The sequence below is a fragment of the Rhinolophus ferrumequinum genome, chromosome X (genome assembly GCF_004115265.2).
Source record: "Rhinolophus ferrumequinum isolate MPI-CBG mRhiFer1 chromosome X, mRhiFer1_v1.p, whole genome shotgun sequence".
NCBI classification, from domain to species: Eukaryota; Metazoa; Chordata; class Mammalia; order Chiroptera; family Rhinolophidae; genus Rhinolophus; species Rhinolophus ferrumequinum.
The window spans coordinates 25,583,290-25,655,378 of record NC_046284.1 but is presented as its reverse complement, the minus strand read 5'-3'; the positions used below and the strand labels follow the sequence as shown (position 1 = coordinate 25,655,378).

Here is a 72,089-nt window from a genome sequence, read left to right as displayed (position 1 = left end):
TGGTTATTTGTGGTCTTTTGTGCTTCTGTATAAATTTTAAGATTATCTGTTCTAGTTCTGTGAAAAATGCCATTGGTATTTTGATAGGGTTTCCACTGAATCTATAGATTGCTTTGGGTAGCATGGACATTTTAACAATGTTAATTCATCTTATCCATGAGCACGGTATGTGCTTCCATTTATTTGTACCTTCTTCTGTTTCTTTCTTCAATGTCTTTTAGTTTTCTGAGTAGAGGTTCTTTACCTCCTTGGTTAAATTATTCCTATGTATTTTATTTTTTGATTCAATTGTAAATGGGACTGTTTCCTTAATTTCTCTTTGTGATAATTAATTATTGGTGTATAAAAACATAACTGATTTCTGAATATTAGTTTTGTATCCTGCTACATTACTGAATTCATTTATCGGTTCTAATAGTTTTTTGGTGGAATCGTTAGGGTTCTGTATATGTAGTATTATGTCATCTGCCAATAATTACAGTTTTACTTCTTCCTTTCAAATTTGTTTATTCCTCTTGTCTGATTGCTGTTGATGAGACTTCTAATACTATGTTGAATAAAAATAGTGAAAGTGGACACCCTTGTCTTTTTCCTGATCTTAAGGAGACTGCTTTTAGCTTTTCCCAGTTGAGTCTGATGTTAGCTGTGTGTTTATCATTTATTATGTTGAGAAACCTTTATTCCCCCTTTGCTGAAGGTTTTTTAAAAATCATAAATGGATGCTATATTTTGTCAGATGCTTTTTCTGCATCTATTAGTATGCTCATATGATTTTTATCTTTCATTTTGTTTATGTGGTGTATAACATTAATTGATTTGTGGATATTGAACCAACCTTGTATACCAGGAATAAATCCCACTTGATCATGATGTATAATCTTTTTAATGTATTGTTACATTTGGTTTGCTAATATTTTGTTGAAGATTTTAGCATCTATGTTCATCACGGATATAGGTGTATAATTTTCTTTCTTTGTAATGCTTTTGTCTGGTTTTTGAATCAAGGTAATGGTGGCCTTGTAAAATGAGCTTGAGAGCTTTCCTTTCTCTTGAGGGTTTTGGAATAACTTGAGGAGGCTAGGTGTTAATTCTTCTTTGAATGGTATGATTCACTTGTGAAGCCATTTGGTCCACGGGTTTTATTTGTTGGGAGTTTTTTTTGATTACTGATTCAATTTCATTTGTAGTAATTAGTCTGTTCATATTCTCTGTTTCTCCTTGATTCTGTCTTGGAAGGTTGCATGTTTCTAGGAATTTATCCATTTCTTTCTCATTGTCCAAGTTTTTTAAAATTAAAGTTTATTGGGGCGACAATGTTACATAGGTTTCAGCTGTACAAGTCTGTAACACATCATCTATATATCATAATGTGTGTTCACCACCAAGTCGGTTCTCCTTCCACCACCATATATTTGATCCCTTTTACCCTCATCTACCACCCCCTACCCCCTTACCCTCTGGTAACCACTGATCTATTGTCTGAGTCTATGAGTTTTTGTTTCTTTATTTGTCTTGTTCCTTTGTTGTTTTCAGTTTTATATCCTACATATCAGTGAAATAATATGGTTCTCAACTTTTCTTGTCTGACTTATTTCGCTCAGCATAATAATCTCAGGATCCATCCATGTTGTCACAAATGGCACTATTTCATTGTCCAAATTTGTTGGCGTATAATTATTTGTAGTATTTTCTTACAATCCTTTGTATTTCTGTGGTGTCAGTTTTAACTTCTCTTTTCATTCAGATTTTATTGATCTGGGTCCTCTCTCTTTTTTCCTGATGACTCTGGTTAAAGGTTTATATTAATTTTGTTTATCTTTTCAAAGAAGCAGTTCTTGGTTTCATTGATTTTTAGTATTTTTTAAGATGATTTTGTTTATGTCTGCTCTGATCTTTATTATTTCCTTCCTGCTACTCACTTAGGGCTTTGTTTGCTATTCTTTCCTAGTTCCTTTACGTGTAGGGTTAGATTGTTTTTTTGAGAATTTTCTTTTTTCTTGAGGTAGGCCTGTACTGCTATGGATTTTCCTCTTCAGACTGCTATCGCTGAGTCCCATAGATTTTGGGTCATTTTGTTTTCATTTTTATTTTTCTCAAGGTATATTTTGATTTCTTCTTTGATCTCATAGTTAACCCCTTCATTGTTTAGTACCATGTTATTTAGCCTCCATGTGTTTGTGTGTTTTCCAGTTTTTTTTTTTTGGTTGTTTGTTTGTTTTTTTGTGTGTGATTGATTTCTAGTTTCATACCATTGTGGTCAGAAATGATGCTTGATATGATTTCAGTCTTGTCAAATTTATTGAGACTTGTTTTGTGGTCTAACATGTGGTCTATCTTGGAAAATGTTCCGTGTGCACTTGAAAAGAATGTATATTCTGCTGCTTTAGGTTGATGTCCTCTAGATATATCAATTAAATCCATCTGGTCTAGTGTGTCATTTAAGGACCCTGTTTCCTTGTGATTTTCTGTCTGGAAGATCTGTCCATTGGTGTCAATAGGGTATGAAAGTCCCCTACTATGACTGTATTACTGTCGATCTCTCCCTTTATGTTGGTCAATATTTGCTTCATAAATTTAGATGTCCCTATGTTAGGTGCATAAATGTTTGCAAGGATTATATCCTTCATTTGGACTGATTCCTTTATCATTATGTTATATTCTTCTTTGTCTCTTATTATAGCCTTTATCTTAAAGTCTATTTTGTCTGATATAAGTATTGCTACTTCAGTTTTGTTTTTGTTTTTTAAATTTCCATTCGCATGAAATATCTTTTTCCATCCCTTTACTTTTAGTCTGTGTGTGTCTTTTGATCTGACGGTCTCTTGTAGACAGAATATGCATGGGTCTTGTTTTCTTATCCATTCAGCTACCCTATGTCTTTTGACTGGAACATTTACGTTTAAAATAATTGTTGATATGTATGTAGTTATTGCCATTTTATGAGGTGTGATCAAGCAATACAGTGAATGTTTAAATAAAGTTATTACAGTAAAAGACACATTGCCATTAATCCCTTTCAAAATACTCCCCTTCGCTTTGAACTCACTTATCCCATCATTCTTGCCACTTTCTGAAGCATTCTGGAAGTCGTCTTTCATGAGTATCTTTGGTTGCCCTATTGTGGCTGCCTCTGTGTGCTGAATCAATTCAAAACCTTTACCTTTCATGATAATTTTGAATTTGGGGAAGAGCCAGAAGGCACACGTTGCCAGATCCAGTTAAAAACATGGATGAGAACACACTGTAATGTTTTTATTTGACAGAAATTGCCTGACCAGAAGTGATGTGTGACGTGGAGCCTTTCCATTCACAAAATATGGTGAATGCTGCTGTTGAGTGCCATCCAATGGAAAGGCAGGGATCTTCAATACTGGAAATGGCACATGGAACCCTAGTAACAGTATGTGGCAAGTTTCAACTTGTTCAGTGTAGTCAGTAGGGTGTGAGCTACAGTTGAAGAGAAGGTGTGTTTTAAAGTGTGCCATAAATCATCCTCCATTATGACAATGCTCCGTGTCACACATTGCTTCTGGTATATGACAATTTCTATCAAATAAAAATATTACAGTGTGTATCTTTATCCACCTTATTCATCAGATCTGGCACCATGCAACTTCTGGCTCTTCCCCAAAGTCAAAATGATTCAGGACATTGAGGGAGCTATGACAATGCAACTAAAGATACTCACAAAAGACGACTTACAGAACTGCTTCAGAAAGTGCCAAAAATGATGGTATAAGTGTGTTTGAAGTGAGGGGGAGGATTTGGAGGGGAATTAATGGCAATGTGTCTTTTACTGTAATAATTTTTTTTATCCACTTATTCACCATATTGTTTGATCACACCTCATATTATTCATATTTTTGATCTCTCTCTTTTTCATCTGAAAGTATTCCCTCTAACATTTCTTGTAATACTGGTTTGGTGGTGATAAACTCCTTTAGCTGTTTCTTGTCTGGGATGCTCGTCATCTGTCTTTTGATTTTAAATGATAACCTTGCCAGGTAGAGTAGTCTTGGTTGTAGATCCTTGATTTTCATCATTTTGAATATATTGTGCCAAATCCCTTCTGGCCTGCAAAGTTTCTGCTGAGAAATAAACTGACAGTCTTATGGGACTTCCCTTGTAAGTAACTAGCTGCCCTTTTCGTGCTGATTTTAGAATTCTTTCTTTGTCTTTAATCTTTGCCATTTTAATTATGATGTGTCTTGGTGTGGGCCTCTGTGGGTTCATATTTTTTGGGACACTGTGCTTTCTGGACTTGTATGTGTATTTCCTTCACCAGGTTAGGGAAGTTTTCAGTCATTATTATTTGAAATAGGTTCTCATTCCCTTGCTTCTACTTCTGGTAACCCTATAATGCAAATGTTGTTATGCTTGATGTTTTTCCAAGGTCCCTTAAACCATCCTCATTGTTTTTTTCTTTTTTCTTTTTTGATTGGGTGTTTTCTGCTACCCTACCCTTCAAATCACTGATTTGATTCTTTGCTTCATCTAATCTGCTGTTGATTACTTCTACTGCGTTCTTTGTTTTAGTTATTGTATTCTTCGTTTCTGACTGCTTCGTTTTATGGTTTCCATGTCCATTTTTATGCTTACTATTTCTTTGTTGAAGATCTCACTATGTTCCTCGAGCATCCTTATAACAAACATTTTGAACTCTGTATCTGTTAGGTTGCTTGCTTCCATTTAGTTTAGTCCTTTTTCTGGAGCAGTCTCCTGTTGTTTCATTTGGGGCATGTTTCTTTGTTTTCTCATTTTGGCTGCTTCTCTGTTTTTGTTTCTATGCATTAGGTGGATATACCATGTCTCTCAGTCTTGGCTGGGTGGCTTTATGTAGTAGTTGTCCTGTGCAGCCCAGTGGCACAGTCTCCCTGATCACCTTCGCCTTGTGCTCCAAGAGTGTCCCTTGTGTGGGTTGTGTGTGCCCTCCTGTTGTAGTTGAGCCTTGATTGCTGTTGGCAATGGGTGGGATCGACACTCAGGCTGACTGGCTTTGAGGATTGACCATGCCTGCAGAATATGAGCTGCTATTGGGATGCTGATCCCTGTGGAGTGCTGAGTTGCCTCAGAGGGTTCTGGTGCCTGCTGAGACTACCCTTTGGGTGTGTTGCCTGTAGGGATAATCAGGTGGTACTCTATTGTGGTTTGAAGCTGGCCTCCCGACATGTTCATGCTAGGACCTTTTGGAGGCCAAGGGCAACTGCTGCCTGTGACTTGCCTGGGGCTACCTGATATGTGCTATAAAGATATTTGCAGTTGGTCAATGCCTGTGCTGGACCTGGAGGCACATGGGAGAGGCCATGCTCTGAACTGAGGCTGGCTTCCACCTGTACTGGACCTGAGGCAGCTCACCGACAGTCACAGGGCACCCGAGGGTTTGATGCTTCCTTTTAGTGAGGCTCAGTCACTGAAAGAACCTCATGCATTATGTGAGTTGGGTGAGGTGGGATCTCAGGGAGTCACCAGGGTGGGGCTAATGATGTTCACCAGGTTAATGCAGATTCAGGTTTGGCACCTGTGCCTAGCCTGGGGTCACTCTGGTAAAGGCTTATAGCACACTGAAGCCAGCTGCTGCCTTCCTGGGGCCTGTGGATCCCTGAGAGTTGTCTAAGAAAGATTGCAGCAAGGGCTGGGGCTGGTCCCTGGTTGCCGCGTGTTCCTCTTGCAGTGTGTGAACCTAGGCCCGCTACTAGCTGCTAAAGGAGCCTCCTGTGGTGTGCAAGGCAGGGCTGGTTGCACATGGCCAAAAGTGCCTCCATTGGTGAGTGAATTTGGTGGGGTATGGTCCCAGGTTGTTACCAGGGTGGAGTGACCAGGGTTCACCAGACCAATGAAGATTCAGATTTGACCATGTAGGGGGAGGGCTCAACACAAGATACATGAATGCCCATTGGCAGGCTGCAAAGGAGAAGGGCTCAACACAGGGACAATGGTGTCTGTCACTCCAGCCCTCACTATGAAGCTATACAAGTCAGTCTCTTTCTGCATTTCTCTGGTGCCTTCCAAATCACAGTCGTTCTGCCAGAACTCAGGGTGAGTGCCTGTGAGCCAGTGAGTCTGCATGCAGGCCCTTTAAGTGGATGCCTGGATTTCCAGCAGCTTTGTGTCTCATCTGGATGGATGGAATCCCCACTGTTTTTCACAGCCAGATGTTGTGGGAGCTGCCCTTCCTAGCACCAGTGCTCCAAGCTAGGGAGCCCAGTGTGGGGCTGGGGTCCCTTGCTCCTCAGGTGATCCTCTGCATTCGAGATACCCCTCTTGATTCTCACCTGTCACATGTGGGTGTGGGGCCAGCCTGTTTTATGTTGCTACCCCCTCTACCAGTCTCGAGGTGACTTCCTCTTTATATCCTTAGTTATAGGACTTCTGTTCAGCTAGTCTTCAAACGGTTCTCCAGGTTGATTGTTCTATAATTTAATTGTAATTTTAATGTGGTCATAGGAGGAGGTACACAGTGTTTACTCCACCATCTTGCCTCCCCCCAACCCCAGTTTGTGTTGTTTAAGCCCTGAGTTTGTGGTAATTTGTTACAACAGTAATAGGAAATATATATACTGAGCTAAAGGTTTAATATGAGGAGAAAGTTCAAGACCTGGGTCCTGGTTATACTGATGCTTGGCAGTGTCTACTGCCTAAGAGGTATTTGGTTGCAATACTACAAAGGTTCCTACTTAGCTAAGAAAGAGCAGCTTGAGGGCCCAAGGTGCCAAAATGCCAATGACCAAGAAGCTCTGCAGAGGACAGGCACTCTTCAGGGAGAAAACAATCATTTGAAAGGCTTCTCCTGTCTAGCTATATAAATGGGAAGGACCTCTAAAAGGAAAGATCCTTCTAGGCACGTCTGGGTTGCTGTGATTGTGTTGCATCTTAGCTGTGCCTTCATGCTGGCCAGAGGAGCATGGTGAGTATGAAAACCTGTTTGTTTGCCACTCAGGGCTCAGACCCTTCTTGCTCCTTTTATTTATTTATATTATTGGGCTCATACATTGAAATACTTCCCTCCTCTGCAGAGTAGGAGTTAGGTAATGAGGCACACACATTTTTGGTTCATTCCTATGGCTTGTGGAATAGGGTAGGGTAAGGGTAGAAAATATGTATTCAGTTAATACTTTTTGCTCTTTTCATTTCAAAGCCTTTCTTGAAGGTTATTGTTCAAGAAAGATTGCACTCAAGGGGTCATTCTAGCATGAATTTTATATTGCAGTCTTCCAACTCTCAGACAACCATTTCCAACTTTTTCCTGCAGAAGAACTTGGGGTAAGATTTGTGGGTTGCAACACTTGGGGGTGTTTAGAACTTGAGAAGAATATTATTGTTAATATTAATAATACCTACCTTTTATCACAGAAACTTTACATACACGATATCATTTAATCCTCACTGTCGGAGCCTGCCGACGAGACGAACGGTTGGTCCTGAAGTGGGGAGCGAGGATTGAGAAAAAAGAAGACAAGAGACAAAGATGGGATCGGGAGGGCAAGCAGTTCTCATTAGACTGCTGCCCCTGCTTTATTTTACAGTTCTCTGTTATGTGTATAAAGACAGGAAGGATACATCAGAAGACTGAGACAGTAAATATAAAGTAATCTTGTAGTGTCTAATGTTAGGCCTTGACTGTCCTCCAATCTTTAGATAAATCCCTGTTCCCAGGACAGATGGTTTCTACTTGTTTCTTTAGCTTAGATAAGTTCCCCTTGGGAATTCTCTATTTGTGCCTCCTGATTAGCCAAGTCCCTGCTTAGGCTTTTTCTGTTCATTTTAACTCTTTATGTATCAGCACTGCATTAGCTCCCCTCACCTCACAACATCACTGGAAGGTGATATCAATCATGCATAAAGAAGTTAATTGAATCCAATTAAATTGCCCAAGGTTTTACAGTTAGCAAATGGTGGAACTGGGATTTGAAATCAGATCTTCCAAGCCTCAGTCTATATTCTTCTAACTTGCCACCTGGTCTCTCCAGAAGCTAAGTTGCTGACCAGAGATAGAATGAAAGATGTGTGGCATCATCCTGCAGCTTTGGAAATCTGTATCCAGTATCACAGGGATGCCAGCCCCCACCACGCACAAGAAAAATGCCAACAACCAACATGCAATGTCATTGTGACTTGAGCCAAGACAAGCTTGCCCTGTGCTTCATCTCTGAGGACTTTGTTTGCCCCTCAGCCTGTCTCTTGGACCATCCATTTACTCTAGTCTTTATAATTACTATGTGTCTCAGTTATCTGGCTTCTCTGCTCCATGGCCCACCGACTCCTTTCCCTAATCTGCAGAGTGTCTCCTATTCCCTGGATCAATGTTTACTTGGCACTCCTGCTAACTGGCTTCTTCATCTTGGTCTTAGTATATCATCCTATGATCTGTGTCAGCAACAGAACACCCCAGAAAAAGTCTGATTCAGAACAGTAAAAATAACTGAGAGGAGGGTAGAAGCTGAACATGCAAGAAGGAATCTTTTGGAGAATAGTGGGTGGGGTACTAATCATTGGTCTATTGAATGCCTACTCTATTTACCTGCTTAGATGCAATTGGGATGACCAGGTTGGAACTCCTGCTCTAGGAACTCCTGCTTTCCTGTCATCCCTCAAAAATGCTTTTCCATTCAGCTCCAGTTAGATCAGCCCAGCTCTAACCCCTTATCACACTTGGTCTGATTTTCCCATTCAGTTCAGTTCAGCACGCATGCTCCTTAGGCCTGCATGCCAATGGGACTTCACATTATGAATTTAGAGTAAATGTGATTTGAGATGACCGTTGGGCTCCATTTGGACCAGCCATATACTCTCTGAGCAATTTCTTCTCTATTCTGCCCCTTTCTTCCCTGGAACTGAATTCTACTTTTTAATTCAGCTTATCAAAAACTTTGGCAGCTTCTGAAAATTGTGCTGCTTAACGTATGGAAAGCTGCTGCTTTGGCCTGGGCAGTGGAGGAAGGGTGAACAATGGCAGCCAGGTCATAAGACGACATCTGTTTTGTGTTTTCTAGAAGGCATATTTACTCCTGGAAGCAACTTGGCCTCTTCCTCCTCAAGAGTTTGGGATTCTCTGTCTAGCTCCTCAAGATTCTACCTAAATGTCAGATTGCTGGGAGCAAGCAGCTGTGCAAAGCCTGGAGGGAGCTCATGGGGGTATGGTCGTGCTTCCAATTCATCAATATCTAACTCATATAACTCATGCCAATTCTCCTGCAACATCTTCCTACTAAGGTTTGCAAATTGCTCTCAATTATCTGTGGATGACAGTAATCACAAATAACACTTAGATGCACTAAGGCAGTGGTCCTTAACTATTGCTTCTGAACCATGGAACCTTTTTAGAATCTGATTAAGCCATGGACATCTTAAAAAATGTACATGTTCATTTACATACACATCGTGAATTCAGGTTAATATCCTTGGAAGAGAGGATAAGATCCTCATTTCTTAATTCCCTTTATTTCTCCAGGCAACCTACAATCAAGGAACAGATTTTTAAGCAAATACTCATATATTTAATCAGCTTTCTTCAACTCAAGGAATATGTGGTCCATATCCACCCTTTTAAGCTTCCATTTTGCTTCCATCAGTTAGCATTATTCCTAAGTCTCCAATGTGGGAGCAGGTAAGTACAGGATGGCACACTCATTAGATTTTTGGGTCCTCTTGAGTCCACTGTTCTGATGATGACATTGTTTGGAATCAATTGAAATAAATTGGTGAAAACACTGAAAAATTAAAGATGCTTCTACCAAGAGCACTTTTCTGCAATGTTTGACAATGTTGATCACCTTGCACTCTCTTCTTGAATACTACTTTCTCTTGCAGCTTCATCTTCATCTGTCATACTCCTTGGTCTCGTTTGCTAGCGCCTCAGGCCCTTTGACTCAACAGTTTTCCAACTGAATTTGTCAGTTTTCACCTACACCTGTCTTCCTCCCTGCCTTTCTTACCTTGGCAAAGAGTGTCACTACCTAACTAGTCTCTCAAACCAGAAACCTAAGCATCATCCACATGTTTCCTTATTACCCACATCTACTTTAGTCAACATGTGCCACTGAAATCTGTTAACTTTGTTCTTCCCCATCACAGCCAACTGGTCTCCCAACATGAAGACTTGTTTGCCTTCAATCCATCCTTCATACTGGTTCCAAGGTGATCTAAAATAAAATGACCATTGCATTTCCCAGGGCCAAGGGAGCATACGAGTTATGACAATTCAGTTCGCGAACTTGTTGCAACGGTGTTGCTAACCTTTTTTGATATCAGAGGGATTATTCATTATGAATTTGTACCAACTGGAAAAACAGTTAACCAAGTTTACTATTTGGAAGTGCTGAAAAGGCTGCATGAAAAAGTTAGACAACCTGAACTTTTCACCAGCAATTCATGGCTCTTGCATCACGACAATGCACCAGCTCACACGACACTGTCTGTGAGGGAGTTTTTAGCCAGTAAACAAATCACTGTGTTGGAACACCCTCCCTACTCCCCTGATCTGGCCCCCGATGACTTCTTTCTTTACCCAAAGATGAAGGAAATATTGAAAGGAAGACATTTTGATGACATTCACGTCATCAAGGGTCACGTCATCTGATGGCCATTCCAGAAAAAGATTTCCAAAGTTACTTTGAAGGTTGAATGAGGCGCTGGTGTCATTCCATAGCTTCCCAGGGGGAGTATTTTAAATCCTGGCTCTACAATTTACTAGCTGTGTGACCATAGTGATATTAAGCAATGAGGTATGTAGCACTTTTTTTAGGATGAGTTCACGAGCTTAATTGTCTGGCCTCATACTCAGATTGTTGTTTTTTTTCACATATATGTTTTCCTTTGAGATCAAGCATGTTCACCTTTGTATTCTCAGTACCCATTGCAGTGTCTGCAAATATCACTTCTTCAACAAAACTGGCCACCTTGTTGGTTGGCCAAATGACTGAATGATTGAGCCATACGATCACTTCTCATTGCCTACAGGCTGGAATCTGAACTTCTTGGCTTCATCTGTAAAGCCCTTCACAAAATGGCCTGAACTCTTCCATCTTCATGGGATGCCCTACCCCCTCCTATCCCCTGGTCATACCATACACTTTTCACATTTTAATGCTCTTGTCTCTGGAGGTTTTTCTGCTGGTTCCTCTGCTCAAAATGTTCTCTCTGCATGGCACCCATCCGCTGTCTTTCATCTACATGGTGACTGCCTTCAAGACCCAATTAAACTGTCACCTGCCTCTCTGTAGCTTTCCCTGACAATCTGCTTTCTACCCCCAGTCTCTCTGACCCACAGTAGTCAGAATTAAACAATTCCTCATCTGGTTTCAATAGTATTTCATTCATACCTTCATTATGACATCCCTTTGTGTCATATTTATTCATATATGTAACTATCTGGCAACATTTTGAGCTGGTCCAGGGCAGGGACTAAGTATTATGGTCGTGTTTACTGCAGTATCTCCAGCATCTAGCCCAGTACCTGAGCACTCACAAACACAAGATACGCCTTTATGATGGTGTCATGTGTGTTCTTAATTAAGTTTTAAATATATTTTTAGCTTAAAAAAATACTAGCATGGAACACCACCTCCTTTGCTATCACCCTGAGACAAACCACCATCATCTCTTGCCTGAATTATTGCATAGCTTCCTAACTAGTCTTCCTGCTTCTACCCAGTCACCCCCAGCCCACTCTCCCCCTACCCCTCCCAATCTGCTGCCAACGCGATCCTGCTAAAATGTAAGTCAGACTAAAATCCTTTGGTGGCTTCTCACCTCACATTAAGTAAAATCCAAAGTTACTACACAACATGGCCCTGTCTGATCTGTTCCCATCACCCCCACTTACCCTGTGCATAGTGCCTAAGGATGCAGACTTTGGAGCCACACTACCTGGATTCAAATCCTGGCTCTATCATTTACTAGCTGTGTGACTTAGGACAAGTGAATTAACCTCTCTGTACCTCAGTTTACTCATCTGCAAAATGGAGATAATATCTACCTAATTGTTGTGAGAAGTAAATTAATTAATGTATGTAAAGTACCTAGAACAGTGTCTGATACAGGGTGGGTACTAAATCAGATTTTGTTAAATAAACAAAAATCTCCTGTTCTTCTCCCCCTTGTCTGCTGCTCTCCAGCCACTCTGGCCTCCTTGTTGTTTCTCAAACACACCTCTGTCTCACAGGGCCTTTGTACTTACTGTTCCCTCTGCACAGTCTGGCACAGTCTTCTCCCAGATAACCCCATAGCTTGCTTTCCATCTTCTTGCAGGTCTCTGTCTCCATGTTACTTAATCAGGAAGGCCTTCTTTGCCCAATAACCCTTTGTAAATAGCAACACTCTGCCACTCTGTGTCCTCCTACCCTGCTTTATTTCTCCTTCATAGCACTTATCAACATTGGATATATATTTAAATGTTTATTTTCCTTCTTCCCCAACAAGAATGTAAACTCCATGAGGACAGAAACTCTGCTTGCCTTGTTTACTGTTACAACCCCAGCACCTAGAACAGTGTCTAGCATATAATAGTTGCTCAATAGATGTTTGTTAAATCAATACATAAAAGAAAAAAAATGAGAAAATAAAGGTCATGATTTCTCTACCAAGATAATATGGTAATAAAAATGTAAGTGATATCTGGATAAAGGTAAGAAAATTCTAACAGTATAGAACGGAAAAAAAAAAGGAAAATAAAAGCCTCTCTCCCCATATACTCATCTGTTTCCCTAAAGGTAACCATAGGTGTGTGTATTTTCAATTTCATTAACCAATAAGTGTATTGGTTGATTGCTATGTGTGCAGGAAAATGTTTGAAGTCTGAGGTTCTGAGGGCTTAAAAATGCAGAGCCTTTACCATCTAGGATATCACAGTCTTTCTTGGGGTAGAAAATAAAGGAGTTGTGACATGCTGCAGAATTCAGAAGTGGGAACCATCACTGAGGGCTGGTGACGTCAGAAAAGTTTTACTGCATGAGAGATGCCTTTATGGGAGTTTGGAGCTTGGGCAGGTTTCATTCAGAGAGGAGAGTGGCCCAGCGGTATGGGGTTCTCTCAGCACAGGTGTCTAGGTTAAATAATGAAAGGGGCCCTCAAAGGAGTGAATAGAAGTGTAGCCTGGCTGAAGGTGGGGAGTAGTGTAAAGAGCTAGGAGGCATGCGATAATGTCTCAGAACCGAACTGTGACTGGACAAGATACAGTGTATAGACACCACAGTAGCGTAATTATTAGGACTTGGGGATTGGATAGATATTTTTGGGTGAGGACGAGGAAAGAATGAAATATGACATCCCTGTTTTGGAACCTAGGTAACCAGGAAAATGGTGATAACATTGCCTGAAATAGGGAAGTCAGGAGGGAAAGCTGTTTTGGGATGTGGTGTGCTGGTGGGAAGTGGAGAGATGGATCTGGCTAGACATGTTGTTCAGCCTTTCCTTGAATGTGGGGATTGCCTTTGGCTTCCTTAGCACTGCCTGCAGAACCCGAGCTCTGCATATTGGTGATCACTAATAGCCACCTTGGATAGCAAACACTGGTCCTCCTTTCAGTCATTAAGTTCAGAGGGTCCTCTGGACCCCTATCCCCTTTCCACTCAGATTTATGAAAATCTATAGGCATCATCTTACCTACCAATTCCTACCAATTTCAAGTACATCCATTGAGATGTCCCAAATTGGGACAGTTTTCAGCTCTCCTAGCTTCAGAAAATCTCTGCTGAACCCACCATTTGTATAGTAGCAGTCTTCTCATGTTCTCAATCTAAATATTCCTTCCTTTTGATTGGTCTTACTCTCCTCTTTTGCTTCAGCTTCCTTTTGAACTCTAATGGGCAAGGCCCAGGTGTAGCCTCGATTTTGTCATTTCACAGTGGCCTGAAGAATCCAACCAGATAATGCTGCATGTTAGTTTACCACTTCACGGTGGCTACTTAAACCCTACAACTAAGCAACCTAAGATTCCTAGGAGCAGATAAAACCCATATGCAACCTGTCACTGTTTAGTTTTCATTGCCAAGATAATTCTACAAAGTTAATGAATAGCTGGGTTAGAGTGGAGGAGGGGCAGAGAATGAATGAAGAGAAACTGTCCTTGGGTGGACAGCCTGTTCTGCTTCTTGGCAGGACTTGTGTACATGGTGAGCCACTGAGGATACAGTTGTCATCATCACCATCATCAGAGTGCTTTTATGAAGGGCCTAAAGCTAGGTCTGCACAGAGAACTACTCTGGACCTTCATTTTTAGACCATGCATGGTCTGAGACCAGCTATTGATGTGGACACATGCAAGATGGATTCAAATCGTCAATATGGCTTAAATCACACATTATATGCCACCATCTCTTCTATGCGTTCCTGATTATTTCTGGGGTAACATCTATCAAGCGAATATATCTTGTCTCCTCAAGGATATTATTAGCTCCTTGAGGGCAAAGAGCCCCCAACCTTACACTCCTGTCTACAGACTTGCTGTACCAGACTAATAAATGCTCAGTAAGGCTCATTAAATCAACCAGATCTGATGGGTAGAGGAAGAGTACCTTTCAAGCTGATTAACTTCTTCAAACCTCAGTTTCTCCGTCTATAAAATGGGGATGGTAACTATAGATTTTATGGGGTTTTTTTGAGGATGGAGGGCCAATACATGCAAATTGCTTAGCACATAACCTAGCATTATCTGGTCAATTGTTAGGTATCAATTTAACAATATTAATTTCTGCTTCCTGCCTAAGTAGGAGAGAGATGATGGAAATGGGTGAGTGTAGCAGCTTTCACACAAATCTGGATATGCCATTAAGCCTATGGTGGCCGACTGGTCAGTTGCCTATGCATTGGAATGAGAAACTAAAAAGATTTACCCTCTCACAAGTATTCACTTTTCTGCTGTTAACTCCTGAACAGGGATACTTTGGATGTGTGTGTGTGTGTGTGTGTGTGTGTGTGTGTGTGTGTGTGTGTGTGAGAGAGAGAGAGAGAGAGAGAGAGAGAGAGAGAGAGAGAGAGAGCGAGCGAGCGAGCGCGAGTGGCTGGGAGTGTGGGAGTGAAGGCCGAGTGGGTGTTTGCACTGGGAGCTAAGGCTGGGGCTAAAGTTGCCATATTAGGCACCGTTTTCGGTCTTTATTCAGTAAACATTTATAGCTAACCCAATCAATACCAGGCGTCGTCCAGGAGTTGGGGGTCTTGCAGTTGACCAGGCTCTCACCCTTGCCCCATTTCACAAAGGGAGGAAGCAAGGTACCAATGAAAGAGCCTCTGGAAAAGCGAACCCACTCAAGAATAAAACCACTTTTGCCTGAGCTGGTGCGCAGGCGCCCTGCCCCTGGCGGCCGAGCTCTTCCGGCGCGGCTTGAGCTCCGCCTAGTCCAGTGGGCGCACTACGCCGGCGCCGTACATGCGCAGTGCAGCCTCTCCCGGAAGTCCGTTGCGTCAGTGCTGAGCGCGAACCTGTGGAGATGAAGTAAGTAAGGCCTCAGCTTCTCCCCAAGGACGGGGACGGTTGGGGCCGGGCCCTCGCGGTTGTCCCACTGGGCCTGGGGTGGTAGAACCCACTGGGGCTGAGGTGGTCTACCCGGCCGAGGGGCGGGAGTGGCTCAGATACTAGAAAACCAGTTCCCCTAGTTTTGCTCTTCCTTACCCCTGGCCAGGCCGCATTTACTTGTCCGTTTTTCCACCCCCTGTGCAGCCCTTTAACTAAAGTGAAGCTGATCAATGAGCTGAATGAGCGTGAGGTCCAGCTTGGTGTGGCGGATAAAGTGTCCTGGCACTCCGAGTACAAAGACAGCGCCTGGATCTTCCTTGGTGAGATTCACATCTTTCTTCCGCAGTGCTCCTCATTCTTTCCTGAACTGCTTCCTATCATTTGAGCGTTTCCGCCCTTTATTCCTCCCGACATTCATCACCCACTTTATTTCTTTCTGCTGTCTGCCCATAAATCAGTTTTCCATATCTCTTTTCTCCCCCATGTCTAGTTTACTCTCCCTGCCAAATCAGTGCTCTGATAGTTACTGCCATTGACATTACTAAGAATCTTGCCACTTTGTTTCTCAGACTATTATTTTATAATTTTTAAAAATTTTCAGTTACGGTTGGCATACAATATTATATTAGTCTCTGGTGTACAACATAGTGATTAGACATTTATATTACTTATGAAGTGATCACCCCGATAAGTCTAGTACCCTCTGACACCATACATAGTTATTACAATATTGTCTATATTCTCTATGCTATATTTCACATCCTTGTGACTGTTTTTATAACTGGCAATTTGTACATATTAATCCCTTCCACTTTTTAATCCATTCCCCACCCACCCCCCATCTGGCAGCCATCAAAATGTTCTCTGTATAGGAGTTTGTTTCTGTTTCGTTTGTCCATTTAGTTTTTTAGATTCCAAATATAAATGAAATCATACGGATTTGTCTTTCTCTGTCTCAGACCATTATTATTCTCTTTCCCCCATTATATAGCTGGGGAAACTGAGGCGCTGAGAAGTTAATGGACTTCTTAAGGTCACACAGTTAGCAAGTAGAACAGCCAGAACTATGGGATTCTAGAACTCATGGTCTTAGCCACTATCCCATATTAATGCTAACTCCTCCCCATCCCAATCCCTTTTCTTTCAGAATTCATTTTCCTCATCTGATTAGCTCCTGCTTTCTGTCCATTGCCATATTACCATCTCTATATTCACTTTGTGTTACATCTAGTAATTTGACAGTTTGTTCAAAGAGGTTATTGCACCAGACTTGGTGCTAAGCACTTTATAGTCATTGCTTTATTTAATTCTTATAGCAGTTCTGTGAGGTTAGTAATAATATCCCCATTTTACAGGTGAGGAAGGAAACATTTGCAGGGGAATTTATTTCCTATGAAATACTTAACAGTTGTCTTTATAATCCTTAGTCTGTGTGAGTGGGGTTAATATTTGCATATTTAAACTAATTTTGGATCTTAGCTGTGAATTTGTGGGTAAAGAGCAGATGAGTTCAACATATGTTTGTGGAAGCAGAGTTTTGTGCTGGAAACAATCTGCTTTGTCCATAAGAGTTTAGATATGAGAGGGATTGATTAGTTTGGTTAGTGGTGATCCTGATCTTTCCACTCAAAGTTAGTCACTCCTTTTTCTGTATTGCTGCTGTATATGTGCTTCTGCCATTGCATCAGACTGTGAGTTCTCTGAGGGCAGGCCCTGTGGCATACTCTTCTTTGCACCCCCAGTGCCTAACTTGGTGCATGATATATAATAGACACTTGGTAAATGTTTGTTGAACTGAAATGTGCTTTTCTCTTCTAGGTGGGCTTCCTTATGAACTGACTGAAGGGGACATCATCTGTGTGTTTTCACAGTAAGTCCGCTTTCATTTTCTGCCTTCTGCGTCATGAGAGTAGTTTGCTTCTATAATGCATTTTGTGGTATCACAAAACGATTTATTTCTGGGCTGACTGGCCTACCTGCATTGGGACGACTGGAGCTCCTGCTGTAGTCTAGGTCATTCCCAGGACATGGTTCTGGAACTCTCCCAGTGTGAAAAATCGTAGAAGTTGGATGATTTAGGAGCTGTCTTGGGGATTCTGGTGTATTTATACTGTTTTTTTCAATGGGGCTTGTTAAGTGTTTGCCTACACTGGAATAGACTGGAACTCCTAGGAAGATACTGCTCGTATGTTGGCCCATCTTCTCAGACTCCTACAAGCTGGGGATAACTCATGAACACAGGGCCTTTCTGAGCCCACACCTGTGTGGCCTTGTAGAATTAGGGGAAAGCACAAAGGAATTGGTGAAAAAAGCAAAAGTTTGCTTTCTTTCCTTCCGAATGAGTATAAGGTTGGTGAACAGAGCCAGTTATTTTACCCAGAGAGTGAGAATCACAGGCTGATGAGGAATAAGGATGAGTAGGAGAACCTTATATTCTTTATTCTATGAGATTATACCAGCAACACTGGATGGGGGAGGGTCTTGGCAGCTCACACTGGTAGTGGCAGCTGGTGGGAGAGGGGCTGGGCACAATCCCAGAACTACACAAAGTGGTTAGACAGCCTATAGGGCCAGAGGACCTTGGCAGTGCACAGCAGAAGGCAGTAGCCCCTGGGTTGTGTAGCCCTTGGGCAGAGGACTGTTGCTGAGAAGTTGGAGAGCAGGTATAGGCAGAGGTCCATAGCAAACAGGCAGAGGTCCATAGCAAGCAAACACAGCCAGCACACCCTGGCAGAGGCATTGCCATGGCAGATGATGATTGGGGTCATCCCATAGGCAGAGGGCCCTGGCTGAGTGGTTGGGCAGCATATAGGGTAGAAGGCCATGGGAAAGAAATTGGGCAATACACGTCACAGGGCCGTGGTGGAGGGCCTGGGCAGACCACACTGGTAGAGGGCCCTCGCAGGGACAGAGGCTGCTTCCTCCAACTTTTGGTTGTCGGGAAGTTCACAGCAAGTGCAGCCTATAATTTCTAACCCTTCATGGAACCTCTGCTCGCTCCAGCCTGACATCTAGGAGCTGTTTTTGTCTTATTTGCATTGAGTGATGATCAGCTAGTGTGTGTTTATTCTAATTCTCTACTGTGGATACGCACATTGCTCTCCATGAAGATTGCCTTGGCCACTGATAACTGGCTTTCAAAAATATTTTGTTTTCTGATTATCAAGGTAATGTATAGTCATTAGATAACATTTGGTGAAAAGGTATAAAGAAGACAGTGGAATGTACTTCATGGAAAAACTGTTAGCAGTTTGGTGTACTTACCACCTTTTTAAAAAATGTTGGGTATTTCCAATATTTTGCTGTTATAAATTATACTGTGATGTACATTGTGGTATCTACATCTTTGTATGCATTCCTGATGGTTTCCTTGGTGAAATTACTGTATCAATATGTTAGCATTTTTAAGATTTTTTTTTTATCATAAACATTGCCAAATTGCTGTCTGAAAAGGTTGTATCAATTTCCACTGTCACTAGAATGCCTAATTTTTGTGAATCCTACTGCAATGGTTAGTTTTAAAAATATTTGGCATATGGCTTCTCGTTATTATTTTGCTTTGCCTTTATTTCCTCATCAGTGAGGTAGAACATCTTTTCATAGATTTACAGGCCATTATTATTTCTTTTTCTTTGTCACTTGTCTATTCATGTCCTTTGCCTGTTTTTTTTTTTTTTATTGGTGTGTTCCTCATTTTCTGATTAATTTTACAAGAGGCCTTCATGTATTAGGGATATTAACTCTTTGTTATAACACTTTGTCGTGTATTGTATTATATAGACTTACTGTTTTAAAAGTTGATGTGTTATACTACGTTGCCATCATCATTATTTCTTGATGTTCAAATTGTTCCAGTTTGGTCTGCAGGATCCCTTCAAGCCATCTCCTGTGTTCTTTTTTTCTGTAACTTATTTTTAAATAATTTCAGGCCTAAAACTGAAAAGTTATAAAAGAGTATAAAGAATACCTTTATTTCACTCAAAGACCCCAGATGTTAACATTTTACCACCTTTGCTTTATTATTTCTCCCCATGTATACATATTATTGTTTTCTGAACCATTTGAGAGTCAGAGTTAGTTGCAAACATGATGCCTGTTTATCCCTTAATTCTTCAATGTGTATTTTCCCCAAAAAACAAGGACATTCTCTTGTTTAATCTCAGTATAGTGATCAAATTTAGGAAATCAACACTGATACAATATTATTATCTAATCTATAGGCTTTATTCAACTTCACCAGTTGTCCTGGTGATGTCCTTTAGAGCAAAAGGAAAAAAATAGCTTTCTGATCCTTAATCTGTGATGTAAATTGCAAATACTACTTTCTCCTAGTTTGTCATTTGTCTTTTGACTTTGCTTATTGTGATTTTTATGCTATGCAAAGTTATTTTTTAAATTTTTATGCATGTTTCATATGATCAAATTATCTTATGGTAAAATGGACTTTTTAGGGGGTGTACCATCCTATGAGTTTTCGTACATGTATAGATTTGTATAATCACCCCCACAATTAGGATGAAGAACAATTCCATCACCCCCAAAACTCCCTCATGCTGTTGCTTTATACGTAGTCTCTCCCTCTAGTACTTTATGTGGTCAAATTTATCAGTCTTTTTTTCATTGCTTCTAGATTTTGAGTCAAAATTAGAAAATATTTCTTCCCACCCACCCATCCGTGTTCTCTTCTAGTGCTTATATGGTTTCAATTTTATGCATTGACATCTCTGATCCATTTAGAGTTATTCTCGTGTATAGTGTGAGATATGCATCCAATTTCATGGTTTTTTTCAAATGGCTATCTAGTTGTCCCAACAACACTTATAAACAAAGTTCATATTTTCCCCAGCAAATTGGGATGTCACCCTTATCATATATTGATTTTTCCATATATACTTAAGTTCCTTTCTTGGCTTTCTATTCTGTTTTATTGTTCTATCTGTGTCTTCATGTGCCAGTACCACACTAAGTAATCATAGAAGCTTTTCAGTGTGTTTAATATCTGGGAGAATTACTCCTCCCATTGTTCTTCTTAAAAGTTTTCCTAGCTATTCTGTTAATTTTTCCACAAGAACTTTAAAACTTACCCAGCTCCGGGGGTGGGGGGGCGGTGGGGGGAGAATCCACACAACTTGTATTTTTAATTGAGATTACATTAAATTTAAATATTAACTTGGGGGACGATTTTGATAGCTTTATGACGTTGAATCATCCTATCCAACAACCAAGGGATGTCTTTATATTTGTTCAAATCTATGTTTGTGTCTTTTAGGAGTTTTAAAAAGTTTTATTTATATAGGTTTTATACATTGCTTGTTAAGTTTATTTCTAAGTTTTATCTTTCTGCTATTATAAATGGGATTTCTTTTTCATTATATCTTCTAACTGATTATTGTTTGTATGTAAGAAGGTGATTTATTTTGGTTAACTTTAAGTCCTGTCATCTTACTGAATTTGTACTGTTTGTTTCTGTCATTGTTTATCATTGATTCTCTTGGGTTTTCTATATATACTACCATTATGATCTTCAAACAAAGATAGTTTTACTTCTTCTTTTTTCATTTCTTGTATTTGTTTTCTCCTAATTGCATTGGCCAATACCTACAGTACTAAATAGTGTTAAATTGTTCCTGGTCTTAGTTGAATTGTCTCTAGTATTTTCTGTTAAGTAAGATTCTAGATTTTGGGCCAAGATGTATGTATGTGATTATGTTATAATGTGTTTATCAATTGCAGTTTTATTTTTATGATTTTATTTTTAAATGTATGACACTTAACTTATGTGGAATTTATCTTTGGATAAGGAGTGATGTAGAATTTTTTCTATATTTAATTTCTGTTTTTATCTTTATTAATACTCATCTGCTTTTCTTATATTTGCTTTCTTTTATATTCATTCTTCCTTTTTTAACAGTAAAATTCTTTAAGGTTACAGATTTTCCCGAGTATAGTTTTAGACACATCCCATAAGTTTTGGTATATATTCTCATTTCTGTAATTTTCTAAATAGTCTGCCATTGACTTTATTTCATTTTCTCTTTCATTCAGTTGTTATTCATGAGAGCAGGTTTCCAGTTCTAGTTAGTAGGGTGTTTTTTATTTAAAATATATTTCCAGCTTTACAATACTGTGATTGGAGAACCAGGTCTGTTCTACTTTTGGAAGTTATCGAAGTTTACTTTGAGACCTATTCTGTAGTTGATTTTAATATGTGTTTCATGGATTCTTGAGAAGAAATTATCATCTTTTTATAAGATTCAGCTATATCTCTGTATCTACTAGTCTGACATTAATATTTATTAACAGTATAGTTGTTATAGTATTAATTATGTTTATTTGTATTTATATTACATAATTATATATCAATTATAGTAATTCCTCTGACCTTATTTTTGTCAGCTTTGTGTTATAAATTTAAAGCGGTGGGTTAAAATCTCTCATAATTTTCACTGTTAGCTTCTCTTTGTATTTCTAATAGGTTTTTAATTAATTGTTTTGATTTGTTAATTTATGCATAAAGTTTAATGACTTACACCTTTATTATGTATTAGGACCTTTTTTGTGGGACCTTGAATTCATCTTTGATCTTAATATTACCACTCATTTTTAAATTGAATGTTCCTACTATGTCCTTGTCTAACTTTTTATTTTTAACCTTTCTGTGTCATCTTGTTCTAGATGTGTCTCCTGTGCAGACTGTATTAGTTGAATTTTGTTTTGTTATCCAATCTGAAAGTTTTTGCATTTTATATTTTTTATTTTTTTAGTTTTTGCATTTTAAATCAGTAATGTCTTTATTCTTTTATAAAATAAATAGATATGGGGAGATTGTTAACATTAATCTAGTACGGGACAAGAAAACTGGAAAATCCAAAGGATTCTGTTTTCTCTGCTATGAAGACCAGAGGAGCACAATTCTGGCCGTTGACAATTTTAATGGGATCAAGGTGAGTGTGTTTGCTAAGCAGTATTTGGCTGGACTTTTATCATGTAGGGGTTTGGTTTCATTCCCCACCCGATCTCCACAGGCTCAAGGACAGCACTGGTCATCTGGGTGTGGTGTGAGTATTAGAGAGGTGTGGGGACATACTGACCAGCAAATGATCCCAGGCAGTAATTCCATTGGCTCATGACCCTCCCATCTTATTCTTTTTTTCCATCTCTTAACAACTCTCTCTCCAAGAGCATAGGTGCCATGCCCACCTCACCATCCTCCAACAGACCTCTATATCTCACTTTTTTTCCCTCACACTCCACTCTCATTTCTGGTGTATTGGAGGACAAAGAAACTAGCATGCTGTCCTATGTCAGGGGATTTGGGGCTCTGTCATAGCTTCATGACCAAGGACATAACTGTCTATGTCTATCCTATGTCTCCCTTGACTTAGCAATACTGGGTCCTGGAAACTCTCTAGTTAAAATCTGATGACCAATTCTACAAAAGTAACTCATACTGAAGTTTACTCTGTTCCCTCTCACCCCCAGCCTTGTAAGTGAGACATTGGGCTGAGGAAAGGGGAGGGGGCAAGTCAGGTTTATCAGTGCTCCACATAGTCCCTGCACTCATTTAGGAAAAGCATTGTCACAGGTTGAGGGGTGACTCTTGACTTGTTTAGTTTTTCACTGATTGAACCAGTATGGAACAGTTGGAGACTGTAGGACAGAGTGGAACAAGGTTCTAGGTTTGGTTTTTAAGAGAGCCAGCAGTCAAAGGGAGTCACTGTAAAAGGAAGGTTTTCAAAGATACTTGGAAATGGGAAATAGGATAGACGGCAGAAGCTGCTTAGGCATAAAGGTAAGAATAAAAATCTACTCTTGTACTAGAACTATAAAAGCCAGACTTTGAATATTTCAGATGGCTTTGCCTATATAATAAGTTTGCATCTGCCTGAATGTTTTTGTTTTAAGTGAGGGGTAAATGTTTTGTTGCTCACCTAGCGAGTTGTGATTTGCTGTGAAAGTATCAGTGTGAGCCAGTTGTTTCAGTAGGGTGGGGTAAAATGAGGTGTGAGGGCTTAAGAAAAAAGACAGTGGTCTTTTCAGGACTGGATGGAGTAACCAAGTGATTGAATATTGCTAGGAAAAGAACAAAACAAAACAAGACAGTGGTCTTTCTAGTTTCCTTCCCCCCTTGTACCTATCGGTCTGCCTTGGCCTCATCCTAATTGCTGTGTCAAGGAGGCAACATTGAGCTCAATTTCAGGAATTCCTTCCAGCTGCCAGGCTTTGACACAGTATGTTTCACTGTAAATTAATGTTACGTATTGAGGGTAATTCACTGTGCATCTAAATTATCACAGTTTTCCCTGCTGCTTGTGGGCAGAACTTCCCAGCCCTTTTCACTTCATGGCACAGGTAGAACATGAAGATATTTGTATGGCACACTGGGCTAAGCTGAGGAGGCTGCCTAGTACAACTGCCCTGGGGACTCTAGTTGCCCCAGGCCCCACCTGGCTGCCCTGAGGGCTGAGCAAATTAATATCTAGGTATATGTGCTATGACACACCAGTTGGGCAGGTCTGTTTTAGAGATTTTCCCAGAAACAGAATTAGAAGGAAGGTAATGGGTGTAGTTCAAACCATGGCACTCCCCAGCTGGATTCAAATAGTTTTATAGGAGGGCTGTCTTTGCTGAAATATTGTTTATCTGTCTTAGATCAAAGGAAGAACTATCCGAGTGGATCATGTGTCTAACTATCGGGCTCCAAAAGACTCAGAAGAAATGGATGATGTGACCAGAGAGGTCCAGAATAAGGGCTGTGGGGCTCAAACCCCCTCACCGAATTCATCTGAGGGTTCTGAAGATGACAAACCCACCAAAAAACACAAAAAAGGTAAAACGTTAAGACCCAAAAGAAGATTCTGGGTAGTGTTGGTGTTTGCAATTCCTGGCGTTCACTGAGAGTTGATAATCAGTTCTTCAGTGTGGAGCAGGGGGAGGTGTGGGAAACCTTACTTTAGTTAGGAAAGGGGAGGTATCAGCGGAAGGCTAATGTTATGGGTTGAATTGTGTCCCCTAACATTCGTATGTTGAAGTCCGCAGAAAGTGACTGTATTTGGAGGTATGAGATATATATATATATGGTGTTTTTTTTTTCTTTTTGGAGATGGGATCTTTAAAGAGGTAATTAAGGGTGAAAATTGCCTTATACAGCAACTTGACATATCAAGGGTGACAGATCCAGCTTGGCTTCTTAGAGATACTTTTCTGGAAGTATATAGACTATGACTGCTTGGCACTAATGCCAAGGATGTTTTTCTTTTGCATATCCCCCATCTCCCTTTTCTTATTGATTGCACCACTTTTTCCCTCCAGACAAAAAGGAAAAAAAGAAAAGAAAGAAAGACAAAGAGAAGAATGACCGGGAGGTACCAACAGAGCAGCCAGCCTCCTCATCTCCCCGAAGCAAGACAATAAAGGAAAAGGACGACCCTGGCTCGAAAAAGCACAGCAGCAAGAACTCAGACAGGGGTCAGAAGTCAGAGTCCAGGGAGACGTGCAAGCACTACCCCAGCTCTCCTGAGAGCAGGACGACCTGCCTCAGGGGCGCAGAGGACCGAGAGAGGGAGCCGAAGAAGGAGAAGCCCAAGCATGAGCACAAGTCCTCAAGCAGGAGGCAAGAAAGAGAAGAAAAGAACAGGGATAGGCACAGAGGTCGAAGCTCAGACAAACATTCTAGCCGACATGAGGGGCGTTCTGAGGGGCATAGCCATAGAAGTAGAAGTAGGAGCCGAGATAAATCCCATAGGCATAAAAGGGCCCGGCACTCCTGGGACCGGGAGCCCTCGAATCCCAGTGATCGCAGGCATCATCACTGAAGCCACAGCCTCGGCAGCTGCTTGGTAGAATTGGAAATGCAGTTAAATTCAGTTATGCTTTTACTGTTTCTGTATGTAAAATCTTTGAGGCTGAATTTTTGAATCCCTTGGTGTTAGAGTCATTGAGAGAGCTGTAGTTTCAACAGCTAAATGCCCTGGAGTTTTGAGCAAAATCCATTGCCCCTGGGAATATGCTTGGTATTTATCAAAGTATGTATCCTAAAATTGGGTTCATATATATGGCCCTTGAATTTATGACCCAATTTATGATGAAATGTCCAGGAAAGGGGAAATGCCAGGTAATTCTAGAATTCTAGTTTTCATGCTGGATGTTTAGAACCCTTGCAGTGACCTTTCCAGTTGGCAGCTAGACCCATAGAGTAGAGATGTGTGGCTTAACTAGGTTTGGACAGCTTGATGTGAATGTGATAATTATTGGTAATATCAGCCTGCTCCCTCCCCACCCCTTCCTGTTTTTGAATATTTAAACATCTTTTGCTTTTTTGCTTTTTTTTTGTTTTAGTTGTTATATGTCTCCGTATTTTTTTCCTTACAAATTTATTTATTTATTTATATTTTTATTTATCGAGGTGAAATTCACATAACATAAAATTAACCATTTTAAAGGGAACAATCCCGTGGCATTTAGTACATTCACAGTGTTGTAAAATCACCCCCCCATCTAGTTCCAAAATATTTTCGTCACCCCCAAATGAAACCTTGTACCCATTCAGCAGTGACTCCCCATTCCCTCCTCCTTGTCCCTGGAAACTATCGATTTGCTTTCCATTTTTATGGATTTACCTATTCTGGACATTTCATATAAGTAGAATCATACAATATGTGGCCTTTTGTGTCTGGTGTCTTTCACTTAGTAGGTTTTCGAGGTCCATCCATAAAAGGGAATGAAGTACTGATCAGTACTTTTTATGGCCGAATGATGCACCATTGTATGGATACACCACATTTTGTTTATCTGTTCCTCAGTGGATGGACATTTGGGTTGGCTAGCCAGCTGCCTTTCCATTTTCCAGACATGCCGGGCTACTTATGTGTTTAGTTTGCTTTTCAAGTAGCTGCTCTTGCCAAGATGGAGACACTTTCCTCACTCCATTGCATATCTGGCCTACTTGGCAGTTCTTTCCCATTTTGTGAGTGCTGTCTTTCTATTTTAGCAATCGGTCACTTATGAGTTTGGTAGGAACTAGTTCACAGGACCTTAATAACCCTGCTGAATTGTTAAAACTGAATTTCTGACTGCAAAACAGAGGGCTAGAGCTTTACTAGTGAGTGCACTAAGTTACTTGGTGTGTTAGTCCTAGATTAGATGTGCAAGAGCTTTTCTTTTGTGGAGGGGAGTGTCCAAGAGGGAAAATGGGGAAGGAGTCGGAGGAGTCTGGGAAAGCTGTCAGATTGATGTAGGTCTGACCTCAAGAAGAGAGGGAAGGAAAGAAGGATGGTTGGGTAGGAAAAGTCTTAAGACTGCTGTAGAGTTCTAAGGACATTTCAGCAAGACCAATGATGAGTCCTTGAGTCAAAGTTGCCTGTCAAAGGAGTCCCACAGATTGGCCTTGGTGAGCAGGATTCTTTGCTGTTGGGCCTTCATCAGCCATGTGACTACTCTGCTTGCATGTCCCTCATGCCAGTTGTGTGGTAGCCATTAATGAAGGGCCATTCACCTGGCTGAGTCATTTTATCTGCTTGGTGGATGCTGTCTAGAGGCTGTTACCATGTAGCGCAGAAATCTCCACACTTTCCCTGTTCCCATGTGTTAGTCCACAGCCTTTACACCAGACCTCCTTGTCTCTGATCCTCCAGCCCTTTCCCTTCCAGGCTAGCTAGATGGCTAGGCCATTGGCCACTGCCTACGAATCTACATCTTCAGTAGTCTCACTTCAGGCCACTTCTTCCACACCAAGTTAAGTGCACTGCTTGTGGTTCCGTCCATTGGAAACATTTTCCTTCTCTACCCCTGAATGTGGCTGTAATGCAAATACCATCCATCTTCATTTTGCATCCACACACTGAGCTGACTCATCTGCAAACCACTCTCAAGCTGGGCTCTCCTTAAGCTGGTCATGCAGGAACCCCCAAATAGATGATAGAGGCTACCACTCTGCATCTTTCAGGTATTCAGTGGTGGTACTGATCTACTCCATCTCCCCTGGGATGTTATGTATATATGACAGGGAATATACATGTCTAATGCAGTTGTGGGGGCTAGTTATGCAAATCTGAAATGTATAGGGCAGACCGGCAAGCTGGAAACTTAGGCAGAAGCTGACACTGCAGTCCACAGGTGGAATTTCTTCAGGGAAATCTCAATTTTGCTCTTAAGGCTTTCAACTGATTGGATGAGGCAGGCCCAAATTATTGAGGATAATTTACTTAACGTGAACTGATTGTAGATGTTAACCACATCTTCAAAATACAGCAACACCTGGGTTAGTGTTTGACTAATGGAGTGCTATGGCCTAAGGCAAGTTGATACAGAAAAATATCCGTCACACTTTACTCTTGTTGATGGTGATGGGGGGGGGGCAGTGTCAGGGGTTTCCACTTGGCTTTCCTCATTGTGACGGCCCTACAAGGAATCACGTGGGGATTACTCCCAGCCATCAACTCGATTCCAGTTCCACACTTTAAGACTGGGAACTGACCACTGGGTAGGTCTGCAGGCCCACTGTGAGTCCTATTTTAGCCAGGACTTCAGTTATTACTTGGCCCCTAAAGCCCCCAAGTCTGACAAGGGCTGTGGGGATGGCTTCAGGTGTCTAGGTATCAATATCAACTTTGATCTTGAGTCCAGTATTCCTCAAATATTCAAATATTTGGCTGTTCTTTCCCCAGTGTACATATAGCCAAGTGAGTGGCTATGGGTCCCTTTGGAAGAAGTTCTTGGGGAATCACCAACTCAATTTTCCTTCCTCCTAGGTATCCAGATACCTCTTCCAGATCTGAAAATGGGCTGAAGTGTGGAAACTGAGTGAGGAATTAGGACTTTTTATTGGGGAAACCTCCTTCAACCCCCTATTCCTCCACTCTTTTTCAGCTTGTGGAGCTTGAGCAATACCCTTGTTGGCTGGCTGTATTGGTCCTAAGGACACCATGGTCCAGTCCCCTGTCCACAACTCCGTGTGGGTAAAGCTCCCTTGGCTGCCTTTCAGACCTTGTAGTTTGTCTTGGTGTTTGTGGCCTCCTGGCTTCTGGTGGGTAAGCACCTCTACCTGGTGTCTATTACTCTGGGGCCCCAGGTATGTGATGGTCTCTTACTGCCATTCCTGGCCTGTAGACGAGGCTATCTCTGCACTTAGTGATGCTGGTGCCCCTTTCACCAGTGCCTTCATGATGGCCTTGGTGAATAGGGTGTCCTCTGGGTTCCCCTGTGGAACACTGCCCTCTGGTGGGGCTTTTGACCTCACATTATCTAGCCACTCCAGCATGCCCACTTCCCTCTGCTTTTTCATTCCTTTCTCTGCCCTTTGTCAGCACAGTTTGGGTGTTTCACTTTGCTCAGTGGTGGCCATCACTTTCTCCAGGCCTTGAAAAGCCAACCTAGTAGAGACTTCTCATTCCCTTTGGTCCTTGCCAGTGGGTTAAATCCTCTATCCTGAAAAAGTGCTCCCAAGTCTGAATTCTTGTTTTCTGGCCCTCTTTAATATATAGCACCCTTGAAATCCAAACCCAGTGCTTCCTTGGCTCCTGTCAGTACCTGCCAGCTAATTGTTGTAGCTCTTTGGCATATACTCTTCTCATTTATTAGGACCAGCACTTCCTCAGCCATATTATGATAGGACTTAACCCCCGTTAGCACCTTAGTAACAAGGAGAGGGGCTGGACACAGCTCCTTGGAATGGGACACTGGTTGCCCGGTGGGAGGAGTGGTCTCTGCAGCATCTACCAGCACAAGGCAAATGCTAGCTCTTCCTAGGGAATAGTGGTCCCCTGCAGACGAGAGCTGAGCAGGGGTGTCTAAAGGCCCAATGCTGTCAGGGAAGTCTGGCCAGATGTTCTCACCCCATGTTTCAGGGTCTCAGGATTTTCCAACCAATTAGAAGTCATGAGGTCCTGACTTCAGCAAAGCACATCTGCCACGTTTTAAATATTGATTATTTCCCTGGAGTTCTGCAATTCTACTTTGTCCACTGTTGAGCTATGTCTGCTCCACTGCAGGACATAAGGGCCTCTTTGTAAGCTCCATGGGAGCCCTGTGGCTCTCACAATTAGACTTAGGTACTTATCAACTGTCATCCATTTCTTATTACCATGCCACAGGGCAGTATCCAGCCATCTCCACTGTCTCTGTAGGCCTTACTCCTGTAATTTTCAAAAGTCTGAACCACCACTTCTACAAGGCTATTCTCAGTTTTTCCTAGATCATCTCCAGAGACATCTTTAGCAGTTGGACTGCCACTCCATGCCTGGGAGTATCCATGCCACACACCTCCTCAGAACAGTGTCCATTTTGCCCACCAATGACTGAAGCAGTCCCAGAACTCCACTTCATCACAGCCTGTTTCCTTGGATCATCACTGGCACCATTTGTGTTTGGGTTCTCTGAGAAGCAGATACTGTGAAGAGGTTAGACATGAAATTTATTAGGGAACATGCCTGTAAGGGAAAACGGGGAGGGAGCCAGAGGAGTCAGAGAGAGCTGTCAGACTCGATGCAGGCTTAACCCCTGTGGAGGAGCGGGGGAAAGGAGTGGGTAGGCAGTCTTAGACTGTGTGGTGCAGTTCTAAGAACATTTTGGGAAAGCAAATGTATCTGTTGGGAGAGACACTTCACCGTCGACCCTGAACATCCCTGCACACTCTTGATGGGGGTCTTTAAAGCAAGGCTTACCTATCTCCTGATACTGAGCCACATCTGTAGGGCAAGGTGACCAGTGTGCCCAACATTTAACTGCTTGCTTCCCAGGGCAGGGGTACTGGATTGTTTGCTCATTGCTCCAAAAGTCTCAGTCTCTTGACCCCAGGTTCCTCATCAGTGATACCACCCAGTGCATGGGTACAACCCATCTGAGCCTGTTGCATGGCCCTGTGGAACTTGGGGGCAGGGGAACTGGTAAAACCACTGATACTCAGGCTGTTGGCTGTTTTGTAATAAGCCATTTTGTTCTAACCCATTAAGTCTCACTACTTTTTACACCTGTGAAAGTAGTGTCCGGTCTACTCCTTGCTATTTTGTGTGAGCTTGGGGTGTTTCCCTGACAGCATCCCTCACCCGAAGTTGCATGTTAAGGGTGTCCTGTGTCTTGTAGGAATTATCTGTCTTAATATCTCTGCCACATTCAGTCATTGGCTGAGAGCAGCCTGTGGGAAGTGTGGCCTTGGTGAAAATGCAGTGATGGTGGATTTCTGCAGCAGCAGTGTTTTGGATTTCAGAGCTTGGCAGCTGTGGCTTATGCTCCCTGTAGTCAGAGATCTGAGAGGTGCATATATGTGCTGCACTAGGCCCAGCCTGAAACAACCAGCGAGCCATTGGTTTTAGTTGATCTTTGGGAACAGTGAATGTTTGTTTCTTTCCTCATTCACTTCACAGAAGACAGTAGGACTTAATTGGTGACAAATTCCCAGTGACCTCAAAGCTAAACAGGCACATCGAATGAAGTGCTCATTAAGAATACTTTTTAGTTCTTGGTGTATTAGTATTTCTTTCATGTGACCTAATTAACATTCTGTCTGTCTCTTTTTGCTTCCTCTAACCTATTAGGGCATCTACCTAATAAGTATCAGTCTTGGCAGTTTATGGACTTATGGAATCCTAAATTGGAAATAATCCTTATCTGGTACAGGACATCCCTTCTGTAAACATGTTTTGAAGCTCTAAGGAGGCAGATCACTACACTGGTGTAGGCAGTGGGGATCAACTTCGGAAATTAACTTTCAGGGAACCCGTCAACCTAATCTGAATTGGTTAGTGCCCGAGAGGCCATGTACTAAGTCAACTTGCACTGTCTAACAAGGGAGCCACTAGCCCCACATTGCTATTTAAATTGAAATAAATCAAAATGAAAAAATTCAGTTCCTCAATTATACTAGTTATTCAGTAGCCACGTGGGGCTAGTGGCTGCTGTACTGGAATGAGCATATATACAGTGGTACCTCGATTTTCGAACGTAATCCATTCTGGAAGACCATTCGAGTTCTGAAATGTTGGAAAACAGCCGACAGCTAGGCCTCAGGATCTTGCACTCAGCGGAAGCCCGTGACACGTTTGACTTTCGGGGTGTGTTCGAAAACCGAAGCATTTACTTCTGGGTTTACGGTGTTTGTAAACCGAAATGTTCGTCAATGGAGATGTTCGAAAACCGAGGTACTACTGTATTTCCATCTTTGCTGCCGGACAGCACTGAACTAGACCATTCAGGTATGGCAGTGAAAGCTTCCCAGGTGCTTTCCAGGCCCACCTAATACTACCTGTTCTGGGAGGATTGCCTCAATTCCAGTTCCTCCAGGAAACTTATTCTGACCACTCTAGCTCACAGCGATGACCCCCTTTCTTTGAACCCCTAGAACACTCAAAATACATGATGACACAGTCTTATTGGTGTCACACTTTTGCTTCTAAGTTAGTCTTCTCAGTCAGGCTTTGGGGCCCTCAAGAGCAGGGCTCAAATCCCACACTGCCTGGTACATATATCTACATGTGAGGCACAGCCCCTCTTCTCATGCCAAAATGCCTATCAAAAGCATTATCAAAACCCTCTTCTTTTTCCAACTGTCTTTTTGTAATATTTTTGCTCATATTTTCAGCATTTATAGGATCAGCATCTAGGACACAGTATCATACTTCACAAACCGTTTATTTTTTGAGGAAGGTCAGCAGGCTTACTGATGTCAGGTATAGCAGCCTCAGCTTCTGTCCCGGTGAGGGGTGAGGAAGATTTGGGAACATTTTCTTTAGATCTTGAAAATACTTTGGACAGAGCTGATGATACCTTCCTCATCATTTCAGACTCCTGTTTGGAAGTACTAGACTTATCAGTGTCTGTGAACAAACCAAATGAAAAATAATGGTCATTTATTGGGCTTTCCAATTGAGGCTGTCAGGCTAGGGGATTGATAATTTAGGATTCAGAAGGAAACATTTATATAATAACTTTTGATTTTGAAAGTGCTTTCACAAAGAGTCTTTTAAAATTAAATTTATTGGGGTGACATTGGTTAGTAAAATTTTATCGGTTTCAATTGTACATTTCTATAATACATCATCTATATATCACACTGTGTGTTCACCACCGAGTCAGTTCTCCGTCCATCAAAATACATTTGACCCCCTTTACCCTTTTCTACCTACCTCCTCCCCACTTTTTCTCTGGTAACCACTAAACTATTGTCTGTCTATGAGTTTTTGTCACAAAGAGTCTTTATTTGCTTCTTCTGACATGCCTGGGAAGGAAGCAGGAGAAATTCAGTGAGGTCAGATGCCTCATCTAAAGTCACATAAGTAGGAAGTAGCCAAGTTGGCACCAGGGCCCAGGTTTTCTGATGTGCAGGTCAGCTCTACATTCATTGCACCCTGATGCTTCCTGATCCAGTTCAGCAGTGCCTGTGTCCTTCATGCTAGCAGATCACTGTCCAAAGAGGACTGATGAACTAATTCCACATGAAAAGGTAACTCAAGTCTCAACAGTGTGGGAGTCCATTTTAGAATGTCTAGATAAAAGCAGCAGATGCATTAAAAAGGCCATCATTTCTCACTCACTTGGGGTAAATTTTCAGTTGACTGACCCCAAGTGATCTGTTTGTCGTGTGAGCTATAAAGGACTTGTGTGGCCAATAAGAGTCTCCATTTGGACCCACTCTGCACCACTTGTTTTGTGCAAAGGGCTTTTAAACCATATCATAGTTGATGTTAACAAAATATTATATCTGTAAGGTCAGAATGAGCATTTATCTATGTTGCTGATGCATCATGACATGATGTCATGAAAAGACATAGGGCAATAAAGCACACACTTTATTTCCAGTAAAAGACAAAGTTCTATTCCTCTTGTAGTTGCCTAATTTTTATTTTCTCCAGCAATATAACCTTGGAAACCTCAAGAATCTATGATTGAAACTAAGCAGATAGCAGATTTACCCCCAAATAAAGGGGAAAAACTTGAGCTTTTCAAATTAATGATGCAGTATTGGAAAGTTCTGGTAGTTTGAGAAACAAAAACAATCTAGAAATTAACAACGAAAAAGCAAAGTCTGCAGAGGCAAAGACAAAGGCTTGAATGGAATGATCTACAGTCTGAGAAAGCGAGGCAGAGACTTTAGTTATAGGATTGAGACATGCACTGCAAGTCCAGGTTCTGAAAATCTCACTGGAGGGGATAAATGAAGCTCTGTGTTTGCAATTTGAGAATTTTGTTAATAATGCAGATGCCTGGACACCATTTCCCAGACACACTGAATGGACAGGTCTGGGGAGGGGCCAGGATTCTGTGTTGTTATTAAGCATCCTGGGTGGTCCAATGCAAGCAGTCCTCGAGCAACTCTTTGAGATACTGCCCCCAACTTGCAGTCACTAGTGGATTCTGCATATTGTTCAAGATTGGCACTGCCTAGAATAGCAGCACATGGGAAGCTCATCCCTAAGGGCACAATGAGCCCTTTGGGTAATAATTCTTGCTCCTTTCAAAGCAAAACTGTTGAAAAAGAGAAATCAAGCAGTAGGTGTGGCATTCATGGTATATTGGAAGTGGTTGTTAGACATGTCAAAATGAAGCCAGCTTGGTGAGACCAACTCTTTTTCAAGACACCCTGATGCTACTTTGATCAGTTTATGGGTAGTGTAGTGGAGTTCACCTGGTTGGCACTGGTCACTGAAGAGAGAGATGTGCCTGGGGTGTTTATGGCCAAAGTGAATGGGCCATGATGCATGCCAAGTGCCACAGAATAACATTTCACACCATGAACTGATTCAGATTCCCAGTAAAACCATATTTGTGCAAAATATACTATGAACTGCAATGGGCATGTATTGGTCCAGAAGTGCCCCTTTTCTTGAGGGTTTTCATAAACAGGCATCGTTGTAATTTCTAGGAAATTCTCTTCTGTGGGCCTTTTTGCTCTTTGAATATCTTAGTGCAAGTTTGGCCATTCGTGCATTTCTTCCTCCAAAAGCCCTTAACAGAGCAAAAATATGTTATTTGAATTTATAACGGCTGCTCAGTGAGTTCCTGTAATGTGCAGAATGCAGGTGTTGTGAGGTGTGCCTGTCAAAGTAAAGGTGTAGAGGAAAGTGTGGGGAGCCATGATTTCTTGTTATTCTAAAGCCTTGCAGACTGGCTCAGTTTATGATTAACTTGTTTCAGCTTCTAAGGCATTATCTCTGCCTGCACCTGGAGGGTGCTTGCAAGCTGCTGAGGAATGAGGTGGGAGTGACCGGTTTCCGGACACTGAGGACTGAAGACTAGCAGGATAATTGGTGGGCTTTGTCATGAGATAATGACTTTGGGAAAGTTTGTATGGATTTTGTAGTTTGTATGTAAAAGTCATAAATTTACTCTTAATGAGATAATGCATACTCATGATTGTTAAGCTGCATGTACACAGATGGTATAAATTGGTGAAGGAAAGTAAACTCGGTGCTTCAGGATCACACAAAAAAAATCATTTGTGTGAGTGTCTTTTTTCATTCCCACTCCCCCATTCGGGTACTGTTCGATTTGTGGCGGCTGGACCGTCACAGGAAAGTGATTTTACTATTTGATTGGACACAGCTGGAACCCTAGATGGGCTTTGTTTTACTTGCCAGTGAACTCTGCAGGCTGTCGTTGGCCACTGCCCAATTCTGAGATGCAGTGGCAACTAGATGTAGCACCTGGCTGGCAGGAGGAAAGAATGTGGGATGAAATCCACAAGACGTGTGAGGATTGAGCCCTGGCTCTGCCACTTGCTGGCTGTGCAACCTCAGGAGGGTCATTTACCTCCATTGTCTCTTCTGTAAAATAGGACTTTAAGGCTTGCAGAGGAAGCACAGCATGGTAAGCTACTCTGCTTCAGTGACACTGTTTCCTTAACAGTACAATGGAGATGATGCTTCACAGGATGGATATGAGAAAATCACCTAGCACAATGCCTGCTACATAGCTGATACCTAATAAATATTACTTGCAGTACCTGAGGCCTCTTTGCTGTGAGGTTCAAGTCAGACAACTGCACAATAACCTGCAAATTGCAGTCTATATACATAGTAATGTTATTTCAACCCCATAGTGGTGATGGGTGGGGGCTCTGCAAGGCAGGAGCCACTCACTGCAAGGGGAGAATAATCAAAACGTCTATATTCAAAATGACACACTTGAGAGCTTTATCATAAAATGATAAATATGTTGTACCTGAAATGCCATTGTTTGGAAAATGCAGGCTGGCCAGAGCACTTTCGCATTGATAGAGGGTGACAAACTGCCAAGACAAAGGTGAAATACTAGCTTAAGCCTCTGACCTTTGTTGGATAGCAAACACTAGAAATACCTAGAAATCTTAAAAGGCATAACCATTGTGGCATCCTAGGCGTGACTTCTCATAATTCTTGCCAATGATGACACCCAGGATTGGCCCCAGACTTGGACGTGGGTTACCCTGTAGGATAATTTCAAGGTCTCAGGTTCCCTGGTCATCAAAACATGTTAGCCATGCCTGCCCCCTCTCTTCTGGAGCTTGGAATAAGTAAAATGTTTTAGATCCTTCTCTGAGAGAATAAAATGATAGGGGAGGTCTTAAGAAGGGAAGAAAAGGGATGTCCATTTTACTACCGCAGTCTCCTTTTAAGTAATTCTTAACCATTGTGAGGTTTGGAGCAAGCAAGTGGCGGTGTGGGATTGCAGGAGCATGGAAGTGGCAGGGCAGGGATAGTGGCTCAGATACCGGCTTTGCTCTGTGGACCTTGAGCACCACCTGGAATGCAGAAGCAACATGATGCTAGAAGGGCAAAAAATAGACTGGGGGAGGTGGAAGGCCTGCAGGGTAGCCACTCCATGCTGATGGCAGTTAAAGGAAGTGGCAAGTCAGTGAAGCAAGGCCTACTGTGCTTCCCCGAAAATAAGACCGGGTCTTATATTAAGGTTTGCTCCAAAAGATGCATTAGGTCTTATGTTCAGGGGATGTCATCCTGAAAAATCATGCTAGGGCTTATTTTCCAGTTAGGTCTTATTTTCGGGGAAACATGGTACATGCATGTGAGATGTGAGAAGTGTGTTTTGTATTGATGGTGTGGAGAGCAAAGTATTATCATCAAAGTTTGACTCTTATTCTTCTAAGAGTATTTGAGGCATCTTGTAGATTAAGACATTGCAAAATAGTTTACTTAAAGGGATGAACAATCTAAAGTTGTTCTTAACACTGGCTGTGCAATAGAATCATTGGGAGAAATATCAAAAACAGGCATTCTTGGGCCCCACAAGTGAACAGGAATCCCTGAGGGTGGGGCAAGTATTGGTCTGTTTTCTAAGTTGCCCTGGTGACTCTAATGTGCAGCCAGGCTGAGAATTCCTGATGGAAGGAAGCAAGAGGGGCAGATGCTACCAAATGGCCTGACATGAGTAGGCTACGTCAGTGGTTCTCAGTTTTGGCTGTCCATTAAAATCACCTGGGCAGCTTTTAGTACTCCCAAGGCCCAGGTTGCAACCCCGACCAAGTGAATCAGAATCTCTGAGGGTGGGACCTTATCATCAGTTGGTTTTAAAGTTTGCCAGATGACTTTAATCTGTAGCCAGGGTTAAGAACCTCTGCTCTGTGTAGTAGTTCCCAAATGTGGCTGTACATAAGCTTCACAGGGATCTCCTGATACAGAGACTAAATTTGGCCCTGACAACTAAGGGTGTTCTTTCAACAACCATTTGTTGGGCATCTACTATATTTCAGTCCTATGTTAGGTCCTGGACATACACAGTTATGAACAAAGCCCTTGCCATCATGAAGCTTATATTCAAGTGAATATATAGTGAACCAGAGGGTGAGGGCGGGATCTCCAGTGCCTGGCACATAGTAGGCACTCAATAAATAATTGTTGAATGAATGAATGGTGACTTAAGTGCTCTGAAGAAAAATAAAGTGGGATAAGGGGGATTGTGTGTGTGTGTGTTTCTATTTTACATGGGGTGGTCAGGGAAGGCCTCATTGAAAAGGTGACTTTTGAACAAAAATCGGCAGGAGATGGGAGAGCAAGACACATTGGGGATAGAGTATTCTTGGCAGAGGAAAAGCAAGTGCAAAGTGCATCTGAGATGGGAGTGTGCTTGGCATGTTAGGGGAGCGGTAAGGAGGCCAGTGTGGCTGGAGTGAGTGGAGAGAGGGTTAACAGTGACAGAGGGGTAACGGGGGACTGGGAAGATAGGGTGGGCAGCTCATGTAGGGCCCAATAGACTATGGTAAGGACTTTGGCACTAAAGAAACCGTGATGGCTTCTTTTTCTGTGTCTGACACTGGAGAGCATATGTATTCATTCATATATACAGAGACTAATCTTTCCCGGAGCTCAAAGCACAGCACACAGGCAGTCCCTTATTTCTATCAGGGCTTCACTGGCTCACAATGAGAGGCCAGTGAAAAACATTTACCTTAACACTGCTTGTACTCTCCAGTTCAAAACTATCTGTGATCAAAAAACAATAATGGAAAACAGTTATTTCTGAGACATGTATAAATTTTGGCACAAAAATAATCTCAATAATTTCATCAAAGAATCATAGAAATTAGGCACACAGAAAAAACGGCAAGAAGTGAGATCCCTAGAATTCTGGGGTCTTGGCTCTTTACTCAGACACTGGGGAAAAGGGAGTGGGTTGTGGTGGAAGGAGCACCGGCCAGAACGTCAGGAGAGGCCAACTCTGCAACTAGCTATACACATCCTCGCAAAACCATTCAAACTAAACTCTATGGGCCTCTCTGCTCATCTGTAAAATGAGAAACTTGGCTATGGGTGATTTCTAAGAACCCCTACAGTTCTCTGGTTGTAGATAGTTAAAAAAAAAAAAAAAGTTGAATGAGGCTTCCAGCTAAGGGAATGCTAGAGAGGAAGGTGCTGGTCTTAGAAAACAGTTACTTCTTGTAAAAATCAGGAGCATGCTGAGGCATTATCCTGAGTTCCAGGAGACATCAGTGATTGACATTTGGCTTAAGGAGGTAGAAATTACACTGAGAGAGAAGTTTCGAAAGACCCACAGCTAGAGGGGCAGCTAGAGCACTGGACTTATTTGGAATAAAAAAAAACTGCATTTGAGTTTTAGCTTCACTACTCAGGACTCAGTGAACACAGGCAGGTTACTTCTTACTTCTCAAACTCTCTTTCCTCATATGTACCGTGGGGACGTGACTACTTTCTCACAAGAGGACCAAATGAAATGATGTGTATACATTTGATATGCATTTTATATGTGTATAATTATAAGGACCAAGATGAGAGGACTCTATCTGGATTACTCTTTGGGCCAAGGGTTCTAGAAAAATAGTAAAAGGGTGATCCCATTAGTTGAATTATCTGATTAATTGTTTAACCAGATTGTTCCCTCAATTTTACCGTTGGTTGGTAGTTGTTCAAAAATATCTCAATGTACTTTCTTACCTTAGGAACTCTTGTAGACTGGACACATTTGAACTGATTTTTTTTTTTTTTTGATTTATGTTTATCAGGGCCATCATTCCAAGTATCAGTTTTTAAGTGACTAGGCTAAATGCATAGCAACCCTTCTGGATATATCTAGGAAGTCATTTTAATGAAGAGGGCAAAAAAAAACTACCAGGTATTCGAGAGTTCCAGATAATCAAAATCAAATTGAGATTTTTGTCGTCTATTCTGTGAAACTAAGAATTTGTATCGCCAGCCCTGATAGCCCCACTAAATTCTAGACTCAACTATCCAACTGCTTATGTGATCTCTCCACTTGAATGTCTGAAGGCCTCTTAGTCTCACACAGCCCAAACAGAATTCTTGTTCCCTCTCTCCCCAACTTTGTTCTTCTCCTTGTCTCACCAAATGACACCATGAGCCATTTGGTTGCCCAAGCCAAAATTGTAGGAATCATCCTTGATTTTTCTATTTTTCTCACTCCCAACATCCAGTTCATTAGCAGGTCCTGATGACTTTACCTTCCAAATATATTCTGAATCTCTTCACTTCTTACCATCTCCACTGCTACCTTCCTAGTCCAAGCCACAGTCATTTCTTGGCTGAATTATTGTAATAGCCTCCTAACTGGTCTCCATGCTTTAACCCTACCCTACTCAGCTTATTCGCCAAACAGTGGCCAGAGGGATTTTTAAAAACTCATAAATTAGATTATGTCACTTCTCTGCTTAAAAACCCTCCACAGAGAATTGGATAGCCATGTGCAAAAGAATGAAACTGGACTGCTATCTGTAACCATGTACCAAAATTAATTCAAAATGGATCAAAGACTTAAGCATAAGACCTGACACAATAAACTGCATAGAAGAAAACATAGGTACTAAACTTATGGACCTTGAGTTCAAAGAGCATTTTATGAATTTGACTCCAAAGGCAAGGGAAGTAGAAGCTAAAATAAACGAATGGGACTATATGAAACTTAAAAGCTTCTGCACAGCAAAGAAACCACCAACAAAATAAAGAGGCAACCAACTGAATGGGAGAAGATTTTTGCAAACAGTGCCTCCGATAAGGGGCTAATATCAAAAATATACAAGGAACTCATGCAACTCAACAACAAAAAACCAAACAACCCAATTGAAAAATGGGCAGACGACCTGAAGAGACATTTCTCCAAAGAGGACATACAAATGGCAAATAGACATATGAAAAAATGCTCAACATCATTAATCATCAGAGAAATGCAAATAAAAACTACAATGAGGTATCACCTCACCCCAGTCAGAATGGCTATCATCAACAAGACAAATAGTAACAAGTGTTGGAGAGGCTGTGGAGAAAAAGGAACCCTCATACACTGTTGGTGGGAATGCAGACTGGTGCAGCTGCTATGGAAGGCAGTGCGGAGGTTCCTCAAAAAACTACGAATAGAATTACCATATGACCCAGCAATCCCTCTCCTGGGTATCTACCCAAAAAATCTGAAAACATTTATCCATAAAGACACGTGTGCTGCAATGTTCATTGCAGCTGTGTTTACGGTGGCCAAGACATGGAAACAACCAAAATGTCCTTCGATAGATGAATGGATAAAGAAGGTGTGGTATATATATATATATATACACAATGGAATACTATTCGGCGTTAAGAAAAGATGATATAGGAACATTTGTGACAACATGGATGGATCTTGAGAGCATAATGCTAAGCGAAATAAGTCAGACAGAAAAAGCAGAGAACCATTTGATTTCACTGATATGTGGTATATAAACCAAAAACAACAAAAGAACAAGACAAACAAATGAGAAACAAAACTCATAGACACAGACAATAGTTTAGTGATTACCAGAGGGTAAGGGGGTGGGGGGTGGGAGATGAGGGTAAGGGGGATCAAACATATGGTGATGGAAGAACTGACTCTGGGTGTTGAACACACAATGGGATTTATAGATGATGTGATACAGAATTGTACACCTGAAATCTATGTAATTTTACTAACAATTGTCACCCCAATAAATTAAAAAAAAACCCTCCACAGGATTCCTACTGCAATCAGAAAAGTAACACAAATGCCTGTCCATGGCCAACAACAGGCCCTAACATGATCTGGCCCCTAGACATGATCTAACCTCATCTCATACCACTTTCATTTTCACTGGGCTCCACACACTGGACGTGTCCCCTCTAGCATAACATGCTCATCCCATCCTCAGATCTTTGCACTTACTAGTCCCTGTACCTAGTACCTCCTGTTTCTAGATGTTATTGTGGCTGCTTCCTTCTTGTAATTAAGGTGTGGTGTTTCTGGACCTCTTAGACCAAAATAATCTAGCCAGCCACTCTCTATCCCATTGGCTCTTCTTTCTTTTTTTCAGATTCATTCATGAATTCCACAAATATTTACTGAGCACCTACTATGTGCCTCTTTCCTAGGCAAGTGGGGATAGAGTGAACAGACAAAAATCCCTGCCCTTACGGAACTAATATTCTAGGGGAAGGAGACAGGCAATAAACAAAAATATACAGTTTATCAGATGGTATAAGTGCTAGGGAAAAATTAAAGCAGGGAAGGATAGTGAGTGCTGGGGTGGCAGTGTGGTTGCAATTTTAAAGAGGATGCTCAGGGAAGGCTTGCCTTAGAAGGTGATATTTGAGCAAAGATCTGAAGAAGGTGATGAGTGAGCTATGCAGATATCTAGAAGAAAGTCTTAGGCAGCTCAGCAAGTGCAAACCCTGAGAAGGAGAATGCCTGTCATGTTTGAGGGTCAGTGTGGTTGGAGGGGAGTGATTAAGAGGGATCACAGGGAGAGGTTGTCAGAGAGGTCATGGAGAAGATGAGTGATATCCAGACTTCCTAGGGCCTTTCAAGTTATTGTAAGGACTCTGGCTTTTACCCTAGGTAAGTTGGGAAGTAGTTATTCCTATGTAGAACTATTGTATTTATGTCTCCCCTCACTCCCAAGTTAGAATGAGGGTAAAGACTTTGTCTCTCTTATTTACAGCTGTATCTCCAGAATTTAGAACAGTGTCCAACACAAAGAAAGTGCTCGGTGAATCTTTGCGGAATGTGAATGAATGAATGAACTGGACAGCTGCCATATTTCAAAGGATATAGGAACTAAGCGTAACTCAGTGCAATGAAGTTGAAGAAAACAGTGACACTGGATTCAGGTTTAGGAAACTTGGGATCTATACTCTGATTCACTTGACCTTGGACAAGTCACTTCCCCACCCTGAACCTCAGTCTCTTTATCTCCAAAACAAGGAGGTCATACTAGATGGCTTCTTTCTGGCCCTAACAACCTATGATGATTCCATACTGCAGGAAGCACACCTGTCATGTATCATCTTCTATGACCTGTTCATGGAATTCTGGCAAACTTACCATTATTCTATAGTTCATCTTTTAATGAATATTATTTCCACTCCCAAGTGGAGAGGATAGCTTTCTTGAGTAACTTCTTGAGTGAGTGGGTGGCAGGCTTGATATAATCAAGGTGAACTCCAGTCCTGTGGTTTGAGTTTCAAGGGCAGTAAACATGACAATTTTATCTCTAGGCCAGTTCTGTCATTGTTAGAACCACACTGATCCTTTGAGGTTTGAAAGAATAGAGGACCAAAAACTCAACTCATAAATGTTTTAATGAGTCAGTTATAATAGAGACAAAAAATAAAGTGGGGTTCACCCTAACCAGATTTTAATATATGCAAATAAATTTAGGTTTACTTTTTAGCTTTAAAAGCTTTTAAATATATTTTATTAGTGCTAAGCTAGTTATAAAAAACAAACATGCACTCTTAAAGAGGTGATTAAAAACTAGTAGCATGGGCTGTAGTCCACATACAGATGTGATAAACCCTTACTTCCTGGATATTTCCCATAGGAGCATGGTAACTGTAAACTCATATCATATCACACACTTTACACCAAAATTATTAATGAAATCTTATTAGTGATTCAGAAAAAGCTGAATAGTTGGTTTGTGTTAACTAGTTAACTGACCCTCTACTGTCCCAAAGTAGATCAACCTACTGGAAAACTTAGTTTTAAACACTTCAAGGTTTTTTTAAAAAGTTTATTTTTAAATTACAGATGACATACAATATTACATTAGTTTCAGGTGTACAACATAGTGATCAGACATTTATATAACTTACGAAGTGATCACCTTGATAAATATAGTCAATAATATTGTAATAACTATGTACCGTGTCAGCTGGGTACTAGACATCAGGTTTGACAACAGGAAAATTTATCAGTACAACAAACAAAGTCTCTTTTAAAATACTATCTAATTTAAATTAAAGAACAAAAAAATCAATCCAACCTTCTGTTATTTTTGCGCTCGGAGTTGAGGGACAATCATCATCATTACTAAAAAAAGATAAAAGACATTTCATTTTCTGTGTATTTAATATATGAATGAATGCTGGTTAAATAAAAGAACAATCTGTCAAAGTCATTATTCATATAGAAGCAAACCTGGAATGGTATGCCTCTGAGTTTTCAAATCAAAGGAAAATGATGCTACATTGACTTTTATTTGGTTTTATGTGCCCCCTTCTCTTCTACAATGATACAAATAATTGAGAGTTGCCTGAATTACTAATTATTTATGTTAAGACAATCATGAAGGGAGATAGGGTCAATGGAGGGCCAAGAGTAGATGTCCTAAACTGGCATAAGATCAAAAAGAAAACAATTTCATAGTGCCCAGTGGAATAGAATATAGTTACAATCAGGTAGATTTTTCTCTTTATACCCTATTTCTCCCATGATACAAAGTGCTATCCTTCCCAGTTTGTGAATATTATTATAAACATAAGGACAATTTTAGATATGTTGTGGCTATTCTAGAAAAAGTGTTAATCAGATTTCAACTCTACAGTGTACTTTGTTCATCCTTGTCTCCTATAAATAGTGTATAATCCAGCCTTTTTCTTATAGTCTTCACAACTTGGAAGGTCTTATCTAAATTTTACCCATTCTTGAAGGCTCAACTCAAACTCCATTGCTTTTGAGAATTCTTCCCCGAATGCTCCAGTTTATATCGCCCCCTCCATTCTTAGGATTCTTCTGACAGTGCCACACTTTTGAGTATTTAGGAAAATAAGAAAACTAAGTAGTAACCCCTTTATGTGGGTCATTAGTGCAGGGATTGTTGACCCAGCACCTGCCTCCTAGGTTCAAGAATTTAACACATAAAAGACTTAATCTAACTAGATCACTATACTAGAAAGTGGGTCCCAAAATGGAGAGAAGGAAGTAGAGATCAGATAAGTAGGAACAGGGTAGAAGATGAGAAGGGGAGGACCAGATGGTAACCACAGAAGGGAACTAGGAGAATGAGGGGAGCTTGACAGGTTAAACCCTGGCTTCCTTAGAGGTTTACTTGAGGGGCCTTCCCATCAACATAATGTTCATTTCAGATTTCTGTTTTCTTAGCTACTTATACTACTTTAATTGACTATACCTAGAAAATGAAGGCAGATCCTCTTCATTGTATGAGGATGTACTCATAATTCTATGTATGAAGTAATGTGTCAGTTCAGTACTAGATTCCATTTCTTCTCTCTGGAAAAGTCCAAGTCAGATATTACACAAAGGACCGTTTGCAATAAATCAAGTAAAATATACTATAACATTTCCTTAGTTATCTATCTAGCTGGTATTTCTGACCAGGTGCACACACTGTATTTGGTCATGAAATTTTACGTGTCTTCCCAATAAATTGATCCCAATAATTAGGTCAGAGTTTGAGTCAAGGCTATTGACCTGGTGAACTCCTGAACTGACCGGAATTGTATCTCTGTTTTGTTTTCTCTGGTTCATTGCTGCTTCTGGATTAACCTGGAAATCACTGCAAATGGATAATCCAGGTAGTTGTATCATCAGGAAATCCTAAATCATATGTGTTTTCCAAACACATGATGTGGTACAATTTTTTGCGTAGCATCAACTCAAGAAGTCAATGAGGCCTAGACCATCACTGGAAGGATACAGAACCATGAATAGGAGCTGTGTGTCAATGTAATAGTGGAGTTTATGAGCTGATTGCAGGAGAAATATTCAACATATTTTGAATAACTTACTATGTTTCAACAAGTTGGGTAAGTAATTTTTAAGGAAAAACGTTCATTAAGAACTTGCCCAAAGGTCACACTGCTACTAAGGGGCAAAGACAGAATTCAAACCCAGATAGGCTGAATTTGCATGAATCATTTTACTCCCCTAAAGCCCATCTTTTGGTCCTGCTCACAGGCGAGGAGTTTCTGTGCACAAAATTTCCAATGAGTATTTACAGGTCAGAATACAAAAAAATAAAATAAAATAAAAAGATGAAATCTATCATTTTAAATAATTAGCTTGCATTTCTCCTAACTGGTTTCCATTTCTGTTTTACTTGTCCTTCTAAATAACCCAAGATTCTTTCCACAATCTGTTTTTCTTCAATTGAGGCTCCTGGCTTTATCTGTTAATCATTTCCCTTTTGTTGTAAATATCATCAGATTGGGAAAGACTGCCTGAATCCAGTTTATGTCCTTTTCTCCCTACCCAATGTACATTACTAGGACCAAATTTGTAAAACTCTACCCTTTCTGTAGAAACCCATTAACTGATAGTTATATTTTCCACTTACACTTAGTTGTGTCTTTCTCTCCCAAAAGGAAGAGTCTGTGTCAGTTGAGGATTTTGAAGTAGCCACATTAGCCATAGGAATAATTCTTTGTATTTGTGTCTCCTCAGATTCTGTCCATTGAGTTGGTGATGCTTCAATATTTGTTGTAGTTACAGTGGACTTTGGATGATAACATGTTCTGAGTGACAAACATTTTTTCAGATGGCTCTTGCTCATCAGTGGCTTGGGAAAAGCCACTGCACTTGCAATGGGCTGCACCTCTTCTTTTACTTGATCTTCAAATAGGTCTTCTGGAAATTCTTCTTTTACAACCTCTTGTAAAACAACTTCATCTTCATCAGAAGTTAAACTCCCTTCTTTATTTTCTGAAACTTCTCGATCAATATCATGAGTTACTAACCGAATGATAAGGTCTTTTTTGCGTTGGACATCTCTTAAAATCTCCAATATGCTGATGTCAGGCTTTGTTAAACTCTGAAACGAATTCCTACTAGCAGTCTGGAATTGAAGAGACAATGAATATTAAAAATAGTTTTCCTATGGTTCTATTGTAATAAGGCAATTTTCATGTGGTTTCCAGTTTCAATTTAGGACAATTATCTTTCAAATGCCATTTACTTATATATTCCTGATATATTTAAAAGAAGAAATAAAAATCATAATATTTGCTCATTTCTAGGAATTTTTTTTTTTTTGTATTCAGGAATAATATCACTCCAGTTCAAAGAAGAGAACCTAACTAAGGTTCTCTCTTTTGCTTCAAATTTTACTTTTTACTTGCCAAGAAATGCAAAGTACACAAATACTTTAATTAAATTCTGTTTTCATCATTTATCTTGAATGTTTTGTAACAGATTTAGATATGATACCATGTTCTTCTAAACTTCTTAGTAGGGAACTAATTACAGAGCAAAATAAATACAGATAGTTTCATGAAAAAAGACAAGGTATTGCCGACCTGGAAGTTTTTTAACCTGGATTTTAAAACATGATGAATAATAGCCAAAATTGTGAAGGACTTTGAATGTTCACACCTCACCACCCCTCCATACCCTAATCCTTTGAACATATTTTCCAAAGGGAGCTTCAGAGAGTAAATCTTCATTTCTCCTCACCTCCCTAGTCAAATGTCACTTTCCATTGTGCAATGTTAAAGACAGATCAAGGAAACGACAGTTATATTTACATAAACGACTTTCCCCAATTCTGTAGCTTTTGATGATGCCACAGAACCTTTAAATTAATTTATCAATCTTAGATATCTTTGTAACACTGCAAACCAGATTTTCAGATAAATGTTGCCTTAAAGTAGTATCTTTTGTGCAAAACACAACGAAAGAAGAACTGCTGTAGGAAATGAAAACACAATAATTTTGAGTATCTGTGCTGATGGAGGGAAACAGTGGTTCAAAAATAACTGAAAGTCATTCTGTATGGGTTTGGCATATGTATGTTAGTGCATGAGTATTTAATAGGCATGAGTCTGGTGTGTTGGGAAATGACAAATGAAGCCCTGGTTGTGGATTCCTGACTGAGGAATAGCCAAGGAGTTGTCTGGGTACGCTAAACTGATTTATAGCTCTTTCTGCAACCCCTATCCCCATGCTGGGGAAGGACGGCACTGCTATTCAGATTCGCCCAAAGCATGTGTCTTAGCTGAGCTATCTATGCCTGTTTACTTTCCTTAAGACAGATTTTACTACTCTTAAGTAGCAGAAGTAGTTGTTTTGAATTAGCTATTCTCTTCCAACTTCATTTAGCCTATAAAGAGATACCGCATTTTGCCATGTATAATGGGTACTTTTTTGCTCAAATTTGTGAGGGAAAAACAAGGATGCGCATTATACATGGGTAGTACTAATTCCATAACTATATAAATGTTTTTAATTCTTTTATTTATGCTTATGAGTTAAAAGTGTAACTCTAGAAATCAATAATGATATCCATAAGCAAAATAATACCCTGGAATACAATAATTAGTTTTGTTGAACTTATGGTGAACTTGCAATGAGGAAGAGTTCTTGGCCTTCTATGATGCATAAATATCATAAATTTGTTACTGGTACATAAAATTTCTTGTACCTTGTAACTGTTCTTGTGTTTTGTAATTATTTGTTACATAAAAATTTTTGTACTGTGGGACAGCCCGTTTGTGCAGTGGTTAGAGCACAGTGCTCATAACACCAAGGTTGCTGGTTCGATTCCCACATGGGCCAGTGATCTGCACCCTCCACAACTAGATTGAAAATAACAACTTGACATGGAGCTGATGGGTCCTGGACAAACAAACTATTCCCCAATAAAAAAAAAAAATTTGTACCGTACTATGTTTAAAAATGAATGCTAAAATTCCTTTATAATACAAAAACAAGTACTTAAATGTAAACAAATACATATTTGAATTAAAAAATTAAAACGAAAATGGAACTACCCTATGATCCAGTAATTCCACTCCTATGTATCTATCTGGAGAATCCAAAACTCCAATTCAAAAATCTTTATGCACTCCTATGTTTATTGCAGCACTATACACAATAGCTAAGACATGGAAACAACCAAAATGCCCATCGGTAGATGACTGGATTAAGAAACTGTGGTACATTTATACAATGGAGTATTACGCAGCCATAAAGAAGAAAGAAATCTTACCATTTGCAACAACATGGATGGACCTAGAGAACATTATGTCAAGTGAAATAAGTCAGACAGAGAAAGATAAGTACCATATGATCTCACTTATATGCGGAATCTAAAGAAAAGAATAAGTGAATGAACTAATCAGAAACAGTTTTGGAGACAAAGAGGAAAAACTGAGGGTTGCTAGATGGGCGGGGGGGGTGGGGGTAAGGGGGAAGGTGAAGGGATTATAAAACAATCAGTAACCATAAGATGGCCATGGGGTTTTGAAAATTAATCTGGGGAACGTAATCTAGTGGTTACCAGAGAGGTAGGGGGTTAGGGGGTGGGAGATGAGCGTAAGGGGGATCAAATATATGGTGATGGAAGGAGAACTGACTCTGGGTGGTGAACACACAATGTAATTTATAGATGATGTGATACAGAATTGTACACCTGAAATCTATGTAATTTTACTAACAATCGTCACCCCAATAAATTAAAAAAAAAAAAGATGAGAAAGTGAAAAAAAAAATTAAAACGAAAGATTTTTTCCCCCCTGAAAGTTTGGGCCAAAAACATGGGTGTGCATTATACACAGGAGCACATTATACACAGCAAAATATGGTAGCTAAAGTAATGACAAAAGGTGGCGTGAGGTGACATTTCTCTTGAAATCTCCCCTGGAATTTACAACAAATTGAACAGCTGTAATTCCACAAAGGACTCCCTATGCAGCAGACAGGCAAGACTAAGAGACAAGCAATTGAAATCATCTAAAGGTGGGCAAATTGGGTGAGTTGGGGAGGAGGGAAGGGTGAAGGGTGGAGAGGCCAGCTGCACTGGCCACAGAACATAGACCGAGCTTGGAGCTTTGAGCTCCCTGCATTCCAGAGCTACCACAGTCACCGGACAGGGAAGAATGCAGACTGCTGGTGCTCCCCTTATGGCCCACAGTCCCGCCTGAGGTATCAGAATATAACACTGCTGAACCCAACGCTCATGGTAGAGACCTCGGAGCAAAGACTGAGGGAAGCAGGATGAAAACGGCGGTTTAAGTCCTCACTGCCAAGCAGAGGATGGAAGGCATAGGCACTGAGCCTAGCCAACCCCCCCTTACCCTCCCACAGCTCACCCCACTCTACCCCCACCCTCCCAGGGCAGTGTCAGATAAAAAGAACAGAATATTTGCAGTTCTGAGAACTGAGGCCCCCAGCCACAGACTTACAGCCCAACTAGTTCTGGCAAAGGGGAGGGAACCTTGGGTGCAGGACTAGCTGTACAGGTGGTCGCAGCCATTGCTGTGGCCACCTCTCATAACCCACCCCAACCCTGTCCCCACCTATCTGGGCGGATCCCTGTAGGAGTAAATACAGCTGCTGAAACACACAGGGCCTGAGACTGGTACAGGTAGAGCTTTGGAAATTCAGAAGCTCTCCACATCCTCTTAAGGAGGCAGTACCCTGAGACCCAGGCGACCTGATCACAGAGAAGAAGCCCACTTTCCAGGGAACCCCCACCCCCGTGCATTGTGTGAGAAGCTGGAACAGTACAGAGAGAATATAGCACTACAGCATGAGAGAGAATAAAGGCCTGCAGTTGGAGAGAAAATAAAACATTCTACAAACACCTACTGGAAAGCAAAAGAAAGACCACTTCCTATCAAGCTGTTGCAGAACCCACTCCTGCAGATGCCTAGGAAGAGCAATAATAATTCATTAATTGCCATGAATAACCAAGATAACAAGGCAACTCAGAAAGAAAATGAAGTGTCTCCAGAAAATGAACTTGGGAACATGGAAATATGTGACTTAAATGATAGAGAATTCAAGATTGCAGTTCTGAAAAACCTCGACGAGATGCAAGAAAACACAGACAGGCAGTTTAATGAACTCAGAAACACAATCAAAGAACAAAATGAATATTTTACCAAAGAGATTAAAATTTTAAAAAAGAACCAAATAGAATTTCTGGAGATTAAGAACTCAATAGAAGAAATGAAGAATGAAATAGCCAGCTTAGGTAGTAGAGTTGACCAGATGGAGGAAAGAATCAGTGACATCGAAGATAGCAACCTGGAAATGACACAGATGGAAGAAGAAAGAGACTTGAGACTTAAAAGAAATGAAAGAACTCTACAAGAACTTTCTGACTCCATCAGAAAGAGCAATATAAGAATAATGGGCATACTAGAAGGAGAAGAAAGAGAGAAGGGAACAGACAGTATATTCAAACAAATAGTCGATGAGAACTTCCCAAACTTGTGGAAAGAACTGAATCTTCAAATCCAAGAAGCAAATAGAACACTAATTACCTCAACTCCAACAGGTCTTCTCCAAGGCACATTGTATTGAGGCTGTCAAAAATTAACAACAAAGAAAGAATCCTCAAGGCAGCCAAGGAAAAGAAAATGATAACCTACAAAGAAAAGCCTATTAGATTTTTCAGCAGAAATTCTACAAGCCAGAAGGGAGTGGAATCAGATATTCAAACTATTGAAAGAGAAATTATGAGCCAAGAATAATATATCCAGCAAAGATACTCTTTAGATTTGAAGGAGGAATAAAGACCTTTCCAGACATACAGAAGATGAGGGAATTTTCTAATACATGACCTGCACTACAAGAAATATGGAAGGAGGCTATTCAACCTGAAATAAAAAAGGCAAAAGAATACAAAACCATGAGTAGTATTACGAACAGACACACAGAAGCAGGAAATAGCAACCCCCTACACCAAATAAGACACTATACACTTAAACATAACATACAGGGTGAAGAAGAAAAAAAACACTCAAATAAAAAAATATAAGAAAAAAGACAAGTTACTATTGCAGTGCAGAAATCAAGTCATGGCATAAATAGGGAAATTTCTGACAACAAAAACATGAAAGGAGAGAGAATAAAGGTCTGAATCGGCACCAGGGAATGGAGAAAGGAAGCATGCTGAAGAAAATGGATTACTCTAAATATGAAACTTTCTTTTACATAAACTTAATGGAAACCACTCAAAAAAAAAATCCAGAACTGAAATATGTAACATAAAAAAGAAGAAACAGAGGGAAAAATCATAGAATACCACCATACCGAAATAACAGAAAACAACAAGAAGGAAAAGAAACAATGGAGATACCATCCTACCAGAAAACCAGGGATAGAATGATAGGAAATCCTCACATTATCAAGAATCATTCTAAATGTAAATGGACTGAACTCACCAATAAAAAGGCACAGAGTAGTAGATTGGATCAAAAAACTAAACCCAACCATATGTTACCTCCAAGAAACACATCTTAGCTACAAGGACATACATGGATTCAAAGTGAAAGGGTGGAAATAGACACTCTAAGCAAATGGTATTGAGAGAAAAGCAGGTGTATCTATACTGATATCAGATGAAACAGCCTTCAGGATGAAAAAGGTAACAAGAGACAAAGATGGACATTTCATAATGATAAAGGGGACTATACAACAAGAAGAAATAACAGTCATCAATATTTATGTCCCCAAACAGGGAGCACTGAAACACACTAAGCGACTACTAACAGAACTAAAGGGAGAAGTTGACCAAAACACAATTATATTAGGGGTCCTAAAGACGTCATTGGCAACTATGGATAGATCATCCAAAGAGAAAATAAAGAAATATCAGCCCCAAATGACACATTAGATGAAATGGACACAACTGACATTTATAAAGCACTTCATCCTACAACATCAGACTATACATTCTTTTCTAGTGTACATGGAACATTTTCAAGGATAGACCACATATTGGGACATAAAACTACCCTCAGCAATTTAAGAAGATTGAAAACGGCACTCATACCAAGCATATTCTCTGATCATGAGGTTGTGAAATAAGATATCAACAGCTAAAACAAAGTGGGAAAAAACCACAAATAAGTGGAAGTTAAACAACATACTTTTAAGAACGACTGGGTCAAGAAGAAATAAGAGAGATCAAATGATATATAGAAACAAATGAGAATAAATATACATCCTAGCAAAATTTTTTGGATGTAGCGAAAGCAGTTTTAAGAGGGAAATTTATATCATTGCAGGCCTATCTCAAGAAAATCCCAGATAAAGAACCTCACATTACACTTTCAATAACCAGAAAAAGAAGAACAAATGAAATCCAAAGTCAGCAGGAGGAAGGAAATAAAAGTAAAATCAGAGCAGTACTAAATGAAATAGAGAAGAAAAAGACAATAGAAAAAATTAATGTGACAAAGAGCTGGTTCTTTGAAAAGATTAATAAAATTGACAAACTCTTGGCTAGATTAAGACAAAAAGAGAAAAGACACTAATAAACAAAATCGGAAATGAAAGAGGGGAATTCACCATGGATGCCACAGAAATCATCCAAGAATACTATGAAGGATTACATGCCACCAAGTTCAATAACCTAGAAGAAATGGACATGTTCTTAGAAACATACAGCCTTCCTAGGCTGAATCACGAAGAATTGGAAAATCTAAATAGACTGATCCACAGTAAGGAAATTGAATCAGTCATTTGAAACCTTCCCAAAAGCAAAAGTCCGGGACCAGATGGCTTCACTAGTGAATTCTACCAAACATTCAAAGAGGATCTAATACCTGACCTACTCAAACTCTTCCAAAAAAGAGTATCACACTGGAGGTATCACACTCCCTGACTTCAGCTTGTACTGGTAAGGTCATCCTGGTAAGGATAACACAAAACAAGAAAAATTACAGACCAATATCTGATGAATACAGATGCAAAAATCCTAAACAAAATTCTAGCAAATCGAATGCAACAATGCATTAAAAAGATTACTCATCACGACCAAGTGGTGTTCATCCCACGGGCACAAGGATGGTTCAACACATGCAAATTGATCAATGTGATACACCAAATGAACAAACTAAAGGACAAAAAGTATATGATTGTATCAATAGATGTAGAAAAAGCGTTTGACAACAGACAACATCCATTTATGATTAAAACACTGAATAAAATGGGTATAGAACGAAAACACCTTAGCATAATAAAGGTCACATGTGACATACTCTCAGCTAATATAATAATTAACGGTGAAAAGCTGAAGCCCTTTAATCTACTTTCAGGAACACTACATTCAGGAACATGATGTCCCCTATCACCCCTGAATTTCAACATAGTATTGGAAGTCCTAGCCAGAGCAATCAGGCAAGAGAGAGAAATAAAAGGCATCCAATTTGGGAATGAAGAAGTTAAATTACTTCTTCATTCAAAGTAAAAGAAGTTACTTTTTGCAGATGACATGATGTGCTATATATAGAAAACCCTAAAGACTCCACCAAAAAGCTATTAGAATCAATAAACGAATACAGTCAAGTTGTCGGCTACAAAATCAACATACAAAAGTCCATGGCATTCCTATACACTAACAATGAAATCTCAGAAAAAGAAATTAAAAAAAAATTCCTTTTGCAATTGCGACAAAAAGAATAAAATAACTAGGAGTAAACTTAACCAAGTATGTGAAAGATCTATATACTGAAAACTATAAGACATTTTTAAAACAAATTGAAGAAGACACAAAGAAATGGAAAGACATTGCGTGTTCATGGATTGGAAGAATCAACACAGTTAAAATGGCCATATTACCCAAAGCAATATACAGATTTACTGCAACCCCCACCAAAATCCCAATGCCATGTTTTAAAGAAATAGAGGGAAAAAATCGTCAGATTTGTATGGAACCACGAAAGACTCCAAATAGCCAAAGCAATCCTAAGAAAAAAAGAACAATGCTGGAGGTATCACACTCCCTGACTTCAGCTTGTACTACAGGGAAACAAGAATCAAAACAGTGTGGTATGGTAAAAAAACAGACACACAGACCAGTGCAATACAACTGACAACCCAGAAATAAACCCACATAAATATGGACAGATAATTTTTGACAAGGAAGCAAAAAACATACAATGGAGAAAAGACAGCCTCTTCAATAAATGGAGCTTGGAGAATTGGATAGCCACCTGCCAAAGAATGAAACTAGACTGCTATCTGTCACCACATACCAAAATTAACTCAAAATGGATGAAAGACCTAAGCATAAAACCTGAAAAAATAAACTGCATAGAAGAAAACATAGGTACTAAACTTATGGACCTTTGGTTCAAAAAGCATTTTATAAATTTGACTTCAAAGGCAAGGGAAGTAAAAGCTAAAATAAATGAATGGGACTATATCAAACTAAAAAGCTTCTGCACAGCAAAAGAAACCATCGATAAAATAAAGAGGCAACCAACTGAATGGGAGAAGATTTTCGCAAACAACACCTCCGAGAAGGCACTAATATCCCGAATATATAAGGAACTCATAGAACTCAACAACAAAAAAGACAAACAATCTATTTAAAAAATGGGCAGAGGACCTGAATAGACATTTCTCAAAAGAGGACATACAGATGGCCAATAGACATATTAAAAAATGCTCAACATCACCAATCATCAGAGAAATGTGAATAAAATCCACAATGAGACATCACCTCACCCCAGTAAGAATGGCTATCATCAACAAGAAAAATAGTAACAAGTGTTGGAGAGGCTGTGGAGAAAAAGGAACCCTCATACTCAGTTGGTGGGAATGCAGATTGGTGCAGCCACTATGGAAAGCATTGTGGAAGTTCCTCAAAAAGTTAAGAATAGAATTACCATATGCCCCAGCAATCCCTCTCCTGGGTATCAACCCATAAAATCTGAAAACATTTATCTGTAAAGATATAGGTGCTCCGATTTTCATTGCAGCTTTATTTATGGTGGCCAAGAGATGGAAACAACGAAAGTATCCTTCGATAGGTGATTGGATAAAGAAGATGTGGTATATATACACAATGGAATACTATTCTGCCATAAGAAAAGGTTAAATAATACCATTTGTGACAACATGGATGAATCTTGAGATTGTTATATTAAGTGAAATCAGACAGTAGAAGTAGAGAACCATATGTTTTCATTGATACGTGATATATGAAACTGAAAACAAAAGAACAAGACAAACAAATGAAGAAACAAAAATTCATAGACACAGACAATAGTTTAGTGGTTACCAGAGGGTAACGGGGGAGGTGGGTGGTAGATGAGGGTAAAGGGAATCAAATATATGGTGATGGAAAGAGAACTGACTCGGTGATGAACACACAATGTGATACACAGATGATGTATTATAGAATTGTGTACCTGAATTCTATGTTATTTTACTAACAATTTTCACCCCAGTAAACTATTAAAAAAAAAAAACATGTAAGAGAAGAAAGCAGGTATCAAGAAGAACTGATAAGTACTTTGGCAGATGATTAAGAGGTAATGACTTGGGAGTAATGTCCAACAGTTTAGACCCATAGATCTTGTGCCGAAGGAATTACTTTAATATAAATGAAGACTACTAAGTAAACACTTATATAATTTTAAGAACCTAGCGAGAAAAGGACAATTTAGCACTGAAAAGGACCTTCATCTCGTCAAGAAACTACAGACCAGGGAGAGTCCATGACTATGACAATCTCAGTATTTGAGACAAAAATGTACCTATTAATGTATTCACCAGTTTATTTCACGTATTTCATTATGCTAAGTGAAATAAGTCAGACAGAAAAAGTCGAAAACCATATGACTGCACTCATATGTGGGATACAAAATTGAAGGCAACAAAAGAAGAAGACAAACAAATAAAGAAACAAAAACTCATAGACACAGACAACAGTTTAGTGGTTACCAGAGGGTAAGGGGGGAGGGTGGTGGTAGAAGAGGGTAAAGGGGGCCAAATGTATGGTGATGGAAGGAGAACTGAGTCTGGGTGGTGAACACACATTGCAATATATGGATGATGTAATACAGAATTGTACACTTGAAACCTATTGTAGTTTTGTTGATCATTGTCACTCCAACGTATTTTAATAAAAACTAAATAAATCTAAAAAATAATGTATTCACCATCTCTGAGACTTAGTTCAATGGGTTGGAAAACAATATTAAGGAGAACATGTTCTTATGCTTATGCTTCAGGTAGTTTGACTCTATAGAACTTTGGTCAGTTTCAAGCCACAGGCTACATTCCTAGTGTGAGTGTACACCATCAGTGCAAGAGGCTCATTTATACTGAGGGGCTTTGATATTAAATGAGAACATGGGGCTGGATCAATGTAACTCAATCTCCTGGGAAGACCATCCCTATGCCTTCATGTCCTAAGATCAATAAACAGAACTACTTTTTCAATAATTGCATTGTACTAAAGACAAGTGTTTGGCGTTTCAAGTCCCCATCATTTAAGTATATTTGGATTCCAAATGTGGAACTTCAGAGAAACGAGTTCATAAAAATAGCAACATGAAGACGACTTGGTTTAGAAACTTGGCCTATCTTTAGGATGTAAGAGTCTGAGTAGGATGTAAGAGTATGAGTCACTGGGACAGTGTTGTGTAAGTGAAGTAAGAAATGAACAAACTCTAAAGAGCTTGCAGTCTAATATTTGTCACTAAATAAAACAATGAGCATTTCAAGGTTGGTTGCTAAATACAAACAATACACTGTGGAACCTTAAGTTTGAGGATTTCAATTTCCAATAGAGGCTGGTTTAGCTGATATTCCAACTGGCCCTTTTGGATCCACATAGTACTATGATAATGTATATTCATGAAAAAGAACTGTGGGGATTATATTTCTTCCGAGTTTCCAAATGAGGACTACAATTCCAATCAGTCCTGTTTGCTGGTAAGGGTAGTTCCATGTATTCCTGTTCTATAAGAAATGGCAGTTCTGTTTGACCGGGTAATGGAAACTAGCCTGCCACCTTTACACTGAGCCACACTGCTGATGGAGTAAGTCCTAGGAAAGCAGAAAAACTGTATTGGATAAATCAGAGTGTCTGATTCTACTGGTCTGGGTAAGAGAAAATTGACCATATTTTACAAATGTATTCCCATAGACCAACCTTAGGAAGGAAATCACAGGACAACCAGGTCTCACTACTCATTTCTTTTTACCATTGTCTTTTGCACTTACCTCTAACATCTTTTTATTCAGTTGTCCAGCCTTATCCAGTGAGACACGTCTTTCTTTCTCTTTCCTAAATCAGGCGAGTCTGTTGAATAACTCTCCCCACTTATTGACACTTTTCTCAGTTCTTCGATGCTATGTCCAGTTTTAGCTAAACACTCCATCTTCATTTTCTCAAGAGATTGTGTTTTTATAGAAATGACTCCTAAGTGTTCAGCAACAATGTCTGGATTGATGTTGATTGGTTGTTTTCCATGGTGAGGAATTATTTTAATCAAATGCTCCTCTTCACTTAAATCTTGAAGGAATTGTTTTTGCCATAGCTCAGGCTCAATTTTAACAGCATGCTCTTGTGCCTTTTCAACAATTCGACCAACATCAGATCGCCAAAAAGATCAATAAGTGAATATTTTGGGCTAATTGTTTCTTTTCTTTTCTTTTTTAAATTAAAGTTTATTGGGGTGACAATTGTTAGTAAAGTTACATAGATTTCAGGTGTACAATTCTGTATTGTATCATCTATAAATCACATTGTGTGTTCACCACCCAAAGTCAGTTTTCCTTCCATCACCATATATTTGATCCTTTTTACCCCCCACCCCACTTACCTTCTGGTAACCATTAAACTATTGTCTGTGTCTAATTTTTTGTTTCTCATTTGTTTGTCTTGTGTTTTTTTTGTTGTTGTTTTTGGTTTATATACCACATATCAGTGAAATCATATGGTTCTCTGCTTTTTCTGTCTGACTTATTTCGCTTACCATTATACTCTCAAGATCCATCCATGTTGTCACAAATGTTCCTATATCATCTTTTCTTACTGCCGAATAATATTCCATTGTGTATATATACCACAACTTCTTTATCCATTCATCTATTGAAGGACATTTTGGTTGTTTCCATGTCTTGGCCACCATAAACAAAGCTGCAATGAACACTGGAGCACACGTATCTTTATGTGTAGATGTTTTCAAATTTTTTAGGTAGACACCCAGGAGAGGGATTGCTGGGTCATGTGGTAATTGTATTCCTAATTTTTTGAGGAACCTCCACACTGCCTTCCATAGCAGCTGCACCAATCTGCATTTCCACCAACAGTGTATGAGGGTTCCTTTTTCTCCACAGCCTCTCCAACACTTGTTACTATTTGTCTTGTTGATGGTAGCCATTCTGACTCGGGTGAGGTGATACCTCATTGTGGTTTTTATTTGCATTTCTCTGATGATTAGTGATGTTGAGCATTTTTTCATGACATCTCATTTTTAATCTCTCTCTCTCTCTCTCTCTCTTTGTCTCTGTCACCCCTCTCCCAATTGTACTTGATTTGCCTACTGGCTACTGTTTCTCAAATTGTTCTCTCTCACTCTCATATTGCCTCATTTTTATTTTACTTTATCCTACTCATTCATCTTTTTTAAACTTCTTTCTTCTCTGTCTCCCTCCCTCCCTCCACCCCCCTCTTTGTTCCTGTATTTTCCTCTGTCTTTTTCTTGCTCTCTTTCTTTTACTCTCTTTTATTTGCCTGTTTGCCTTTCTTCCTCCGTTTCCATCTCTTGTTTCTTTGCCTTTGTCTTCCTCCTACTCCCTCATCCACTGTTTTCTTACTGATTTCTTCTGTTCAATTTTCTTTCTTTTTCTCTTATTCATTCATTCCTTCTCTTCCTCTCTCGTTCCCATTTCATTAATTTTGTAGAATCTCTTCTTACTACTCCTTCCTTTTTAACCCTTTTGTTCTTACATTTTTTTCTATTTCTTGGTTAGAATATTTTAAATGTGTCTTCCTTTATCTCCTTTAAAAATACTTTTATTCTCATTCCTTTAAAAATACTTTTATTCTCATTCCTTTAAAAATACTTTTATTCTCATTAGGTTGCTCTCTGTTTTGTATAATATTTCCTTAGTGGTCTTTAGTTAATTTTTTTCTTCTATTTTTTGTATATTTTTCTTTCATTGCTTCCCTCATTGTTTCAATCTATTTTTTTTTGTAATGTTTTATTTACTGGCTCCTTCTCTCTCTATATCTATCTATCTATCTATCTATCTATCTATCTATCTATCTATCTATCTATCTATCTATCTATCTTGTTATTTCTTTTGTACTGACTCCTCTTGTTGGCTCCTTTTTAAACCTATAGTACAGGAAGTCTTGTCTACTGAGCCACTTTACAGAAGTGTTTGTTATAATGCATACAATATTGTGTGTGTGTGTGTATTTTACAACTTGAGCTGTAATTGGGAAGTGCCTTGCATAGTGCCTGGCATAAGCTTCTAGGATTTCCCTTTGCAAGGACCTTACAAAGCCACCAATATTTAATATGTAGGTAGGCATCTTCTACTTAGCTACTTTGTGTTTTATTGTCTCTATCTCTCTCACCTTCTGATTCATGTTGTGCTTTGTTTTCAAACATAGTTCCCTCTGGTCCTCCTCTTTTAAGATCATTTCTTTGCATTTTTTTGTAAATGATATGCGATTTTTTTCTCCAGCAGTGCACGTTTCTAAAATATTAAAATATGTTTAGCATAGTTAAAAAATTAATATTAACTTGCCACTCAAAATGCAAAACAGATATTTGAAATTTGATGGTATTTTTGAACGGATCCTTCATTCCAGTCTTGAGATTTCTAAACTCACAATAAGTACAACGCTAGAAATGTAGTAAGGGTAAGTTTACTTTTGTCCAGCATAAAGAAGGCTATATTTCAACAACTAGATCTAATTTAACACATTGCCCAAATTCTGGAGAGTAGTCCCATATCAGACTATCCCTTGAAATCCAGGTTCAGACCAGACTGGGTCACTACATTAATAGTTATCCTCACGAGTTTAGGTCTCTTCTGATAATTCACACCTTAAAATATCAAAATTGGCAGAAGCCTTTCTTCAAACAGCCCAAGTTACTGGTAAAAGCTCATTCTACCTTCTGGTGAGCTTCTTCTCTGACTTTTTGATGTAGTTCCTCAACTCTTGCTTCTCTTTTTACTTCTCCAATCTTGGTCAGAAGTAACATTTCTTTTATCTTCCATTCCTAAGGAGCACCATGTTACCATAGTCAGCAGTGATTCTCTTTCATAATGATGTTTTGGGTATTTTGTCAATAAACAAATTAGATCAAATCAAGGGCCTTACAGAAATTGAGTCAACCATAACAAAAATCTTACACTGACTTTAGAATGGGCTTATCTTACTGCTGTTTATTGGAAAGGTGTTGGTGAATGCAATGGAATGGCAAAACGAAATAAATTATTTTGTTACTGCAAACAATTCAAGCATAAGCCTGGATCCAAAGATGGATTTAAAAAGATGGTTGGCAAGAGGGCTTTCTCTTATGGACTCAAGGGGGTATATTGTATGTAATCTGTTGCCCTTAATTATATTTTGACAGAGAAACTAAACAAATAGCCTTGTCTAAATTTTGAGGAGAATGCAGGCATGATTACTTTTCATAGAGTTAAATTCTAAAACTTTCAGATGAGGTGTGAATGTAATGCAATGGATATTTAATTTGTGGTATCAATCTCACTATGTTAAAAGCTTGTTTATTAAAACAGTGCTAAAACAGTGGTTTATTATTTTTTTAAAAATATTATTTTAATAGCAATTCTTTTTTTTCAGACCTGATAACTTCAGGTAACAAGGTGAGACTGCTAAAAATGTTCATAAATAAAAACAACCATATACAATTTACCCATCAATATTTTTTTCTCATCAATATTTAATATTTGGTGTTTCTCACCTTTTCAATTTGTCTACGTAGACTAAGTTTTCTTCTAATGCAGTCCCGATGATGTCTTTCTTCTTTCTTCATCTGGAGTATGCTCTGATTTTCTGCTATAGGCTCAACCTTGCTTAATTCTCTACTAATCATATTTAAGTATCTAAGTAAAAGTGCAAATATAAGTGAACGTAAATTGAGTATTTCCCTTTTGATGGTATTACCTATTTTGATATTTGTAAATCACCTTCTGGGTTGTTTTTTATTTGTTGAACTACAGAAAATGTAGTTTTTCAGGGAACTTTAAGTGAGCCTGGTCCACCAATTCACCATGCTGTACTCATTTTACCAGACTCTCTGTTATACAAGTCTGTTATTGCAGGTGGGACAATGGCAAAATGTGGAACAGAGTCATTAAAAGCACTTTACACTGAGATTATTCATTACTCAGGAGATTGGGGAACATGCATTTCTAAAGACAGCTAAAATCAACTTAAGAACTGACTTCAAAAACCAAGTAGATTTAAATTTCCTCTAAAAATAAGTGGGTACTGGCCTCTCTGTAATTCCCAAGTCCTTGAACAACCTTTCATGTATACATAAGTCTGCAGAATACTAGTCTGGGACTCTGGTGGATCAGTATGTATTTTGGCATATGAAGTGAATCCATGGAATGTAAGAGCCAGGTGGTGGGGAACTGGCCATCACTCCTAATAAAGGAGAAAGAGAAAGAACTATATAATTCATCACTTTGTCTCCTGGCACCTTGGCCTTTGAATGGTAACATTGAATATGTGTGGGTAATAGTTGAATGAACATACACAGTTGGTTGGGCAACACCACCTGTTTATACTGGCATAGATAAAATTATAGCAACTCTCCCTTTTTGACCTTACAGCGATTTCCTTAAACTTAAATTTGAAACATGCCAAAGACACCTCCACTCTCTCTACCACTATTGTTCTAAGCTCAGGGATTTGTACTTTGAATTTCTTCTTCAAATATCAGCTTGGCTTACCTGTTGAGCTCCTAGTGACTCCAATTACTTAGAAACTCCTTCCTAACCTTGGACCCCAAGGTTCCCAATCCTTGTTATCTCTTAATCACCTTTCCTTTCTCTCCAGGTTGAAGACAACAGGGGGCTAAATAGGATCTAATACTTGTTTTTCATCTTGCTTTCAATTTTTTCTAGTATCTTTACAACTTTCTGGGGTCCACAAAATATGCATTAACTTTGATTGTACCTGTTCCTTATTAATAGTTCCTGGTCTGGAGTTGCTTTTGTACTTTCCCATAACAGCCATTCTTGGAACCGTGCATTTTCATAATTTTCATGGGCTCTCTTGGTTTCATAGAACTTATTTCTTTGCTTTTCAATCATTTTCTAAGAGGAAAAAAAAGAATTAAAGTTTTTACATTGGCCAGAAATAAACCTATCCTTTGATATGACTTCTTATGTTTAGGGCTTGGTAAACTTCCTGTACTTTAAAAATGGTTAATTCTGTTAACTTGCATTTAAGTCTGGTGTGGCTCCATTCTAAATAAGTGAAAAGTTCTCTCTGAAATGAAAGGCAAATGTTATTTTTGTCTTATAGATTTCTAGAGAGTTTATTTAATTTGTTACCTTAATACTTCTAGGTCAGAATGTTATAAGAAAGTGTTCAGAGGACCAAACCTTTCTTCCAAGCTCTATATAAAACTTTCTTACACCTCCTCCCCCCCAAAAAAAAAAACAACAAATTTAAGTATTTGACTTACTTGTTGTCTTGTATAGTTTCTTTCAAAGTCTAATTTTAAACTGGTCAGATAGTGCCTCTACTTATTAAATTATTTCAAGCTGCATACGACCAATAAAAACAAAAGCCAAATATATAAATAGAAAGTTGTAACAATCATAAAACTTTCCAGAGAAGAGAGTAATAAGAACATTCATTTAGTAACAATTTTGAGAGCAAGGGTAATAATAGCACATTTTGTTAACAATTTGGAAGGCAGTATCTCTTTACAATTGCTTTATCTATCTAAATAATATTATTTCAATAATATGATTCACATCATCATCAGGAGTATACTATTCCCAGTGAATCTGTTTAAACACCAGTATAATAATCACGTTTAACCCTCACCCCAGATAATTTATTCTTCCAAGCTGTATTCTGCAAGGTTTTCATTTTGTCTCTAGTCCTCTCAAAGGATATAGGAAATATTCCTTGATGGATATACAGTACCATTATTACTTTTAGAGCCAGAGAAGAGGCACTACAGTATAGCTGGGAGAAAATATATAAATAAATGTGTGTATATCTTTACATACTCAAAACATTTGGTATTTATCTTTTGCTGCTATCAAAATAAAAAAGGTCAAGTGGGGACAATTAGTTTAATTTAGAAACAACAGCTGCCTGATTTCTCTTTACTTAAATACTGAGTAATTCATTGAGATTTCTATTAAGTATTCTGTATTACTCAACTAAAAGTTGATACAGATTCCCAGTGAAGTACAGAAGCAAGTGTCTATCAAGTCCCTAGAGGTTTTTGCTGGTTAACAGGAAGTAGGCTTCAATCCACTTTATTATTGCTGGTTATGTAGCCTCCTTTCTTTAATTTCCTCAGGATATATTTTCGCTCATAGTATGCTTTTAAGTGTGGATCATGAAGGCTTTTATAGCTGGTTTCCAAAAGTCGACAATAAGGATCAGTCAGGTTAAAATCATAAGAAAGTTGATAAAGCTGGAAACATAGATTCAAAAGTATTACATAAAATGAATAAAATCACATTTTTAAACCTCAATTTGTTGAAATGATTATTAGGTTGTTCACTGAAAATAAAACATGCAAGCAGAATCTGGAGTGAGAGCATACAGACAATGGACTTATTTGGGTAAATCTAACTGCCTTTCTCTTCCTCTCTTCTCTACCAGACCTGTCTTTAGGCTGGAGGTGGTAGCCTTGACCTCAGTCCAATTCCTGAACACTGAGGTGTGGCCCTAAGAGTTCCCACAAGGTGAGCAGGAGGCTTCTTATGTGGGCAGAGTGTCAGAAAGGAGGGACACAATAAGGTTCTAGTTTTCTTTTTTCATTTAAAAGCTTCCTTTGTAAGTGTCTGACCACTTGACTGATGCCAGCCTCTTGTCTCTCACAAGGGATCTATATCAGGAAGCTGGATTCTCTGACTACCAATGTTTCCTTAAAAAGGCAAAGAAAGACAGTTCTGGGCAATGATTTAATTTACAGTGAGACTATACAGGAAGCCCATGTCTTTCCTAGAAGAGAAACAATCATCAGTGATGGCAGTTGAAACAATGCTGCAATTATAGTGGATCAATTACTGCTTTTTCTTCTTTTATATGTTGACTTTTGTGACAGGCATGTGTTGACCAAACTTGGGATACTGACCTGTCAAGAAAGAACAAATCCATTTCTTAATACCAGAGTAAACTTTCTAATGCCAATTAAAATAATTGGTTTCCCTGAACTGAAGAGTCACTCTATTATAGCATCACTACCTGCCAGTGAGAGATCATAGGGGAGACTTTTAAAAGTATGCAAATTTTTCTTTTCACTTAACATGCTATCTTTTCTTGAAAGCAAAATGTTTAAGTTAATTGGCAAAGAATTTACTATTAACTTTACAATAAACCAATTTATGTAGTTTGTGAACAGTTGCTACCCAAGTATAGTATACTAACAAGCAATGTAATTGGTAGATTACTTGAGAATAAATTTAGTATCAAAATGTTGAAATATAGGATCAGTTGTCAGGTTTGGATTAATGCATAGCTAAAGATAGGTAGGTTACACTGTTACATTTTGATCTTATTGAAAACAAGACAGTAGAATACAATAATTTTGCTTCCACTTGCATTCAAACAATATAAAGAACTTTAAATTTCCCATTTCCGTAGTGCTCTGCTAAAGTGGTCTGCTGTTCAGAGAGCAGCAAGGTCAGGTAAAGGGGTAGGGCTTTTGAGTCAGGAGATAGTGGTTCTGGTCTGAACCCTGCTGCTATGTACCTGTGACATTAGATAAATCATAGTTTTTCACCTCACAATGTGGTCATCAGGGTAAAATGAGTTTGATTTTTTTTTAAAATGAAAAGTATAAATATAAAGTCTTAATTCTTTGAGGATATCCTGCTAAAAGACAAAGAAGTATCCCACAAAGTTAGTCTTCAGGAGAGCTGAATATAGTGCTTGGTCATGATTAAATGCATCTATTTTGGGGTAATCAATATAATAAAGTGTAGAGAGAACCAGTATAATTAAGCATAGAAAAACCTGGAATTAAGAAGTAGCTAACAAGTAAATAACAGAGGTACAGAATAGAAATACAGCAAATAGTAGATATTTGAGGAAGCAACAAACAGGGCTCCAGTTACAAAGTAAAATGGAGTATTATAAATCTTGTCTTATTAGGGAGACCACTTCATGGACGGTGTAGATACCTGACCACTGCACTGTACACCTGAAGCTGAATAATATTGAATGTCAACTATAATTTTAAAAAAGTGTATATATATATATATATATATATATATATATATATATATATATACACACAGATACACACACAGTCACGGGATGTGGAATACAGCATAGGAAATAGAGTCAATGGAATTGTAACATCTATATAAGATATCAGAGTAGTAGATTGGGGGAGGGGGGTTATCACTTTGTGAGGGGTGTAAATGTCTAACTATTATATAGTTTTGTTCACCTGAAACTAATAAAAACAAAGGAGTGTTATTACTAGTAGTAAAATAGGTTTTGAGTATGTTTTAGGAAAGCTAATTTGTGACTCAATTTCTGTGAGGTTGGCATATATTTAGTAGAACATATTGGTTTTCAAAAGAGAAATTTTTTTCTAGCAATAAAACTTTTAAAAAGTCATATAATATTAGATCAGTATCAGAAATACTGGGGAGTCCCTATTCATCCTTGATGACACCCTAGACAGTGGAAGGGTAAAGATGTCATAATTATTTCTGTAGAAGTTTCTGTTTACTGTAATTAATCAAAGCACACACTCAACCAGAAAGTTCTAAACCTCCTTCAGGCTTGGCCTAAAGCTAAGGACAGTGTGGGGGTGTTAGGCAGAGGACTTAAAATGTGTAACAATCTGAGTGCAGCACAGTGAATCACTAACAGAACTGATTCAGTGCTGAGTGAGATAGTGCAGACCAAGGGCAATGTAAATTCTAAGGAAAGATGAGGTAATTGAGGGTTGTGACACTTGGGAAAGACTTCATATAGTAGCTCTTGAATGAAGAGCTACTCAAATTGAAGGTCAGGAAGAAGAGGAAGAGTGCATGTCAGATTTTGGGAGCCAGATGGACAAAGGCACAGAAGGAGGAATTAGCATGGTACCATATGTGTGGGTGTTAGGTTTCTGAATGATAGGTCTCAAAAACTTTGACTTATAGACAGAGCCATGTCTGCAAGAAAACAACAAAATGTCTGTTGGCCTTCACCTGCAGACAGAGCCAAACTTGTGATAACAGAAAATGCCACAAAACAGCTACTGGCTTACAGGCAGTGAGCATTTTCCATTCAAACAATGCTACCTTGTCAGCACTCCCCCGCCTGGGGACTGCAGTCTCCTTTAGACGCGCAGCCCGGGCTGTAGACATCTTTGCTCAGCCTGGTAAGACTTTTTCTCTCTCTCAAAATAGACTTTCCTAACTTGCCTGACCCTGCACAGTCCTTTATTGGCCTACCTATCAGTGGGTAGGTAGAAAGAACCCAACCTTTCAAAGGTGAGGGTCTGGATTGGAGGTAAGGCTGAATTGGGTGGCTGGGGCATATCACCAGGCCGTCTATCATTCAAGAGAGGTTCAGACACTAAACACTTCAACTCATTTAACTTCATTTGGTATGTGAAACTGAAATTGAGTCAACCAAAACCACAGCAGGGTTTCAAGTTTAATATCAAGTGGAAAAGGGTAAAGAAAATCACTTAAGCACTGTTAAAAGTTTACCTTTTCACTTATATTGGTAGTATAGAATAAATTATTGCTTCCCGGGATAACGGGCAGCTTGACTCCAAGAGGCAGATCCAATAAATGAACTGCTCCGACCTCTGGAATGGGATTTTTTTGCGAACTCTGTGAGATACAATGAGAAAGTTTGCCTTTTTTTCCCTATAACTATTCTTTTAGTTTAGACCAATCTACTCATAGTTCCGTGGGCTAATAATACCTCCAAATAAACCAAAGAATCATACACTCAAGGTTGAAAGTACCTCCCCAACCCTGCCTACAACCCGGAGAACCTTCCAGCTTCCTGCGTTCACCAGCCCTTTTTCTGGGTCCCGCCCATGGCTAGTCCTGACCACAGAAACACCTGGCCCTTCCCCCGCCCTCACGCCCCCGCTCTGCAGCGATCTCCTTTTCTTCTGTCAGCCCGCCCACCTAAGACCCGCCCAGGAGAGAGGGGAGGGAAGGGGAGAGGGGATCAAAGGAGGGGGAGGGGGAGAGGCTGGCCGCCACTCACAATGCCGCACTGCTCCGCGCCTGCAGTTAGGCTGCTGGCGGCCGCCTTAGTGGCAGCGGCTTCAGCAGCTGTATAACAGTTACTGAGGTACAGATCCATGGTCAGCCGTCAGTCCTCAAGGGGCGGGGGCTGGGCAGCAAGGCTTTGTTGTTTTTCCTCTTCACGCACACCTTTACCGCTCTATGCCTTGATCAAGTCTGAGACGCCAGGACGGTGGTCACCCTGGTAAGCGTCCTTCAGGCCACGCCCCTCACTATGCTGCATTCCGGGCTGCACTGCTGACGTTCTGAATTGGCGTCTACCCAATAGTACAGCCCTCTAAGGAGGGGCGGGGGTGGGCTGGGGGGAGAACGGGACTACTCACGTTGCTGCCCGAATCTTCGGCGCATGCGCAGGATCCAGGACTCGAAGTTGAAGAGCTTAAGAGTTGGGAAAATGGTCCAAATGGCCTGGTGTGAGAAGGCCACAGCTGAGATTCCATTTGTCTATGAAACTAACACCCCTCATTTAAACTAAACCAGAATGTATCAAGCCTTGTCAATGCTATGTGGCTGTAATTCTTCTAATTCTTCCTGGCCTCCAAGGAGCTATGATTCTGTTCAACACATGTCCACTAGTAATTCTGCAGTTTGTGCTAGAGCCAGAGGGCTGACTTTTCCACATCTGCCACCTTTATAGATACTGTGATAACCCCCCTTCCCCTTTGCATAGCATCCCCCAGGTCCCATTTAAGACACATTGCCTTTTCCAGGGCTCAATGCTTTCTGTCTTGTCTTGGGCTCTTTATCTCTCTGCCCTCCTCCCCTACTCTTTCTCTCTCTTTCTTCCATTTCTTCCTATCTTATTAGATTAGCCAACATTTATTGAGTGTTTGCTCTATACGAGACACTGCACTGGGTGTGAGGATACAACAGTGAGTAAAAAATAGCCCCTGATGCCTAAGAGCAGGGGTCACTAGACTGTAAATACGTTTAAGGTTGAGAGTGCAGCTGATGTGTCAGGAATTTGTACATTGTCGCCATGATTTTTTTAAGTGCACTTTTATTGTGCTAAGAAACCACATAACATAAAATTTACTACCTTAGACATTTTAAATGTACAGTTCAGTAGTGTTAAGTATGTTCACATTGTACAACAGATATCTAGAAGTTTTTCATCTTGTAAAACTTAAACTCTGTGTCCCTGAAACAACTGCCCTTTCCTTCAGCCCCTGGTCACCACCATTCTACTTTCTGTTTCTGTGTATTTGACTACTTTCGATACCTTGTACAGTGGTATAAGTGGAATCATATAGTATTTCTCTTTTTGTGATTGGCTCATTTCACTTAACATGTTTTCAAAGTGCATTCATGTCGTATATCGTAGAATTTCTTTCTTGTTTAGGGCTCTTAATAATATGTATATAACACTTTTTGTTTATCCATTCCACCATCAAGGACATTTAGGTTGCTTCTACCTTTTGGCTATCATGAATAGTGCTGCTATGGGCATGGGTATGCAGATATGTCTTTGAAAAATTTTGGATATATACCCAACAGTTGGATGTGGTAATTCTATTTTTCATTTTTTTGAGGAATTTACATACTGTTTTCCATAGTGGTCACACCATTTTATAATCTCAGAAACAGCTCACAATTGTTTCAATTTCTCCACATCTACACCAACACTTGTTGTTTTGTTTATTTTTTGGATAGCAGCTCTTCAAGTGGGTGTGAAGTGGTAACTCATTGTGGTTTTGATTTGCATTTCTCTGATGATTAGTGCTATTGAACATCTTTTCATACGCTTGTCGGCCATTTGTTGTCCCCATATTTTTTGTCAACTTCTTTGTTATCTTTTGGCCATTTAGTAACAATACCTACCATTTAAGGAGAACTTATTAATTTCAGATGCTATGCTAAACACTCACCTCATTTATTTCTCACAGCAATCCCATCTATATTTACTTTATCTCTAAAGATGAAGACTTTGTTCCAATGGCGATGGCTAATATGTGATGGAGCAGAGATTTGAATCCAAGTTAACTGACCCCCAAAATTGTATTGTTAATACCCTCCACTGTTACATGCGTTCTTGTTTTAATTCCACATATATGATTATGACTCCTGCATTTAAAACTCTTCCTTGGTGATATACTGTACTGCTAACCAAACATCTCTACATGGATGTCTGACAAGCAACTGAAATCGACATACTCAAAACTCAACTCATGGTTCTCTACTTTTTCTGTCTTATTTCCCTTAGCATTATAATCTCAAGATGCATCTATGTTGTCACAAATGTTCCTATATCATCTTTTCTTAACGCCGAATAGTATTCCATTGTGTATATATACCACAACTTCTTTATCCATTCATCTATCGAAGGACATTTTGGTTGTTTCCATGTCTTGGCCACCATAAACAAAGCTGCAATGAACATTGGAGCACACGTGTCTTTATGTATAAATGTTTTCAGATTTTTTTGGTAGATACCCAGGAGAGGGATTGCTGGGTCATATGGTAATTCTATTTGTAACTTTTTGAGGAACCTCCACACTGTCTTCCATAGCAGCTGCACCAGTCTGCATTCCCACCAACAGTGTATGAGGGTTCCTTTTTCTCCACAGCCTCTCCAACACTTGTTACTATTTGTCTTGTTGATGATAGCCATTCTGACTGGGGTGAGGTGATATCTCATTGTGGTTTTTATTTGCATTTCTCTGATGATTAGTGATGTTGAGCATTTTTTCATATGTCTATTTGCCATTTGTATATCCTCTTTGGAGAAATGTCTCTTCAGGTCCTCTGCCCATTTTTCAATTGGGTTGTTTGTTTTTTTGTTGTTGAGTTGCATGAGTTCCTTGTATATTTTGGATATTAGCCTCTTATCAGAGGAACTGTTTGCAAAAATCTTCTCCCATTCAGTTGGTTGCCTCTTTATTTTGTTGATGGTTTCTTTCGCTGTGCAGAAGCTTTTAAGTTTCATATAGTCCCATTTGTTTATTTTAGCTTTTACTTCCATTGCCTGTGGAGTCAAACTCATGAAATGCTCTTTGAACACAAGGTCCATAAGTTTAGTACCTATGTTTTCTTCTATGCAGTTTATTGTTTCAGGTTTTATGCTTAAGTCTTTGATCCATTTTGAATTAATTTTGGTACATGGTGACAGATAGCAGTCCAGTTTCATTCTTTTCAACGTGGCTTTCCAATTCTCCCAGCACCATTTATTGAAGAGGCTGTCTTTCCTCCATTGTATGTTTTTAGCTTCTTTGTCAAAAGTTGTCTGTCCATATTTATGTGGTTTTATTTCTGGGTTCTCAATTCTATTCCATTGGTCTATGTGTCTGTTTTTCTGCCAGTACCATGCTGTTTTGATTATTGTAGCCCTGTAGTACAAGCTAAAGTCAGAGAGTGATACCTCCAGTATTGTTTTTGTTTCTTAAGATTGCTTTGGCTATTCAGGGTCTTTTGTGGTTCCAAACAAATCTGATGATTTTTTGTTCTATTTCTTTAAAAAATGCCATTGGGAATTTGATGGGGATTGCATTAACTCTGTATATTGCTTTGGGTAATATGGCCATTTTAACTATGTTGATTCTTCCAATCCATGAGCACGGAATCTCTTTCCATTTCTTTGTGTCTTCTTCAATTTCTCTCAAAAATGTCTTACAGTTTTCAGCAGATAGGTCCTTCACATCCTTGGTTAAGTTTATTCCTAGGTGTTTTATTCTTTTTGCTGCAATTGCAAAAGGAATTGTTTTTTGTATTTCTTTTTCTGAGATTTCATTGTTAGTATATAAGAATGCAGTGGACTTTTGTACGTTGATTTTGTAGCCAGCAACTTTACTGTATTCATTGATTGTTTCTAATAGCTTTTTGGTGGATTCTTTAGGGTTTTCTATGTATAGCATCATGTCATCTGCAAAAGTTACAAATTAACTTCTTCATTCCCAGTTTGGGTGCCTTTTTTTTCTTTCTCTTGCCTGATTGCTCTGGCGAGGACTTCCAACACTATGTTGAAAAGCAGAGGTGATAGGGGGCAGCCCTGTCTTGTTCCTGAACATAGAGCAAAGGGCTTCAGATTTTCACCATTCATTTTGAGATTAGCTGAGGGTTTGTCATATATGGCCTTTATTATGTTAAGGTATTTTCCTTCTATACCTATTTTATTAAGTGTTTTAATCATAAATGGATGTTGTATCTTGTGAAATGCTTTTTCTGCATCAATTGATATAATCATATGATTTTTGTCATTTATTTTGTTTATGTGATGTATCACATTGATGGATTTGTTTATGTTGAACCATACTTGTGTCCCTGGGATGAACACCACTTGGTTGTGATGAATAATCTTTTTAAAGCATTGGTGCATTCAGTTTGGTAGAATTTTGTTTAGGATTTTTGCATCTGTATTCATCAGTTATTCGTCTGTAGTTTTCTTTTTTTGTGTTGTCCTTACCAGGTTTTGTTGTCAGGGTAATGTTGGCCTCATAAAATGAGTTAGGGAGTACTGTCTCTTCTCCTGTTTTTTGGAAGAGTTTGAGCAGGATTGGTGTTAGATCCTCTTTGAAGGTTTGGTAGAATTCACTAGTGAAGCCATCTGGTCCCAGACTTTTGCTTTTGGGAAGGTTTTGGATGACTGAGTCAATTTCGTTACTGGTGATTGGTCTACTTACATTTTCCAGTTCTTCATGGTTCAGCCTAGGAAGGCTATATGTTTCTAAGAACTTGTTCATTTCTTCTAGGTTATTGAATTTGGTGACATATAGTCCTTCATAGTATTCTTGGATGATCCTTTTTATTTCTGTGG

General features: G+C 39.5%; 2 protein-coding genes across 2 annotated transcripts; one reads left to right on the top strand and one right to left on the bottom strand.

The window, feature by feature from the left end:
- Positions 1-15,307: 15,307 nt before the first annotated feature.
- RBMX2 (RNA binding motif protein X-linked 2) lies at positions 15,308-25,824 on the top strand. Its single transcript, XM_033107221.1, is given in 7 exon segments — positions 15,308-15,391; positions 15,393-15,427; positions 15,653-15,768; positions 17,267-17,318; positions 22,263-22,392; positions 24,101-24,278; positions 24,761-25,824. Coding segments are annotated over 7 exon segments (1,044 nt in total). The 5' UTR covers positions 15,308-15,361; the 3' UTR covers positions 25,264-25,824.
- Positions 25,825-34,917: 9,093 nt separating this feature from the next.
- LOC117021709 (fibrous sheath-interacting protein 2-like) lies at positions 34,918-67,538 on the bottom strand. Its single transcript, XM_033105015.1, has 9 exons — positions 67,299-67,538; positions 66,785-66,910; positions 62,052-62,191; positions 60,829-60,970; positions 60,013-60,120; positions 45,468-45,965; positions 44,301-44,401; positions 43,155-43,201; positions 34,918-37,854 (listed from the first exon to the last, which is right to left on the bottom strand). The coding sequence occupies exons 1-9, from the start codon at positions 67,395-67,397 to the stop codon at positions 37,781-37,783; spliced, it is 1,335 nt and encodes a 444-aa protein (XP_032960906.1). The 5' UTR covers positions 67,398-67,538; the 3' UTR covers positions 34,918-37,780.
- Positions 67,539-72,089: the final 4,551 nt, after the last annotated feature.

Excerpts from the sequence above, each read along its gene's own strand:
- LOC117021709 (XM_033105015.1), bottom strand. The coding sequence starts at position 67,397 with ATGGATCTGTACCTCAGTAACTGTTATACAGCTGCTGAAGCCGCTGCC. Across the intron at positions 45,966-60,012 it reads GAGAAGAAGCTCACCAGAAG|ACTGCTAGTAGGAATTCGTT; the intron begins GTAGAATGAGCT and ends CTTCAATTCCAG. Across the intron at positions 43,202-44,300 it reads GATCTGCCTTCATTTTCTAG|TAATGATGATGATTGTCCCT; the intron begins GTATAGTCAATT and ends ATCTTTTTTTAG.